This window comes from Callithrix jacchus, chromosome 11 (assembly GCF_049354715.1).
Source record: "Callithrix jacchus isolate 240 chromosome 11, calJac240_pri, whole genome shotgun sequence".
NCBI lineage: Eukaryota > Metazoa > Chordata > Mammalia > Primates > Cebidae > Callithrix > Callithrix jacchus.
The window spans coordinates 13,010,119-13,063,471 of record NC_133512.1 but is presented as its reverse complement, the minus strand read 5'-3'; the positions used below and the strand labels follow the sequence as shown (position 1 = coordinate 13,063,471).

At 50.3% G+C, this 53,353-nt stretch overlaps 1 protein-coding gene, 1 long non-coding RNA gene, 1 other non-coding gene and 1 pseudogene across 9 annotated transcripts; 3 read left to right on the top strand and 1 right to left on the bottom strand.

Annotated features, from left to right (window-relative positions):
- The first annotated feature begins 9,124 nt into the window (after nt 1–9,124).
- Nucleotides 9,125–12,894, top strand: LOC100896775 (uncharacterized). 5 transcript variants are annotated; one of them, XR_144172.6, is made up of 5 exons: nt 9,125–9,240; nt 9,628–9,704; nt 11,536–11,605; nt 11,936–12,158; nt 12,621–12,894. It is a non-coding gene; the product is annotated as an uncharacterized LOC100896775 (long non-coding RNA). The 5 variants fall into 5 exon arrangements; XR_004727838.3 differs by having other exon boundaries at nt 11,505–11,605; XR_622124.5 differs by having other exon boundaries at nt 9,449–9,704.
- LOC118143991 (small nucleolar RNA SNORA9) lies at nt 10,212–10,344 on the top strand. The gene has a single exon (XR_004728464.1). It is a non-coding gene; the product is annotated as a small nucleolar RNA SNORA9 (small nucleolar RNA).
- A 4,283-nt stretch (nt 12,895–17,177) lies between the features above and the next one.
- MYO1G (myosin IG) lies at nt 17,178–35,203 on the top strand. Of its 3 annotated transcripts, none has more exons than XM_035253330.3 (22): nt 17,178–17,337; nt 19,138–19,346; nt 19,555–19,648; nt 20,596–20,761; nt 20,985–21,038; nt 25,389–25,499; nt 25,827–25,943; nt 26,584–26,808; nt 26,906–27,051; nt 27,473–27,587; nt 27,751–27,921; nt 28,132–28,202; nt 29,975–30,049; nt 30,233–30,365; nt 31,103–31,269; nt 31,683–31,890; nt 32,103–32,326; nt 32,865–33,009; nt 33,429–33,533; nt 33,700–33,813; nt 34,734–34,888; nt 34,963–35,203. In XM_035253330.3, exons 1-22 carry the CDS (start codon nt 17,243–17,245, stop codon nt 35,117–35,119), a joined length of 3,057 nt encoding a protein of 1,018 aa, XP_035109221.3. In that variant the 5' UTR covers nt 17,178–17,242; the 3' UTR covers nt 35,120–35,203. The 3 variants fall into 3 exon arrangements, with proteins under 3 accessions (XP_035109221.3, XP_035109220.3, XP_078198487.1); XM_035253329.3 differs by having other exon boundaries at nt 26,888–27,051; XM_078342361.1 differs by lacking the exon at nt 26,584–26,808.
- LOC108592811 (thioredoxin domain-containing protein 17 pseudogene) lies at nt 22,454–22,821 on the bottom strand (annotated as a pseudogene).
- Nucleotides 35,204–53,353: the final 18,150 nt, after the last annotated feature.

The following is a 53,353-nucleotide window of genomic DNA, read 5'->3' as shown; positions in this document are numbered from 1 at the left end:
AGTGTCAAAAGTCAATCACTCCAGCGGAAGTTCTGAGGAACTCCTTTCATTGGCCCGGGGTCTTAGAGAAGGTGGGGGTTCCTCCGAGGTTAAAAGTCCCCTTCTTCTACACCTCTTCAGACTCCATGTTTCGGTCCCCTTCCACGAACACTCCCTTTGTGGCAGCTGTCTTTCTCTTGGCTTTCCCCTCTGGAGTCCCCTTCCACTCTCATGGAAGCCTGTCTTCCCCTCCTAACCTCCAGCTCTCTCTCTCTATTCCCTTCCACTCAGTGTGGAAGCTGCTTTCCTCTCCTGGAATCCATCTGTCTGGACTCTCTCACTCAGTGTGAGAGTTAGCTGTTTCTTTCTCTCCTCCTTTTTCTTCTTTACCTGAATAAATCACTTTCTACAAACACTTTTGAGTCTGGCATTTACTACACACTGTGCCGTGGTCTCCTCTCCCACTCTTCGGGGACTGATAGACCAAGAACCTGGAGAAATGATCTCTCTGGGGAACTGAGGGCTCCCCTGAACCCCTAAACTGCAACATGCCCAGCTAACTTTTGTATTTTTAGTAGAGTGTTTCACAATCTTGGTCAGGGTAGTCTTGAACTCCTGACCTTGTGATCTATCCACCTCAGCCTCTCAAAGTGCTGGGATTACAGGCGTGAGCCACCGTGCCTGGCCTAATTTTTGTATTTTTAGTAGAGACGGGGTTTCACCATGTTGGCCAGGCTGGTCTCGAACTCCTGACTTCGTGATATGCCCACCTCAGCCTCCCAAAGTGCTGGGATTACAGGCGTGAGCTGTCATGCTCCGCCTCTCTAATAATTTCTTTTCTCTTTTTGAGACAGAGTCTCCCTCTGTTGCCCAGGCTGAAGTGCAATGGTGTGATCTCAGCTCACTGCAATCTCTGCCTCACAAGGTTTAAGCGATTCTACTGCCTCAGCTTCCAGAGTAGCTGGGATTACAGGCACCTGCCACCACGCCTGGCTGATTTTTTTATTTTTAGTAGAGACAGGGTTTCAAAAGCCAGGCTGATCTTGAACTCCCAACCTCAGGTGATCCACCCCCCTCAGCTTCCAAAAAGTGCTGGGATTACAGGTGTGAGCCACCATGCCCAGTATCTCTAATAATTCTTTATATTACACTTTTTCTACACTGTGTTTCTGTCTCCTGACTGGGCCTATTTGATACTGATAGAAAAGAAATACTTGGTCTCTAGAACTCCCCAAAGTCATAGGTATTCCAGTCTCTGCCAGATGAAGCAGAGATAGGGGAAACACCCTTTCAATCTGCCTTCTGCAATAATCCAGCTTGCCACATTTACACACGCAACTGAGGTAGTGCATTTGATTGTCATTATTCTCCCACCATTCACAGAATGGAGGCCTGATATTTAAAGGCTTCCACAATCTGCCACAAATGCATATTTCTCACTCCACAATACAGTAAACAACACTACTAAAACTTCCCTTAGCCTGACCCTGAATGTGCTGACTTCCTCAGGCTGTACTTAACTCCATCAGAATACCTTTGCCCTATCTGTGCATCCACAGGTTCACGCTTCAAGTAAAAATCCACCTGCTAATGATCAGATGGTGATAACTGGAAATAAAGACAATACAATGAGAAAAGCGGAGGCTGTTAATCCAGAGCTTCCTGTAACAAGGGAGTCAGCCACCATCATTCGTATTCAGATGACACGCGATGTCGGGCAGGAAGTGCGTACGCTTTATAGTGAATAAAGGGACACCTCCAGGAATGCCCTAATTAGAGGACTGATGATTAGTGATATTGAGCATTTTTTAATATACCTGTTGGTCATTTGTACGTCTTCTTTTGAGAAATGTCTATTAAGATTATTTGCCCACTTTTTAAGGGGATTGTTTGTGTTTTTTGCTGTCAAGTTGTTTGAGCTTCTTGTATATTCTAGATATTAGTTCCTTGTCAAATGAAGTTTGCAAATATTTTCTCCCATTCTACAGGGTGTCTCTTCACTCAGTTGATTGTTTCCATTGCCGTGCAGAAGCTTTTTAGTTTTAGCTTAATATAGTCCCGTTTGTCTAGTTTTGGTTTTGTTGCCTATGCTTTTGAAATTTTAGTCATAAAATCTTTGCCTGGATCAATGTCTTGAAGCATTTCTCCTGTGTTTTATTCTAGTAGTTTTGTAGTTTCAGGTCTCAGATTTCAGTTTTTGATCCATTTTCAGTTGATTTTTGTATCTGGTGAGAGATAGGGTTCCGGTTACTAATTAAGTCCTAACCTTTTGGGGCTGTTACAAAAGTTACTCGTGGATTGTCACTAGAGGTAACACCTGGCTTCCTGCAAGTCTGATTTATAGCAGGCTGGTTTCCTGGGCTGGTTGCTGTACATAACGAATTGGTTTCCTGAGGAGGTTGCTGCAGGTTGTAGGTCAGAGTTCAGTTGTATAAATGGTCCAGCTATTGTCTATTTGTATATTCAGTCTCTTATAACAGACACCAATGAGACAATTATAACATAAGACGATCTTTCTCTCCAGGTCACATCTTGGCTGTAAAGTGTCCTAACACCCACCTACTTTTGAGTGATTATGGCTTTCTTACCAATAACCTCCCAGCCTGTTGTGTGGCTCCCACGCCTTGAACAAGAAACGACCAAGGTACCCAATTACCTAACTGCCCAGGCTTCATGACAGCAACTTTATAGCCATGATACTCACTTCCTCCTCTCCCCTTTTCAGAATCACTCAGGGACAGCCTAAACCTTACAAAATCCCCTTCTGATTCCCTTATAATGAGAAACAGCCCATTTTCCTCTGGGGTGGTCTCCCTGGTCATGGTAGGTTAATAACCCCAAATCTTTTAGACTCTGGGCGAATTTGGATGTTGAGCTTTATGACTCAGCTCAAGAATCACATCTTCTACTAAATCTCTGGATGCAATTTTTCCCTCCTCCAGATTCCAGATAACTGTATTTGTATGTCTGTGATTCTAGTTAACCATGTTTAAGATATTTTTTCTACTAGAATGAGCTCCTTTGGAGGTACGCACTGTGTGAGATTCCTCCTTGCATTTGAAAGAAACTCTAATAAGGGCAATTATGTACCTGGAGCCAGTCTGAGGAGGGGGGGCACTGGCAACATTACCTGAACATAGCTTCTCATAGATGCTTCCCAGCTAGGCCCTGGGGTTTTCAGGAAACACCTAAACACTGAAAATTTACCCTTAATTGGCCTACTCAAAGACAATGTTTCCAGATTTGCATTTTCCCTAGATTTTGGCCAATATATATATTTTTTGAGACAGGGTCTCAGTCTGTCACCCAGGCTAGAGTGCAGTGGCACCATCTCGGCTCACTGCACCCTCAACTTCCAGGCTCCAGCTATCTTCCCAGCTCAGCCTCCCAAGCAGCAGGGACTACAGGTGCATGCCACCACACTGGCTAATTTTTGTATTTTTAGCAGAAATGGGGTTTCACTATGTTGTTCAGGCTGGTCTCAAACTCCTGACCTTGTGATCTGCCCGCTTTGGCCTCCCAAAGTGCTGGGATTACAGGCGCAAGCCACCATGCCCAGCCTCTGCGTTATTTTTTGACATATAACATGTCACACTTCAATTGTTGTGCATTTGATAAATCCATATAGACTTCATTAGTGAAGGAAAGACACTTTAGAGTTCATAAGAGTGAATTATCTGTGAATTTTAATATCCAGTTTCCAGGCCTATAAATCATGAAGGACCAAATCAACTCTGGATCAGAATGACCCCTCAGAAACACAGCCACACTGTGTGGCCCCCACGGAAGCAACCTTGCAAGTTTACTCTGACATCTCCTCAGCTATCACTGTTGATTGTTCTAGAGACAAACTGCTCATTTTCTTTTCAGGCATACATCTGTAGGAGACCAGAATATGCCACCCCAAAATATGCTTCCATGCCATAAGGACTATTTTGAGCTGATAATTTTGAGAAACAGAAGCTATGAAAACAGCATCAGCTACTCCTTTGAAAGGGAAATTTACAGTCTTAAAAGAAATCTCTTTGTAAGGGTGTCTCTCTCTCTCTCTCTCTCTGCACCAGGAGATGACTCTAAATCATCTCCTTATCAATGGAGAAGGCAGCAACTGATTTACTGTGCTTTTCCAGGTCTTTTTCCCAAACTGGCCTTCCCCACTCCCTTCTTTGTTTTTAGCTGAAGATGGTACTTAACCCTGAATTCTAAGCCACTCCTTTGAGATTTACTTATTTTCTTGGGTATCTCACATGTATATGCAAAGTATACATGTTAATATAGTTCCATTTCTTTTTCTCTTGTTAATCTGTCTTTTGGGCTGGACATGGTGGCTCATGCTCGTAATCCCAACACTTTGGGAGGCCAAGGCAAGAGGATTGCTTGAACCCAGGAGCTGGAGATCAGCCTGGGCAACATGATGGGAACCCGTCTCTACAAAATTAAAAATTTTTAAATTAGACAGGTGTGTGTGGTGGCCAGCTCCTGTAGTCCCAGCTACTTGGGAGGCTGAGGTGGGAGGATCACTTGAGCCTCAGGGTGTAGAGGTTGCAGTGAGCCATGATAGCACCACTGTGCTCTAGCCTGGGAAACAGAATAAGATCCTGTCTCAAAAAAGAAAATCTACCTTTTTTTACAAGGACTCCAGCTGTGAACTTAGAAGGGTAGTAAGAAAATTAATCTTTCCTCCCCTACATATGCTACTGATAGAGACAGGAGACAGCCAAATGCCATCCAGGTCATAATGCACAGGGGGCTTGCCTAAACATGCCCATGGTGAAAAATTCCATCTCTTAACACATGTGTGGTAAGGGAAATAAATCAGTGCGGAGCGGCTCAGAATAGGAGCCCACGTGTGCATTGAGGGAACGGGGTGGAGCCACCAGGAATTCACGCCTTATGCAGGGGAGGAGCCAGGCCTCTTCAGCTCCAGTGTGGTGGCCTGGTATTCAAGCTGTGGGATGGGAGCCTGTTGGCAGGACCTCCTCTTTGCTGAGAGCTTTCTTTTCACTTAATAAATTCTCACCCTTTGATGTGTCCACGTGCCTAATTTTTCCTAATCAGGAGACAAGAACCTGGATTTTAGCTGAACTAAGGAGCAAAAAAATCTAGCTTCACTACTTGGCCTGGAAGAACAATGGAATTACTCATTTGAGATGTGGGTTTGAAGAAAGTTCTTTTTAGTATTCTGACAAGCAGTTGAAATACTGCTGTCATGTCCCTCTCTTTGTGCCAGTCTCCATCCTGTTTCTAACTTCCAGTTTCCGAGCATAATCCCAGTTAAACTTTGGTTATGTGATTTTTATGTTTTGGCATCTTTTCTGAATTTTTTTTGTTTCTTAGATGGGGTCTTGGTCTGTCACCCAAGCTGGAGTGCATTGGCACAATCACACTGCACTGCAGCCTCAATCTCTAGGGCTCAAGTGATCTTCGGATCTTAGCCTCCTGAGTAGCTGGGACTATCAGCCACCATACCTGGCTAATTTTTAAAATTTTTTGTAGAGACAAGTTTTGTGATGTTGCTCAAGCTGGTCTTGAACCCCTGGACTAAAGGACTAAAGGAGGATTCCTGTCTGGGCCTCCAGAAGTGCTGGGATTACAGGCCACCATGTCTGGCCCCTAATTACTTTTATAATAAGTAAGCATCACCCTTTCTCTGTGTGTGTGTGTGTCTCTCTCTCTCTCTTTTTTTTTTTTAGACAGAGTATCGCTCTATTGCCCAGGCTGGACTGCAATGGCACAATCTCGGCTCACTGCAACCTCCACCTCCTGGATTCAAGCAGTTCCCAAGTAGCTGGGATTACAGGGGTGTGCCACTACACCCAGCTAATTGTTTGTATTTTTAGTAGAGATGGGAGTTCCCCGTGTTGACCAGCCTGGTCTGGAACTCCTGACCTCAGGCGATCCACCTGCCTAGGCCTCCCAAAGCGCGAGCCACTGTGCCTGAGTCTTTTTTTTTTAATGGAGTCTCATTCCGTCATCCAGGCCAGAGTGCAATAGCAGCATCTTGGCTCACTGCACCTCCGACTCCCAGGTTCAAGCGATTCTCCTGTCTCAGCCCCCTGAGTAGCTGGGACTACAGGCATGGGCTATTATACTCGGCTAATTTTTGTATTTTTATAGAAACAGGGTTTCACTATGTTGTCTAGGCTGGTCTTGAACTCCTGACCTCAGGTGATCCACTCACCTCAGCCTCCCAAGGCACTGGGATTACAGGTGTGAGCCACCACACCCGACCACAACTCCCCTTCTTCAGTGAAGTTTTTCGGGTTATCACTCTGTTAAAAAGCTCTTCTCTTTCAGTCCCTTGGGAGAGCCTTTTTTCAGTAACACACATTCTCTGGCCCTTTGTAACTTTTACTTTCTTAGTTCTCATTCATCATCTCTGAAACCACCATTGCAAAATAATAACTGAGACAGTGACAGAGATCTGACCGAACCAACTCCATCCTGTTTCTAACTTCCAAGCTGTCCTTGTTCATTCCTGGGTGGAGGTTGAACTAATGAACTGACTTTGGTCGGAACTTAGTTTATAGTTTAAAAGAAAGACAATAGGCCAGTATGGTGGCTCACGCCTGTAATCCCAGCACTTTGGGAGGCCGAGGCTGGTGGATCACCTGAGGTCAGGAGTTCGAGACCAGCCTGACCAATGTGATGAAACCCTGTCTCTACCAAAAATACAAAAATTAGCCAGGCGTGGTGGTGGGCACCTGTAATCCCAGCTACTTGGGAGGCTGAAACAAGAGAATCACTTTAACCCAGGAGGCGGAAGTTGCAGTAAGCTGAGATCACGCCATTGCACTCCAGCCTGGGCAACAAGAGCGAAACTTCATCTCAAAAAAAAAAAAAAAAAAAAAAGGACGACAATAATAGCCCTTTCCCAAAACAAACCCCCTTCTTGCCTGTGACCAGACTGCCTTTGTAGGACTAACAAATTAACCAAAAGGTTAGAAATTATGATTTAAGAGTTATGCAGCTGGAGGCTACAAGATTCTGACCCTCCCCAAATTGCTCCTGGGGACAACATCACTAAAGTCTAGGATCTGTGTTTGAGATATTTTGCAGACCCTGCACTGGATCGATCAGCTGGCACCACACAGATCGATAAACTGGCTCATCTGATCTTGCGGCCCTCACCCAGTAACTGACTCAAGCAGAAGACAGCTAGGACTCCCTATGATTTCATCTCTGGCCCGACCAATCAGCACTCCTGACTCACTGGCTGCCTCTCACCCACCAAGTTATCCTTAAAAACTGTGACCTCCAAATGCTTGGGGAAACTGGTTTGAGTAATAAAGTTCCAATTTCCCGCACAGCTGGCTCTACATGAATTACTCTTTATTGCAATTCCCCTGTCTTGATGAATTGGTTCTGCCTAAGCAGCAGGCAAGGTAAACCCGTTGAGCCATTATAATCTCCTATCAGACTGGCAGAATGGACAGAGCAGTCTGATATGAGCATCTTGGCTAGGACAAACTGCACCAGGCCATGGCTGTTCTAGAAGGTTTTTAGCAAACCATTTAACTTGTTTGGGTGAGCTTTAGTTTCCATGCTAGCAATCTGGAAGTAATAGTCCTGCCCTATCTGTCCGTTAGGATTCTGACATTTAGTGAAGTATGGGATTTGCATACCGGTGATTGAGTATATTTACTAGTTGCCATACATATAATACGAGTTTCAAGCCCTGCTCTGCTTTTACTTATATAGAACCATGTTCTTACCTTTCTAGCCTGATCATTCAAGACCCTTGAACACATAGCGACCGCCTCTCCCACTCCTCATTGAGATCCTTCCAGAATAGTACAATCTTTGTAATACTTAGTTGTATCACCAGCAAACCATATCCTTCTCAATTTCAGGACCTTTCAATGTGCTTTCCTCTGCCTGGGGATGGGTGGGGGTGGAGGGTAGTTTCCTCCCAACCCATGAAACCTCTCCACAACAGTAGAAGAGACAGAAAACCATTATCGAATAAGCATTAAACCAGAATGTGATGCTATACATCACATGCAACCTGCTAAAGCCAACACAAAGACAGAAACTCACTCTTTTTATATAGCTAAGTAAGATAATCCATCACATAATGTAGGTTTTGCAATTTGGAGTCAGCTGACAAGTTAAGCCGTTGACCTCCCAAGAAAGTAGATGCTTGGCCCTATTGTCCCTTAACAATTACGTTTCTTTTCATTTTTTTTTTTTTTTTTTTTACTTTTTTTTTCCCCCTGAGATGAAGTCTTGCTCTGTTGCTCAGGCTGGAGTGCAGTGCTGCAATCCCAATTCACTGCAACCTCCGCCTCCCTGGTTGAAGCAATTCTCCTACCTCAGCCTCCGAGTAGCTGGGATTACAGGCGCCCACCACCATGCCAGGCTAATTTTTGTTTTTTTAAGAAGAATCGAGGTTTCACCATGTTGGCCAGGCTGGTCTTGAACTCCTGACCTCGTGATCCGCCCGCCTCGGTCTCCCAAAGTGCTGGGATAACAGGCGTGAGCCACCGAGCCCGGCTTAACAATTGCATCTCAAGTGGATGGCTTCCAACAAACATTCCTGAGTTGAGCCTGGCCATAGAAGAGAAAGACTTGAGTACATTTTAAAAGGAGAGAGGCTAAAATTCTGAAAGAAAAGAGAATGGGATGTGGTTTCTTGTCCCTTATTTTCCGCAGGGAAAATTAAATTCTATGTATAATTTGTATTTGCCCTTCCACCTGCATCACCTTTCCCACTTGCTCCCACAGGCAGGCTCCTGTTCATTCCCAAGGCCCCGTGTCTACTACGTGCTTAGATTCCGCCCGGCCTGCCTGTGCGGCCGCACGGAGAAGGCACTACCCATTCGGGGCTCAGCGCACCCGTTCCAGGCCACGCAGTCTGGCCTCTGTCCTTTTAGCTGCGGGGGCAGATTACGTAACTCCAGGCTTCCGGTCACTAAAGGAGGGTAACAGGGGACAGTTGAGAGACTCCACTTTGCTGACACGCAGACGCCTCCAGCACGGCCCAGCCCCAACACCCTAACCTTTAAGTCCAAGCCCACCACGCAAAGTCCGCGCCCGCGCCCGCGCCCATGATGTCATCTGCCCCAAACGCGTGGCTCCGGCCGCTCACGGTTTCGGGGCGGGGCTACGCGGTGACGTCGAGGTGCGCGGCGCCGTGCACTGCGTCACTCTTGGCTGTCGGCGTCTGTTCTCTGTACTCGTCACGCAGCGTTCTCCCGCAGCTTAGTTATCCACCGCCATCCTGGCTGCCACGTGTTGCCTGACTATTTTTGAGCCCAGGTAGGGGTCGTGGGGGATCGAGGCTCAGTGGCGGACAGCACCGGAGGCTGGGCTGCGGGGGGAAGGGGGGCGCCGGCGGTTCTTGGAGCTCAAGCCTTTGCTACACGTGCTACTTCCTCGCAAGAGGCGATTGAGCGCGTTCGGAACATTTTCCCCGGAAGAGACTGAGGGGTTAGGGATGAATAACGTCGTGCTTCTCTTTCAGCAGAGAAGTGGGGCTTCTGCATGACCTGGCTGGACCCCAGGCGGGATGGGACGTGTGGTCTGGAGGGACCTCACCGGAACGGATGGGATGGCGGGTAGACCAGCCGCAAGAGAAGCTGTAGAGTGGCCCAGGCGACGGTTCAGAGGCACAAGCTGGAGCTGACTGCATTTGTTCCCCTCTAGGGGGGAGCCATGGCTGAGGTGATGGTCTCACAGTGGAAGAGCTTACTGTCACAGCAACTCTTCTGCAAGATGCCCCGGTAAGTCACGTTGCAGAGACCCCAACTCTGCCTTCCTGGAACTAGGCCCGCATTTTCTCTGAACCATTATTTCATGGGGAAAATGAAATCTGATTCATGTGTCCTGGCCTACATAGTCGTTCAGAAGTGATTTCAGAGCCGTAAGATACATGAGAAAAAAATGAAGGAGAAAAGGCTGTATTTATATTAACTACGTGATGATAAGGATGTCTGTTGTCACAGGGAAGAGCCGTACTAGAACTGTAATGTCAAAGAATAATGTGGGATTTTAGTTCGTATTGTCTGATCTATTTAAAGATTTAATAAGGTTCTCTTCCAAGACACCTTCCCTTCTTCCTCACCCAGAAAGATCTTTCCCTGAGAGTCATCAGTAGCTCTGGTCTGTAACCAAGCTCAGGTGTCTAATTGAACCCTCAGGTCTCTTCCTGCAGCTTCCAGCAGGGACTGGTGCTCAGTGAGAGGGGACTGCCGGATTCCTATGGTGTGGGGGATTTGGGTGGATGAGGGTAGCAAGCCTCCAGCGTGCTTGGGTCTGCAGTGATCCTATGCATTCCTTCAGTGCTTGCGAGAACAGTTTTGAAACGGTTTGAGGCCTTGCCCTGTTCCATCCAGAGCAAGGTTATAGAAATTTCAGACAATGACTTGCTCCCTCCTGGATCTGGCGTGCTGGGCTTTGTATAGATCTGCAGCCATCTAATGAATGTGGCAGCCACTTGGCACGCAGGTGGCCACCGGCTACTATATTGGACCGCAAAGATTAGAGGGCATTTCTGTCACTGTGGAAGTTGTTTTGGACAATGCTGTGTGCAAGGTGAAGAGAATCCTGAGTTTCGCTATGCTCCAGGCTCAGTACAAATTTCATTTTATTATACACTTAAAGCAAAAGCCCTTACAAGTTGAGGATGAAGCCAAGAGGGGTGGTAAAAGTAGGAGTTGAAACAGTGTGGAGTGGAATAAACAGGGAAGAGTCTCCCCTGAGAGACTAATGGGACAGGATATTTACAAGGCAAAGCAAAAAGAACCAAAGGCTTTGCTCTGCAGGGGTGCTGAATGCCCCAGGAGCTAGTGGAGGATGAAGTCAGTGTGTGCTCATGTTAGAGAAAAAAACTCGGCCGGGCGCGGTGGCTCACGCCTATAATCCCAGAACTTTGGGAGGCTGAGGTGGGTGGATCAGGAGGTCAAGAGATCGAGACCATCCTGGTCAACGAGGTGAAACCCTGTCTTACTAAAAATACAAAAATTAGCTGGGCATGGTGGTGCGTGCCTGTAATCCCAGCTACTCAGGAGACTGAGGCAGGAGAATTGCTTGAACCCAGAAGGCGGAGGTTGCGGTGAGCCGAGATCATGCCATTGCACTCCAGTCTGGGTAACAACAGCGACACTCTGTCTCGAAAAAAACTCATGGAAGAGGAAGGTGCTGATGTTGTCGAACACCTGTTTTGTGCCAAACCTCCTACTTCTTGTTTTAAATCTTTGAGGCATCACCATGAGGCCATTTTAGGTTCAGTACAGAAGAGGGGCCCAAGGTCAGAATTATGTGTCCAGGGTTGCCCAGCCGCAAACCAGCAGATCAGGGTTTGATGCCAGGCCTCTAACCCTGCAGCCTGAGTGGAATCTAGAAGCCAGTGGGAAGTTTGGGTGGAAGGAGATGGATGGATGCCCTCAAGTTCCTGTCCTGTCGTGAGGGCTGTTAGGTGTATTCAGGAATTGGCTGGATGGGAAGAGTGTTGCTGGCTTTGTCATAGCGCAAGCAGCACAGCTCCTGTGTTCCTCTGGGTGATGGGGTCACCTCTCTTAAAGGTGAGGCTTCCAGCTGATTCTGTCTTTTCAGTCCAGGAACAGTTGCTGAACACCCCAGGCCTGCTGAGCTCCCTCCTTGAGTCTCATGTTCAAGCAGTCTTGTGAGTTAAGCACTTGGCTACCCCTTTTCCCTTAGTACCCTTTTTAAGGTTGTTTGTGCAGCACACAGCATTGGAATGTGAGAGGTAATCCCTCCTTCCAGAGCAGAGAGCAGGCATTCTCGCTGTGCATTGTGAAAGGGTAGAGTCCTGCACTCCTTTCCTGTAGTTGCCCAATGCCTATGCAGGTGCCCCTGACTCCCCTCGCATCACCCTATGGGAACTGGGGCTTGGGAGGGCGGTGGAAAATACTGATGCTCTGTTTGTTGCTATTGCTTTGAATAATCAATGGTCCCTTGTCCCTAATCGAGAGATTTTTGTATTTTCTACCAGTGTCCACAAAACTGGGAGGCTACCTTGTTAGCTGCCAGTTCCTGTCAGCCACCTCTCACCAGCAGCTCCGCTGTGTCCCTGACCCAACACATGGCACAAGAGTGCCTGCTGTCCCTCCGTATTTCTACAGCAGCAATCCCAGGATGCCAGAGCTAGCGGCGACCTGACCTGAGAGACGATTCCTTCAGTGGCTGCCAGGCTGTTGCCTGGAACCTGTGCAGGGGTAAGTGTGCATGAAGGTCTGGCCTGGCAAGTCACTTTACTCCTATTTTATTTAGAGTCACCTGCCTAAGGAAAAGTTCAAAAACCATCACCTTATTTTGACCTTCCTATATTGTGAGTCAGGTGATTGAGTCCCAGAAAGGTTAATTGTCTTCAAGCTCACAAGACTATTTTGGGACAAACCGTTATCTAGTATTTGGATTCACGGACCCTGATTCTTGGGCGTGATTTGGTTTCAACATATATAGCCTTTTCTCCAAAGGTACTTTAGGTCAGTGGCCAGTGTTTCAGCCCCTGGAAAGGCCATGGGCACAGGCCTCTCAGCTCATGGTGGGAATGGGTTCAGAAGTTGATAAGTTGGGTTCTGTTCTGTTGCCGCTGATGGCAATAGGGATTTATAATCCTAGCTGTGTGAATTATGTCACAACAGGTCTCTGAAGTGTTTCTAATCTCATTTTTACAGATGAGGCATGACCGTGTTAATACACCTAGTGAGGAGTGGAGCTGAATTTGAACGCAAGTCTTGGCACCTTAATTGAGCAAGTTTGAAACCTTCCTTGCTGCCCTTCTGGAAGGAGTCAGGAATTTCTGGTTCTGGGCCTGGGCTCTGGGCCTAGGTTTGGGTACCAGGTTCTCTGCTTCCAGAATGAGAAGCCTTGCTGTGCTCCAGCACCTGGGCCCTTCTGGTATCTCCTGAATGAAAAACAAGGGATATTTAATAAATACGGATTTAAGTATGTGATTTTGTCTGGCGTCTTCTTGAAGGAGTTGTCACCAAAGTCTAAGGGAGCCTCAAGTATTTCATCATTCTCAATGCTCATGCCTTGTAAATGGCCGCTTGGAACTGTGGTCACCTCATGCGCATGTGCCACCAGTTTGAACTGACAGTGGCAAGCTGTGGTGAGGGTTACCACAAGCCAAATCCAGCTGGCTGCATTCTGTAGTGGGGTGCTGGGGCACAAAGGCACTGTCATCAGGAGCTTTACCTTGAGATCTTGAGTGGGTTCCAGGAACATTTGACAGTTGGCTCGATTAAACAGTGTCTCTTCAGATAGTCTCAGGTGTTCACCTAAGCATTGAAACAAGTTAGAGAAGGAGTACCCTTAGTATGTGTGCTGTGCCCCAGGTTGGTGGTGACATTGTCAAGGAATGTTGCAGCAGGCCAGGCCAATTAAATAGAGCCATTGAAGTACCAGCAACTTTTTTTTTTTTTTTTTAATGAAGTCTTGCTCTGTCGCCCAGGCTAGGGGGCAGTGTCACGATACTGGCTCTTTGCAACCTCTGCCTCTGGGGTTCAAGCGATTCTCCTGTCTCAGCCTCTCAAGTAGCTGGGATTACAGGCGTATGCCACCACACCTGGCTAATTTTTGTATTTTTAGTAGAGATGGTTTCGCTGGTCTTGAACTCTTCTCAGGTGATCCACCCACTTAGGCCTCCCGAAATGGTGGGATTACAGGCATGAGCCACCACACCTGGCCTCTAGTGACTTAACATTCAATTTCCTACTGACAGTGAATGGAAAAGCTCCCAAAGGGGCCTGCAGCAGTAGACACCGCGTCTTTCCTTGTTGAGCCAGTAATACACTGCGGCTGAGCAGATCGTCTAGTCTGCCGCCATACCATGGTGGGAGCAGGGTATGAACCCGAAGCCTCCTCCCTGCTTAGAAAAGAATCCCAGGAGACAGCAACTCTTGATAGCCTCCTACAGGGACGGGGCAGGGAGTGGAGCTGCCTTACGGCAGTGCCTTCCAGGCCTCCACCCACAGTTCCAAGAGGCTCAGGTGAGCTGTGTGCCCTGTGGCCTATGAGAGTACATGTGGAATTTCTAAGGTGCCTTGGTAGAGCCATTCCCCTAGAACTAGCCCAACGGTATCACCTCAGATGAGGTAAAAATTTTAAATATAAATCCTGAGTTGTGGTACAGTTGTGTAGAGAAGCTGAGAAAGCAACTTTCCTGTGAAAGGGGACATTTTTCTGGGGCTGGGGATTTGCTGCAAAGGTCAGCAGCAGCAGAGCAAGCCTGGGATTTGAAGGTTGCATCAAGGAGGGTGAGGGCAAGGGGCCTGCAGGTGCAGCAGGAGGAGCCCTGGTGGAGGGAGGTATGGTGAGACTGATGAGATAATGAGAGCGAAACTTACCAGGGCTGGGAAGGTTTCCTCAGTCCCCAGCAGGCTTGAGTTAGTGGGGGCCCCCTCCTTGCTGTCCTTCCATTAGGGGCCTCCGTGTTTGTTCATGTACCTGTTTTACCAGTCAGACCCTGTAAGGAGCATGCCCTGGGGAAGCTGCAGATAGAGAGCTAGCACTTGTCCTGCCTTCTAAGAAGCAGGCCGTGACTCTGACTGACTGGCTTTTCCCTGGGGTTTGAGTAGGAGCCACTGAATTCAGGGCTGGAAGGGCCCAGAAGTCTGTTGACCCAGGAGGGAAATTCCTTTGCCATGTTGTCATCTCAGCCTCGGTTTAATAGACGTAAAGTGAAAATAACAGTAACTCTTAAGTGGGTCATGAGGATCAAATGAGGCGATGCATGGCAAATTTGTGCGAACTACCAAGGAAGGACGCCCAGGGTCCCAGCAACCAGCAGCAGCTAAAGTGAGGGTGGGCAGACTCCTCCCCACCCCCACCGCTGGCCAAATCTCTGAGCTAAGAATGGTCTTGACATTTTTGAGTTGGTTAGTGAGGGGGAAAAAAACCCCAAAAGGGTATAATTACGTGACAGACAAAAAGTTTGTGAAGTTCAGATTTTGGTGAGCTTAAGGTTTTACTGGAACACAGCCATGTTGGTTCCATTGGTTGGCTTGACTCCCTGGGAGCTGGGGAAGTGAAACTGAAAAGAGAGATGAGCTGGCAAGAGCCTGGGTAAGAATCCCCGGACTTGAATGCATGTTTGGGAAACCCTTCAAAAGCACCAGCTCAAGAGCCTGGGGGTGGGGAGGGGGCCACACTTGTCAGAGCTTGGAGGGACTGAGTTTGAATTTGCCCAAGAGGAGCTCCAGGTATAGCCCAGGGTGTAGCCAGAGACCACCCAACTGGGAATTTGAGGATTTTTCAGGCCAGTGGCCCCTTATCGCAGATAGTGCATGACTCAGTTTTATTAGGAACTTGAATAAGTACTTTCAGTTTTACCAGGACTGTATTCACTTTAAGGTATTTGAGAGAAAAAAATAACCTAACGGCAGTGGCTAATGCCTGTAATCCCAGCGCTTTGGGAGGTCGAGGTGGGTGGATCACAAGGTCAGGAGATCAAGACCATCCTGGCTAACATGGTGAAACCCCGTCTCTACTAAAAATACAAAAATTAGCCAGCCTTGGTGGCACGCACCTGTGGTCGCAGCTTCCTGGGAGGCTGAGGCAGAAGAATTGCTTGAACCTTGGAGGCAGAGGTTGCAGTCAGCTGAGATCACACCTCTGCACTCCAGCCTGGGGGACACAGTGAGACTCCGTCTCAAAAAAAAAATTAATTAAATAAATAAATAATAACCTTAACTCTCATATGGATTACTTTAAAAAGTGGGATGACTGAAAGACAATAGTTAAACTTGTGCTTATGAGTACAACAAATCTCTCAAGTAGTCTTTTTTTGAGGCGGAGTTTCTCTCTTGTTACCCAGGCTGGAGTGCTATGGCATGATCTCGGCTCACCGCAACCTCCTCCTCCTGGGTTCAGGCAATTCTTCTGCCTCAGCCTCCCAAGTAGCTGGGATTAAAGGCGTGCGCCACCATGCCCAGCTAATTTTTCGCATTTTTAGTAGAGACAGGTTTTCACCATGTTGACCAGGATGATCTCGATCTCTTGACCTAGTGATCCACCTGCCTCGGCCTCCCAAAGTGCTGGGATTATAGGCGTGAGCCACCGTGCCCGGTGAGTACAACAAATCTCAAAGACAGCACATGAATGACTGAAGTTTGGGAATTCTGGAGTCTGCCTTCTGACCTCCCTGTATGAGGGAAGGGGTGAAAGATAAATGCCCCCAGTCTGTTTGTAGGATGAGAGAGAAATGTGTCCATTTGCCCTTTGATGAAAGAGTTGCCCCAGTTTTCCTAGAGAATGGGTGTGACCTGCCCTAGTCGGTCCTGGGATGAGAAAGAACTTTCCCCAGTCTGCCTGGAGGCTAAGAGAACTGGACCCCTCCCTCTTCTTCCAGGAGGCAGGCACCAAGTGTCAGGAATGCAGTGTTTGGAGATTTTGGCCACTGCCCACATGCAGCGGCTCCCCAAATGTGTTGCCTCATCTTCAAAGCACAGGGACTGCACAAAGCCATATGCCTGATCCTCTCTGCTGTTTATGGGGGATTGGCCGGATGCAAGTACAAAGCAGAGGACAGTTACTGGCACAGGGGTCCCACTGAAGGCCATCCCCATGCAGAGGATGCTCTAGGGTCCTCTGTCCCTCCCCTGTGGCTGGGGTGGAGAACTGTAGTGCCAGGACCACTGGCCCCTTGGCAGGTCATATGAGAAGCTTTGCTCATCTACACCCCAGTGTGACCTTCACACTTCAAAGAAGGCTGTTGCCCCCACCCCAAAGGCCTGGGCATTAGGATCCTTTCTCATTTTTGTATTAAGATACAAGGTACATACAGTAAATCGCATCTAGTGTTCAGTGCTGACTTGACAGACACACACAGCTGGGTAACCAAGATCGTGTCAAAATCTTTCTTTAAAGTCCCACGGGTGACTCTAAAGTGCTGCCAGGGCTGGAAACCAACCCACAGAGTCTTGTCTCCTGCTTGTGGGTGGAGGGGAGCTTCCGAAGGAGGCCAGCAAAAAACCCTCCAGAGCTGGGAGGACCCAGCATCCGGCCCCTCGGCTCTGGCGTGCAAGCGGGTCAGACCGTTAGGCAAAGCCTCCCTGTGGGGCACAGGGACAGGAAGCAGGGTTTAGAGCACCTCGAGGGGGAGGGAGTAACAAGTGGGGAGGGCAGCCCCTCCCAGGACCAGAACCCACTTCCTACTTTACACCAGCACTGGAGGAGGCTAGTGGGGCGGGGGTGGGGGGACCTCCCCCAGCCTTCCCTTCCCCTTCTTTTCACTGCCCTGCCGGCAGGCACAGGAAGGTGAGGTAACCTGCTCTGGGTGTTTCCAGCCAGCAGGATGGAGGACGAGGAAGGCTCTGAGTATGGCAAACCTGACTTCGTGCTTTTGGACCAAGTGACCATGGAGGACTTCATGAGGAACTTGCAACTCAGGTAGGTCCAGGGCAGGAGGTGCTGGCTCCCCTCCCGCAGGGTCTCCCACCTCGAGTCCTTGAAGAAATCGGAGGGAGAAAGGAAGGCATGCTGCTGTCCAAGGACGGGGCAGTGGCACATACCCCCCCAGACCACCTGGGACTGAAATGAGCTCCTCAAAGCATGGCCCCAGGGGACAGGAACAGACAAGAAAGCAACTGTCCCTCTCAGGGCTGTCGAGTCAGCACTGGAGCTACCCACCGCCCTACGCTGCCCCATCCCTGCCTCCCACACAGTCCAGGCATCTTCTGCCCCTTCTTTCCTGCCCGACGGGGCCAGGGCATGACGCTTCTCGGAGGGATAGCTATCAGGCACTCTCTGTCCAGAAGGGACCAGGGGCTGTGACCTCCTTCCAGCCACTTCCCAGTCAGTTGTTGATGCTCCCTCAAGTCATCTCATGCATGGGGTCTGGCCTGAGTCCTGGGGACACTGAAATGAAGCAGTCAGGCCCCACCCTAGGGGGTGCTGCTCTTGTGGGGTGCACGGAGTATCACAGGACACAGTTGGTAGAAGTGATATTGGAGCCCAATTACCATCAAGGAGGGCAGGTGGAGGGCAGGGAGAAGCCCGGGAGGTGGGGGCATGGCACAGTAGGCTGGCTGTGCAGACAGCTGGGCTTCATGCCAGGATTCCCAGGGAGGAACAGAAGGCCTCCTGCTGTATGCTCGGGAAGCTCCCTGGGGAGAGCCTGGGGACCAGGAGCCCCACTAAGCGCAGAAGTCAAGAGACCGCAAGCCTGGCCCGAGGAGAGGAGGGCTAGCCAGGAAATGAGCTAAGCCCTTTGTGTGCATTGTTCTACTCATTCTTACGAAATGAGCTTATGAAACACTGTCCTCTCCATTTTGATGATGAGAACACTGAGTCCTGGAGACGTGGGTGACTTGCACCTCACCTCCAGCTTGTAGGAGGGCAAGACTTAGACCCAGGAAAACCCATGTCAGAGGTGGTGGAGAAAGAGGAACTTCAGGACAGGCCCACCCAAGACAGGCTGCTGGGAGACAGGGCCATCCAGGGAAGGGTGGGTACCACACACCAAGGGAAGATGGGTCTGAGGGGCAGGCCTGCCAGTCCTCCTCCTGGGGGCAGAAAGGTCAGAGAAGGGCAGAAATCTGCCCCCAGTCATCACCAAGTTTGTGAAGGGAAGGGTCAAGAAGTCTGAGGCTGTGCCAGGGGAGAGGCAGCAGCCACTGGCCACAGGCTCGGGGGTGGGGGTGCAAAGACAAGTACATTGGGTGCCGGGCACTGTTGCCCCAACCCCCTCCCTGTCATCTGGGTGGGGCTGGGTGGGGTCCCCTTCTGTCTCTGGGTTCCCGCCCAGGCCTTGAGACAGGAAGCAGCCGAGGAGGCCCCTCCTTCCCCTCCCAGCCCAGTCACTCCTTCTCAACCCCATCTCTCCATTTGCCCTGCGGGATTCATCCCAGGAGCCAGCCCTGACTCGCAGCACCCAGTGCAGTCTTGGGCAAGTTGGTTCCCTTTGCAAAATGGGTGGTCATGATTCCAGTGACCTTGGGACCCCTGCGGAGAACACTGTGGACCCCAAACTCTATGCTGCAATGGGGACAGGCTCCAAGTGGCTCAGCTCACCCAGGATGGCACCAGGGAGATGCCAGGTCAACACCTGCCTGCTCCCCTTCTCCATTCTCAGCCCCTCTCGGTGGGAGTGCTGGCCTGTTGAGGCCAAGCCCTGCTGAGGGCTGTGGCGAGAGGCCTGTGGGTACCCATAAGCCTGTGAGTTCTGAGGTCTGTCCCTGCTGTGTCCAGGTTTGAGAAGGGCCGCATCTATACCTACATCGGTGAGGTGCTGGTGTCCGTGAACCCCTACCAGGAGCTGCCCCTGTACGGGCCTGAGGCCATCGCCAGGTACCAGGGTCGAGAGCTCTATGAGCGGCCACCCCATCTCTATGCTGTGGCCAACGCTGCCTACAAGGCAATGAAGCACCGGTCCAGGGACACCTGCATCGTCATCTCAGGTATCTGTCCCTGCAGCTGGGCCCCCCCACCCTTGGCATCTTCATTTGTGAACATTTGGGAGGGCCATTAGAGCATCTCCTGAGCCCTGTGTCCTCGTGGGGGCCCTAGAGCCCCATCTTGCCAGTCTTTGGGGTATGAATGGACACAAGGGAGCCACGCTAAGAGAGCCAACCTGGCTGATGCTGTCAACTCTGGTCTTTCCGGCAGGGGAGAGTGGGGCAGGGAAGACAGAAGCCAGTAAGCACATCATGCAGTACATTGCTGCTGTCACCAACCCAAGCCAGAGAGCTGAGGTGGAGAGGTGAGTGGCAATGGGCAGCCCTGGGCCTCAGCACGGCAGGCCAGAGACCTCAGTATGGCCGGAAGGGCTGGCTCTGGGGAGCAAGGGACAGGAACTGGAGCCTAGCTCAGGCCAAGTTCAGCAGGAACTTGGAAAGTTTCCAGGTAACGCCAACAGACCCAGAGGTGAGACAGGCTGACCCGTGCCGAGGACTTCTCCAGTGGGTGGGTAAGACCTAGCTAAGGGACATGGGCTCCCAGCTGGGAGGAGGCAGCAGCGACAGGTAGGATGAGGAGAAGTGCAGCAGGGGCTAGAGACACCTGAAATGGCTCATGGACTCATGGACAGGGGAGCAGGCTCCTCATGGGGGATTCCATGGAAACCTGGAGAAGCTGGTGGGCCTTAGCCAGGATGGCCAAACATGCCAGGTGGCTGTGTGGGTGATGGCCAGGAGCCTGCAAACCAGGAAACCAGGGATGTCCCTTACAGAAGCAGCTTCCTGTGTCAGCGCCTGTCTCTTCCTGTCAAGAGCCAGTAAGATGGGTGAGATGGGATTCAGGGGGGACAAGCAATGTCAGCTCCGGAGCACGTATGGCCAGCACCACTGCCCACCCCTGCAGCTGGAGGTCTAAGACCCAGTGGTCAGAATGGCCCCTCCTCCCCAGGCTGCAGCTGAGGCCTGGGAGGGGAAGAGGTAGCCATGAGAAACAAGGACCTCAGTGCTATACAGACCGTGCTGAGCACAGCCGGCTTGACAAGTGCATTTTCCAGCCTCTCGGAGGTGAAGTGGCCATCACACAACCTCAGAGGCAGCACTGGGTGAGGCCAGGCCATTGGCTCCATCTCAGCAAGTTCAGAGGAGCCCATCCTGAGATTCTGTGATTTGTGTCGGGAAGACTTGGGGGCAGGGACAGCATTTCCCAGATGGGAAGTCTTCGCCTTGAGCCCCAGCCCCTCTGCCGCCACAGGGTCAAGGATGTGCTGCTCAAGTCCACCTGTGTGCTGGAGGCCTTTGGCAATGCCCGCACCAACCGCAATCACAACTCCAGCCGCTTTGGCAAGTACATGGACATCAACTTCGACTTCAAGGGGGACCCGATCGGGGGACACATCCACAGCTACCTCCTGGAGAAGGTGGGCAGGTGGGCTGAGGAGACCCCCATGGGGAGCCTTGGCTAAGACCCATCCCAGGCCTGGGAACATACCTATCCTGACGGTGCAGCTTAGGAGGGCTGGGCTCTCTCCCTGTGGCCCTTCTCTGGGCCTCAGTGTCCTCATAGTCAGTGCTCTCTGACCCCCAGCCTGCCTTGCACCTGGGAATTCCCAGGCCTGAGTCCATCTGCCCCTCTCTCCTCAGTCTCGGGTCCTCAAGCAGCACGTGGGTGAAAGAAACTTCCATGCCTTCTACCAGGTAAGCTCCTGAGGGCAGGGGGAGGAGGAAAAATGGGATGGGGAAAGGGAGGGCAGCAAGCTGGGCCAGTTTGTGACCCTTCCATCACTACCCCAGTTAACCCTCTGCCCACTCAATCAACCTAGCCCATTGTCCTCAATCCCCACCACATGCACCCCAACCAGCACCCACACCCCAGAAAGAAGAGGGTGTGAGCTCGTGGGGAACAAAAGAAGGGTGTACCCTTTATGTGAGACCCTCGCAGATGAGGGCTCTCTGGGACCCAATAAGCTCCTCACTGAGGTGGACATCCTCTGGGATACAGGCAGTGTCTCTTATGGTGTCAGAGCTCAACACTCAAATGGTGCTCCTGGGGACACAGGCATTGACTCTGAGCACCTCTCTGAGATAAGCTTTCCCAGGGACTGTCTCCACAAGCTTTGACACCCCACTAAGGTGGGAGCTCCCTGGAAACAAACAGCATCTCTGCAGTCTCAGAGGTTGACACTGAAGTGGAGCTCCCTGGCATCCCAGCAGTGTGTTCCCAAACCCTGGGCTGCCCACCGTGTCCCCTGGGACACAGGCAGTGTTTCCACACACTCCGAACTGCCCCACTGAACTGGGAGCACCCTGGGACTTGGGCAGTGTCTCTAGGGACCTGGAGCTCCCCACAGAGTTAGGTACAGTCCCAGAAACTCTCAGCTCCCATTGCAGCCGGAGCTCCCCGGGACGCAGCAGTGTCTCCACAGACTCTGGGCTAGCTTCTGAGGCCTGAGCTCCCTGGTACACAGGTGGTTTTTTCAAGGACTCTGAGCTCCTTACTGAGGTGGGAGCTCCCTGAGACAAGCACCGTGTCTTGTGCTCCCCGTGAGACGGGAGCTCCCTGGGTGGCGGGCAGGGTCTCCAGGGACTAGGAACCGCCCACTGAGGTGGGAGCTTTCTGGGACGCAAGGAGTGTCTTTAAGGACTCTGAGCTTCCATGGTCTGGTGCTCCCTGATGACTCTGACTTCCCACTGAAATCACATTGTCTGGGACACAGGCAGTGTCTGTAAGGACTCTGAGCTCCACTGAGGTGGGAGCCCCCTGGGAACTCTCCAGTGAGTCTGCGCTGAGGTGGGAGCTCACTGGGAAACCAGCAACGTCTTTGTGGACTCTGAGCTTTCCTTGAGGTAAAAGCAACCTGAGACCCTGGCAGTGTCTCCACAGACTGAGCATCCCCCTGGTGGGAGGCCGTGGGAACACAGAGGGTGTCTCCACAATCTCTGAGCACTCACAGAAATGAAGCTCCCTGGGACTCTGGCAGGAACTCCTCTCTCTCTCTCTCTCTCTGTCTCTTTTAACATCATTTATTGCTAACATAAATTCAAAGCAAGTAAACAGTTTTTTGATACTAGAACAAATCAGGAAATCAAGACATGATTGCCATCATACAATCTTAATCTTCAGAGAACAGCGTTTCCACAGGTTGGCCTGAAGACGCTCAGGTTCTAGCAGTCTTTGGCGGGTTCCACACTTGAGTAGTGTAGGCACTGCTGTTACCATCACAGTTTTTCTGAAGCTATTATTTGGAGCTTTCCTATAAGGCTTGTCTCCTACTTGGCAGTAGATGAACACACATCCTTCACGAACATGCTCCAGCCCCTCTCGTACAACTGGTTCAGGCTGCATGCAGTCGGGGCACCAGCTTTTCCCTCTGGTGTCCTTTGAACCCGTAAAGGAGGCGAAAATGGTCTTGCCATTGTGCTGCTCCACGGCCCGGTGGAACCCGAAGCCGGATACCCTCACCTCATCTTAGTGGGCCATTGGCATGACTTGGAGCTGCTGCAGGCGGGGCCCACGTGGGCCTCCAGCAGGGTCTCTACAGACTCTTACTCCCCGCTGAAGTGGGAGATTTTGGGACGTGGGCAGGGCCTCCCTGGACTCACAGTTCACTATTGAAGAGGGAGTTCGCTGGCACATGGCAGTGTCTCTAATGACTCTGAGCCCCCTGGGATGTTGCCAGGGTCTCCGCAGACTCTGAGCTCCCCATGAGATGGGAGCTCCATGGGATTTGGGCAGAGTCTCCGTGAACTATGAACTCTCCACTGAGGCAGGAGCTCCCTGGGACACGGAGTTTTTTTCAGACTCTGAACTCCTATGAAATGGAGCTCTTTGGAGCATGCACAGTGTCTCTAAGGACTCTGAGCTACCAGCCGAGGTAGGAGCTCAGTGGGACACGTGAAGCAGTGTCTCCATAGACTCTGGGCTGCCCATTCAGGTGGGCCTGGTCTTGGACACAGGGCGTGTCTCTGGCAACTCTGGGCCCTGCTCTGAGGTAAGAGCCCCCTGGGACAGGGAAATATCTCCTTGGCCTTTGAACTCCCACCAAAGTGGAGCTGGGACAGTGGCGTGTAGGGCCACAGCCCTACAGGGTCGTGGGGTGTCCCCTATCACTGTGCTGAGGCGCTGGATCCAAAAAGTAAAGAGACAGGACACAGACGGACTGGAAAACACAGCTGGGCTCAGGGGGCCACGCCACTTACAAACAGGTGAGGCCACAAACGCCCAGAAGCGTCTGTATTTATTGGGTACAAGACAGGGGGAATGATAGTGAGTGAGGTCATCTTAAGGACAGTGATAGGGTCAGGACAATTACGTGAGCAATAAGCAAGGGGTCCACCCTCATTAGGTCACCGAGGCAAGGAGGTGGGTCATGCGCAGTGAAGAGGGTGCAGTGTGCAATATCTCTATCTAGGGGCAGGCTACTTACTTCTAAGGAATTCTGCAGGAGGATACTTTGAGCAGCAACAGAGCTGACAAGGTCCACAGCCACCTGCTGGCAGCTTCGAGTGATCTCTTTAGGAGCATGATCTGAATCAGCACAGTAGCTAGAGAGCTGACAAGTGATACAGTCACCAAGCGCGATTATACTGGAGGAGTTTTAAGCCCTTGAAGGCTCACGGGATTGCCGGTCTGAGGGCGGCCTTCCATAAGAACTGGACGCAAGGTACTACAACTCCTTTTTCAGGAGGAGAGGCTCTTGCTCCAAGCCTGCCATACAGCAGGATATCTTTACAATACTGAGCACTGCAGACTGGGTCAAAGATTCTTGTCCTGGTATAACTGTTTCTGCACCTTGTCTGCTCTAGGCATTCCTCCAACTATGAACTAAGTTATAATATATATACATATATATATATGGAAATAACTGAGTCGTAAGATATCCTTCAGGCACTAATTATTCCAACTATAAACTAATACATGATTATATATAAAGAATTATAAAAAGGAAATAATTGAGTAATAACACTATAAACTAAGATACTCTTCGGGCACTAATTGTGCCGGGGATCTGCTTAGCTCTCCTTCCTCGGTGCCCAGATGGGGGGTTGCCCACAGTGGCAGTGTGTCCATGGGTTCTGAGCTTCCACTGAAGTGGAGCTCCCTGGGACTCAGGCAGTGTCCAACTCTGAGCTTCCCTCAACCCCCTGGAATACAAGAGGTGTCCATGCAGACTCTGAGCTTCCATGAAGTGGGGCTGTCTGGGCCACTGGCAGTGTCCATATGGTCTTTGAGCTCCTCACGGAGCTGAGAGCTCCCTGGGACATGGGCAGTGTCTCCAAAGACTCCACTCCCCTCTGAGGTGGAAGCTCTCTGTGACATGACCATTGTCTCTGTGGAATCTGAGCTTCCCGCTGCGGGGAGCCCTTGGGACACAGGGCAGCGTCTCCACAGACTCTGAGCTCCCACTGAAGCGGAGCCGTCTGGATCTCCATGGACTCTTACCGCCTCCAGTGAAGTGGGAACTTTTGGGACATAGACAGTGTCTCCATGGACTCCGAGCTCCCTGCTGAGGTGGGAGTTCATGCAGCACCAGCCGTGTCTCCACAGACGCTGAGCCTCCTAGAATGTGGGCTCTCCCTGGGAAGAGAGCCATGTCTCTACAGAACCATGCTCCCTACTGAGGTGGGAGCTTCCTGGGGTGGAGGCAGGGTCTCCAGTAACTCTGAGCTCCGACAGAAGTGGAGGTCTTCAGGATTCTGTAGTTTCTCCACACACTCTTACCTCTTCACTGAGGTGGGAAGTTGTGGGACCCTGGTAGTGTCTCCACATAATCTGAGCTCCCCAGCAAGATGAGATCTGGCACAAAGACAGTGTCTTCATGGCAGAGTCATAGCCCCCACCGAAGTGGAGCTCCGTCACCCACTGAACAGCTAAATGGAGCTCACTGGCACACAGAAAATGTTCACACTGTCTGACCTTCCTCCGTCTTTGTTGGTTCAATGCTGGAAGCAAGCACAAGTCTGCTTCTTCTCCTGCCTCTATGTGTATATGGGGTGCGGGGGACATCCTGGGAGTGTATTTGTCTAAAAGGTGTCTGTGTCCTCTAGTTGCTGAGAGGCAGTGAGGACAAGCAGCTGCATGAACTGCACTTGGAGAGAAACCCTGCTGTGTATAATTTCACACGCCAGGGAGCAGGACTCAACACGACCGTGCACAGTGTGAGTGTGAGGGCCACCAAGGACTCAACTTGGGCTCAGTGTCAGGGCCTGAGTGCGGTGGCAGGGAATGGGCAGCACTCAGCACAGACCAGGGTAATGTGAACTGTTTGGGTGAGTGGGGAGGGTGCTTGGGATGGAGGAAAAAATGGCTGATGGAGGAGACAGAGTGCAGGGGTGAGCAGGTGCTGAGGCTGGAGGAATCAGGGTTCAGGGAGGGGACAGGGGACAGGGGTGAGCAGGTGCCTGGTATGGAAGAATCAAGGTTCAAGGGGGACAGGTGTCCTGGGCTCAGTGTGGCTTTGGAGTGATGGATCCCTTCTCCCCTAGGTCTTGGACAGTGATGAGCAGAGCCACCAGGCAGTGATCGAGGCCATGAGGGTCATCGGCTTCAGTCCTGAAGAGGTGGAGTCTGTGTATCGCATCTTGGCTGCCATACTGCACCTGGTGAGTCTGGCTCAGAGGTCTGGGAGGGCTCCCTCCCCACAGGGGTTTCCCAGCTACCTCCCCACAGGGGTTTCCCGGCTACCTCCCCACAGGGGTTTCCCGGCTACCTCCCCACAGGGGTTTCCCGGAGGCACCCAGGGAGGAGGAGGAGACTGGCTGGAGATTCCCCAGCAATGTGGCTGGGCTGACTGTCTCTCCTAAAGAAACTGAGCTGCTTGAGTGATGAGCCCATTCTTAGGGCCGGGGCAGCTGGGCACAGTAAAAGCTGAGCATCATGCAGACTGCCTCTTAGTGCAGTCATGTGTGGCTTAGGGTGCCTTACTCAGTGCCTCTGGGCCTCAGTTCTCTCTGAGTGGCATGAGGAGTAAGTACTGCAGGGCTCCTCTGGCTGCTGGGAGGATGCAGTGGGGTCATTCACATATTGTTTGGACTCAAGGCCTTGGCAAGGACTCTGGTGTGCCCCTTCCCCCAGTCTCTGGCTGTGTTTGTGCCCATGGCCACCAGCTGACCACCTGGTCTGAGAAGGAGCTGGGCTCCACTGCATCCATGTCCCCTGCTCTCCTTCCTCCTTCCTGTCCAAAGGTGTCCAGGCTCCTTTGGGACATGGAGCCTGGACTGTTCATGGTTTTCCCATCACCAGGGAAACATTGAGTTTGTAGAGACAGAGGAGGATGGGCCACAGAAGGAGGGCCTGGCAGTGGCCGAGGAGGCACTGGTGGACCATGTGGCTGAGCTGACAGCCACACCCCGGGACCTCGTGCTCCGATCCCTGCTAGCTCGCACAGTTGCCTCGGGAGGCAGGGAACTCATAGAGAAGGGCCACACTGCAGCTGAGGCCAGCTACGCCCGGGATGCCTGTGCCAAGGTACTTTGGGGTCAGGCACAGGGAGGGAAGTCCAGGAGGCCTTCATGGAGGAGGGCAGTCCAGAGGCAACAGGAAGCAGGATGTTCCTATCCCCCAGGCGGTGTACCAGCGGCTGTTTGAGTGGGTGGTGAACAGGATCAACAGTGTCATGGAACCCCGGGACCGGGACCCTCGGCGTGATGGCAAGGACACAGTCATTGGTGTGCTAGACATCTATGGCTTCGAGGTGTTTCCCGTCAACAGGTGGGTGGCCAGCCAACCACGTCTCCACCTCTGATGCCCAGAGGCTTTGCCCACTTAGTCCTGGAAAGCTTGGCTGGGCTGGGCAGCAAGAATGTGTGGGTTTCTCCCAGCTGGTCCCTGGGCCCAAGGCTCATGGCTCCCAAGCCTGCCTCAGCTGCACCCCCTGCCAGTGGTGCCCCGATGGAAGGCAGAATTATGAGGGATGAGTAATTCCTGGTTGTGACTCCCAAGTCCACTCCAGAACGCACATGCAGGAGGTGTGGGTGGAGTAAAGGAGGAGTCCAGAGCAGGGAAGCCACATGGGGTGCTGGCACCAGAACTCTCCATTAGCATTAGCAGAGATGTTCAGGGGAATTGCCAGCCATTACCATGCACTCCACAAGCAGCAACCTCTCCTCTGAAAAGCCCACCCCACCCCCAGCTTCGAGCAGTTCTGCATCAACTACTGCAATGAGAAGCTGCAGCAGCTATTCATCCGGCTCATCCTGAAGCAGGAGCAGGAGGAGTACGAGCGTGAGGGCATCACCTGGCAGACCGTGAGCACTATAGCCTGGAGGGTGGGCAGGTGACAGGGTGTGGCGGGGCCTCAGCCCATGGGGAGGGGCTGGGCTGGCCTGGCAGGTGGCTGAGTGTAGGGCGGAGGAGGGGAGGTGGCCTGAAGGGTCTTAGAAGCCTCTATGCTGGCTGCATCCATCCCAGGTGGAGTATTTCAACAACGCCATCATTGTGGACCTGGTGGAGCGGCCTCACCGTGGCATCCTGGCCGTGCTAGACGAGGCCTGCAGCTCTGCTGGCACCATCACTGACCGAATCTTCCTGCAGACCCTGGACATGCACCACCGCCATCACCTACACTACACCAGCCGCCAGGTGCCCCCAGCGGTCCCAGTGCTGCCACAGTGGGCTGGTGGGACCTGCCCCACAGGCACCACACTGCCCATGCCTCATGGGGCCTGGGTGGGGACCCAGCTTTGGTGCCATTGTCATCACTGTGGTGACCTTCTCTGCCCCGGCGGTGGGGAGGCAGGGCTATCCCCACACACACACCTTTTGTGCCTTGACCTCAGTCTGTCCCCATAGCTCTGCCCCACAGACAAGACCATGGAATTTGGCCGAGACTTCCGGATCAAGCACTATGCAGGCGATGTCACGTAAGGGCCCCCTCCCATCACATCCGTGGCCTTCCCACAGGCACCATGGCATATGTCATGGGGCAGGAGTGCTTCAGGGAGTGGCTGGGAGACAGGTGTTATGGCCCCTTCCGCCACCTCACCCCTTTAAGACACTGAAAACATGCCCGACAGCAGATTCACAAGTGAAGAGCAGGAAACGGGTTGAGGATGGTGGTTAATCATGGCTGCGTTCTTCTGGGGGCCTTCAAAAAAATACCCATGTCTCATGTCTGGGCCCAACCCTATACCAGCATCTGTGGGATGGGGGGTCTGCAGGCTGCTGACATGGGGGTGGGAAGGGAGCAGAGGGTGCAGAGGGGGCCAAGATTCTGCATTTCTAACAAGGTCCCAGGTGAGGCCTCACTACCATACTTGGACCACACTCCCAGTACCAAAGCCTGGGTGTCCTTCAGAGGTTGTCATGATGACTATTCATTTATGTGTTGCTTGCCACATCCCAAATGATTAAGGTGACTCACAGAGAGGTACAAGTATTTCATGAGAACTTCTCAAGGAGAGGAAATAGAGTAGATGATCACGGCAAAGAAGCCCCATATCATCTATATGTGTCTGTTCACAAAATCTATGCCCTGCCTGCATGAGGTGGTTCACGCCTATAACCCCAGCACTTTGGGAGGCTGAGGTGGGCGGATCACCCGAGGCCAGGAGTTCAAGACCAGCCTGGCCAACATGGCGAAATCCCATCTATACTAAAAATACAAAAATTATCTGGGCATGGTGTCATGTGCCTGTAATCCCAGTTACTCGGGAGGCTGAGGCACAATAATTGCTTGAACCCAGGAGGTAGAGGTTGTGGTGAGCTGAGATCGCACCACTGCACTAGAACCTGGGCAACAGTGAGACTATTTCTCAAAGAAAAAAAATATATATATGTATATTATATATCTATATCCATTCCCTGAGCCTGCACAGGTGCTACAGGTGGAGCCAAGATTTGGCACTAATCTTTCTTTCTTTTTTTTTTTTTTTGAAACGAAATCTCCGCCCCAGACTGAAGGGCTCCTGCAACCTCCGCCTCTTTTGTTTAAGCAGTTCTCCTGCTTCAGTCTTTTGAGTAGCTGGGATTACAGGTGCGCGCCACCATGCCCGGCTAATTTTTTTTTTTTTTGTATTTTAGCAGAGACGGGGTTGGCCAGGATGTTGGCCAGGATCGTCTTGATCTCCTGACCTCATGATCTGCCTACCTCGGCCTCCCAAAGTGCTGGGATTACAGGCGTGAGCCACCGCGCTGGTTCTGGCACTGACCTTTCTAGCAGTCCAAGAACTAGAGAGTGATTTTGAGGCTCTCAGCGCCCACAGATCAAAATAGACCTAGGACTCAGGAGTTCCTAGTCATAGTTGTGGAGAGTAGCTGCTGATGTTTATCAAAACTCGGTAGGCACTCTTCTGAGCAATGATGTACACTGAGGCACAGAGAGGTGAATGGCTTAGGCAGGGTCACACAGCATGCATGTGATAGATGCAGGACTCAGTGCTAGCACATTTGGCTTCAGAGCTGGGGGCTTAACCACTCGATTCATCTTCCGGGAGAGAAATGTCTCCTGAAGGAGGGAGTCTTAGGTGATGAAAGAGAAAGCAGGTGTGAGGGGGAAAGAGAGGAGCCAATGCAGAGGGAGGAAGAGAGACTGATAGGAAGAGACTGATGGGAAGAGAGTGGGGCTGCTGGGGTCATCAGCACTCTGGCCGGGTAGCCTCCACCCTGCTCCGTCACCGGCCCTGGCTTCCAGCAGGTACTCCGTGGAGGGCTTCATCGACAAAAACAGAGATTTCCTCTTCCAGGACTTCAAGCGGCTGCTGTACAACAGGTGAGCATGGCTTGCTGGGCACCAAAGGGAGGGCCAGGGCCCAGGCGTTCCAGAGACTCTGGGGTCTGACCCCCACCCCGACCTGATGAGTGGGGTCGGGGTCAGGCATTAACTATCAATAGCACGAAGGCAGGCAGGGCTGCTCTCCCTGAGAGTGGGTAGGAATGTGGCCTGTGTCTGCAGCACGGACCCCACTCTGCGGGCCATGTGGCCGGATGGGCAGCAGGACATCACAGAGGTGACCAAGCGCCCCCTGACGGCTGGCACGCTCTTCAAGAACTCTATGGTGGCCCTGGTGGAGAACCTGGCCTCCAAGGTATGTCCCAAACCTCCCCACCCTGGCTCTTCTGGATCCTTCTCTCTGTCCCCTAGGTGCCAAATAGGGTCCCAACCATCTCTATACACCATAGTGGTAGGGGGAGCGTTCTTGTCCTGTCTATATGAGCCACATCTGCTCTAGCAGGGGACTCCGCCCACTGCACAGGTGAGACATGCGCCCTCAGGGACTAGGCTGAGGCTTGATCAGTTATGGGGATCCCAGCCTTCTCCTTGCCCCATTGTCTCTTGAACAGGGAGGGGCTTGGGGAGACCCTGCTGGGAGGCTGGCTTGGCCCAGCCTAGCTCTTGGCAAAAACCCAGGATTCTTCTGGCAGGTGGGGCCAGAGGGACAGGAAACTAGCACGAGCTTTTGGGGAGCTTTGGATCCAAAGTCAGAGGGGTAACAGGTGAAGGGTAGGGGAGAGGACATGTCAGGGTGAACTTAAAACAGAACATCAGGAGATGTCAGCCCTTCTTGGAAGGAGAGAAGGAAGGCAGATGGGGCGAGGCCTGCTCCTGTCCCCCTTACTCCCGGGCTAGAACCTGGCTCTGAACCTGGCCTCGCTGGCCTCTGCCCAACACTTAAGACTTCCAGGGCCCTTGTTCTGCTGAGTTCCCTTGTTTCCAACTCTCCTCCTGGCTTGAGACCTTGAGGGGTTGGGAAGCCCCTGGTGTGGGGCAGGGTGCACAGTGCTGTTGGCGCAGACCCTTTTCAAGTCCCCTCTGTCCCTGCAGGAGCCCTTCTATGTCCGCTGTATCAAGCCAAATGAGAACAAGGTGGCTGGGAAGCTGGACGAGAACCACTGTCGCCACCAGGTCGCATACCTGGGGTTGTTGGAGAATGTGAGGGTCCGCAGGGCTGGCTTTGCTTCCCGCCAGCCCTACTCTCGATTCCTGCTCAGGTACTGGCACCTGACACCCCTCACTCTGTGGGCCGTAGTCCCTGTGTGGAGTCCAAAGGGTAGGAGCAGAGGGTCCCCAAACAGCACGTCACAAACATCAATGCAAGGAGGAACCAGCATGCTGCTGGCCTCAAGACACCAAAATGTCAGGGAGAATATGTGTGTGAGCACACGCATATGGAGATACACAGGTGGGAACACCGGTGTGAGGACTGTGTGAGGACGTGTGAGGATGTGTGTATAGGAAGACAGGTGTGCACAGGTGTCAACTGTGCTCTAGGAACTCACTGAAAGGATTTCTGCCCCTGGGACACTCTGTACCACTGCTGTCCCCCCAGGTGTGGGGTGGGCAGGATGGGCTCCATGATCTCTCCTTGAAGCCTGGGCCACATCACCCTATCCTGTGGTGACAGGTACAAGATGACCTGTGAGTACACATGGCCCAACCACCTGCTGGACTCTGACAAGGCAGCCGTGAGTGCTCTTCTGGAGCAGCATGGGCTGCAGGGGGATGTGGCTTTTGGCCACAGCAAGCTGTTCATCCGCTCACCCCGGACACTGGTCACACTGGAGCAGAGCCGAGCCCACCTCATCCCCATCATTGTGCTGCTGTTGCAGAAGGTGAGGTGGGTGGGGCAGGCAGGCATCCACTATGGGGATGGGGAAAGCATGTGTCCCAGGGGCCACAAACACTCTTGTAAGTTTCACAGGCATCTCTGCTTGATGGAGACAGGCCATGGAGTGCTCAATAAATGCTTAGGGGCAGGGTTGGGGCTAAGGGTCAGGGCCTGGCTGAATTTGACTGTGTATCCCATCCCGCCTGGCCCACCCAGGCATGGCGGGGCACCTTGGCAAGGTGGCGCTGCCGGAAGCTGAGGGCTGTCTACACCATCATGCGCTGGTTCCGAAGACACAAGGTGCGGGCTCACCTGGCTGAGCTGCAGCGGCGATTCCAGGCTGCAAGGCAGCCACCGCTCTACGGGCGTGACCTTGTGTGGCCACTGCCCCCTGCTGTGCTGCAGCCATTCCAGGACACCTGCCATGCGCTCTTCTGCAGGTACTGCCCTCAGCCCACCACACTTTCCATTCAGCCAGCATCACTGAACACCTGAACCTATCATCCCGGGCCTGCAGTGTCTGGATGGGAGTACACACCAGCCCCCTTGATAGGTGGGAAGGTGGGTGCTGTGCCACATTAGCTGACTGTCCACATCCCACAGATGGTGCAGACCCCTGACCATCTTGGGTACTATGGTGGGCATTCAAGGTCCAGGGCTGCAGCCTGCAGGGGAAGGCCCATCAGAGATAGGAAGTCGGAGGATTCTGCATCTGAGCAGGGTCTTGAGGGCTGAGTAGGAGTTCTCCAGAAGGAGGGGCACATGCTCAGATGGGAGGGTTCTGGGCAGCTGCTATGCTTTGCGCCACCTTCCAGGAACAAGTGTTAGGCACAAGGGGATAAGACCAGAGAGGCCAGCAGAGGGGACACGAAATGCATCCAGTGCCTGGCTGAGGCCTCAGCTTCCTCCGTGGAGAGGCGGCTCAGGGAGCACATTAACACATGGCCAGCATTGGTCTGACTGCATGCCCTCTCCCAGGTGGCGGGCCCGGCAGCTGGTGAAGAACATCCCCCCTTCAGACATGGCTCAGATCAAGGCCAAGGTGGCCGCCATGGCGAACTTGCAAGGGCTTCGTCAGGACTGGGGCTGCCGGCGGGCCTGGGCCCGAGACTACCTGTCCTCCGTAAGTGCCAGGCGAATCCAGGCTGCCAGGGGGAAGTGGCCTGCCAAAGAGGGTTCTTGGCTAACGCTGTGTACAGGTCCTCCCAGATGTCCTCCACCAGGCCTGGGGTTGTCTGTCCTGGTGGCCCTGCACCCCAGCCCCCACCAGAGCTCTGCAAGGTCTCAACCTGGGCTTCAGGAACAGTGGCCTTCAGGGGTAGTGTGGACAACAGGAGGGGCAGACTCAGACGCAGCCTAGAAATCAACACAAGAGGGCTCTGTGCCCTCGGGAAATCCAGGGCTGCTCAGCTCACACACATGTCTGTGACTCAGTTTCCTGAGATGAAGGATAGTTGTGCTGATTCACACAGTGCTGACATCAACTGAGTCTGGTCCTATGACTCAATCCCAAGCAGTCCCCTCCCCTCCATCTGTCCTCAGGCTACTGACAATCCCACAGCATCAGGCCTGTTTGCTCAGCGACTAAAGACACTTCGGGACAAAGATGGCTTCGGGGCTGTGCTCTTTTCTAGCCACGTCCGCAAGGTTAGAAGCTGATGCTGAGTTTTGGTGGGGGCACTTGGGAAAGACTGGAGGCAACCCCAGCACAGACCCAGCTGCTCCTGACACTCCCAAAACTGTCATCACTGGGGCTGGGGCCCTAGTGGGTGACAGGGTAGCACCAGCATGGGCCCAGCCACCTCTCCCACAGGTGAACCGCTTTCACAAGATCCGGAACCGGGCCCTCCTGCTCACAGATCGGCACCTATATAAGCTGGACCCCGACCGGCAGTACCGGGTGATGCGGGCTGTGCCCCTTGAGGCGGTAAGCAACGTGGGTTGCGGGCAGTGCGCAGCATCTGCAAGGGACACTGCTGGGCTGCCTGGGGCACTGTCTCAGTCTTCTCCCCCACTGTCTAGCTGTGATGGCCCAGACCATCCTAAAACTCAGCTGTTGGTGGCACCCAAGTTGAAAACCCTGCAGTGGCTTCCCACGCCCACAGGGTGAAGGGTCTGGTCCTGTGATCCCCACCAGCACAGCCACCTCCCCCTACACTCCCATACTCTAGCTAAGCCTAATGGTCTCCTGTCCCGACTTGTGCCGGACTGGGGGTTCTCCCACCTGGGCATGCTGGGGCCTGAGTCCCCCCCACAGTGTTCAGGACCTCCTTTGGGATATTGTCCCCCAACTCTGGAACCTTCTGCTGGGCTCTGTGGCCTACTTGCTCCCTTCATTAGCAGCTGCTGTTCCCATAAATTGTCCTGCACACAGGACGGGGCAGAGATCAAGGCCAGACTACCTCTGGGTCTCCCAGACTTTCAGGGGTCCCATGACTGTCCCAACAGAGGGGGCGCGGAGTGCCTCGCTGTCCGATGCCGCTGCCGGCGAGGTTGTTTAAATGTAATGAGAGTGACCTAGAACTAAAAACAGCTCCTCCAGGCGGTAGTAGCACATGCAAGAGCTCAGCAGCACAGGCGAGCAGTGGCGGCCCTATTGGACAGCAGGGATCTAGAACCCTTCGTCCTGGAGAAAATCCCATTGTGCAGCGAGCTCGCTCAACTTTCCCCCTTGTCAGCAGGGCCCGGAGAGGGAGGAGGGGGCGGTGGGGGGGCTGGTGGCCCCGGCGAGGGCGGCGCTCCTGGGTGCCGGTGCGGATTCAGGAGAGGCTTCCTGGGATGGGGTGAGTCCGGCCGGGCTGGGGTGCGGGTCGGGGCGGCTGCACCCTGACCCCGCGCTCTGCTCAGGTGATGGGGCTGAGCGTGACGAGCGGAGGGGACCAGCTGGTCGTGCTGCACGCCCGCGGCCAGGACGACCTCGTGGTGTGCCTGCACCGCTCCCGGCCGCCGCTGGACAACCGCGTCGGGGAGCTGGTGGGCGTGCTGGCCGCGCACTGCCAGGGGTGAGTGCGGGCCGGGCGGTGGGGGGCGCGGAGCCCCGGCCGCCGGGCCGCCCTGACCCCTCCTCCTGCCGCAGGGAGGGCCGCGCCTTGGAGGTCCGCGTCTCCGACTGCATCCCGCTGAGCCAGCGCGGGGCACGGCGCCTCGTCTCGGTGGAGCCCAGGCCCGAGCAGCCAGAGCCCGATTTCCGCTGCGCCCGCGGCACCTTCACCCTGCTCTGGCCCAGCCGCTGAGCGCCCGCACCCTCCGTACCCCGAGGCCACCGACTGTACGCCCCCCACCCGCCGCGCGCTGCAAATAAACCCTCTGAGTCCGCCCGCCCGCCTGCTGGCCGCTGCCGTCCCACCCGCAGGGGCTCCGCGACCCGCTTACCCACTGGGGCCCCGACTGCAGGAGGCCCAGCGACCCGGCTGGGGACAGGAGCCGCTCTCCAGAGGAAGCAGTGCCCTTTGTGCCCCAGCCTTCCGGGTCCACGTTGTCGTCCCTTGACCCTCTCCACAGGGCTCCTGGCCTTGTTCCTACTGCGCCACTGGGGAAGGCTTGGGGTTCATCTTCAGGCAGGGCTGGGGAGCACGCCTGAGGACAGAACAGTCCCGAGAGCTGTCACGGGATGTGCCGCCAAGCCGTCGAGGCCCAGGGCTGACGCCGTCCCAGCCGCGAGCTGTCCCTGCTGGATGTGGGTGTCTGAGGCCCTGGGTCGGACCTTTGGAGCCTAGTAACGGAGAAACAGGCCCTGCTGCCAAACTCCCAGCCTCCGGGAAAGACCCAGAGGGAGGCCTTGAGAGACACCCGCGGCCCCAGGGCTGACCACCCCTTCCCCAGGCCTACCCCAGCCTCGACCTCCAGCAGCTCTGCCAGCCCCTCAGCGGCCCTCAGGCACCAGGCCCTCAGCCTCTCAGCCCTCAGCCCCCTCAACCTCTCAGCCTCTCAGCCCTCAGCCCCCTCAACCTCTCAGCCTCTCAGCCCTCAGCCCCCTCAGTCTCCTCAGTCCCCTCAGCCTCCTCATCCCCCTCAACCCTCAGCGCCCTCAGCCCCCTCAGCCCTCAGCCCTTCGGCCCCTCAGCCCCTCAGCCCTCCGGCCCCTCAGCCCCTCAGCCCTCAGCCCTTCAGCCCCTCAGCCCTCAGCCCTTCAGCCCCTCAGCCCCCTCAGCCCTCAGCCCTTTAGCTTCTTCCTCTTTTCCAGTAGTTGGTGTCCCCTGTGCCCCCACAGCTTGCTCTTCTCCTTCTTATGGGGTACCTAAATTCTGGGTAACCCCCATAATTTAGGGGGGTAATTTAGGTTGGTTTGCCACTTTGTTGTTGGGGCATGTTTGCTTCTTTCACCAGGACCTTTGGGTGGCATATGACAGTTTGGGACTGTCCAGTCTCTGTACCTTCCAAGGCCTCCCCTGTTGAATGGCCAGGCACCTGCAGGTGCAGGGGCTCAGGGTCACCTCCGGCCTGCAGGTCTACGTCTGGCTTTTTCTGCCCTGGAAAGGGCAGCTGTCTCCTAGCTCAACCCAAAAGGCCCCTGAAGCCTCCACACAGCCAACTCCCCAGTCTGTCCCTGGCTTAGGTGGCTTCAGGACTGCGCCAGGCACCTCCCTCATAGGGCAATCAGATGTGAAGGGTCCCTTTCAATCACACAATCCTACACAGTCCTAGACGTTAGGTGGGTCCTCTGCCCTTTGCAGATCAGAGAGCCCGGCAGCATCCGCCCACTTCCTGTCCACATTCTCCTCCCTAGTGCACTGGGAGTGGGAGGAGAGCCCAAACCACCTTTGTCCAAGCTCCCCATCTTTCGGAATCCCCAGCCACGCTGAGTGGAGGGCCTTAGTGACCAATGATAACTTTAGGGAAGTCCAGAGTAGTAGACACATCTGGGTTCCAGCTTGCTGGGGGCTACTCCCTGCTTATGCCCACAGCCTCAAGGGGAAAAGGTCATAATTGACAGGTGGTTCCTGGGGTCCTAAGATCCAGCCCAAGGGATGGGATGACTTGCTAGTAGGGGAAGGTGACAGAAGGTTCACATGCATCACACACCACTTTGACAAACCCATACGTAGCATTCACCATAGTGAAAAGGAAAACTCACAAAGCACAGTAGTTATAGCACTTTGCAAATATCCCCCACCCAATACCTTTGAGGTGAGAGTTCCCATTATTGCCTAGTTACTGGTGAGAAAACAGAGGTTCCATGACTTGCCTGAGGCACTGGGGGGATGATGTCAGGACTTGTGGCTGCAGGTGCAGGCACAAGCTCTCCAAGTCACACCAACACACTTTGCAGATGGGGACTGGTGCCTGTGCACTGGGATGATGCCATTGGCTTGCGTTGGACAGCGCCTAGATAGGAGTCCAGCTTCTACCACTTATTCCAGTCTATCCACATTTCCCACCAATAGAGCGAGTTTACTAGAACCATCCCCTCAAATTGGTACGAGGACTACATGGCGTGTGATGTCTTGCACACAGAGGCAATCCTTATTCTGGGATGTGGGAAGAGGAGATCCCATACGTGGGCTTGGGGGGTGGCTTCCCTCACTGCAGTGTCCAGTCCCCCAGCAGCTCTGGGAGTAGGAATGATTATCTCCGTTTTGCAGGTGAGGAAACAGAACCATAAAGGTGAATTTTTTTATTTTTCTTTCTTTCTTTTTTTGAGATGGAGTCTCGCTCTGTCACCCAGGCTAGAGTGCAGTGGCCCGATCTCAGCACACTGCAACCTCCGCCTCCTGGGTTCAAGTGATTCTCCTGCCTCAGCCTCCTGAGTAGCTGGGATTACAGGCGCATGCCACCACGCCCAGATAATTTTTGTGTTATTAGTAGAGATGGGATTTCACTATGTTGGTGAGGCTGGTCTCAAACTTCTGACCTTGTGATCTGCCTGCCTCAGCCTCCCAAAGTACTGGGATTACAGGCATGAGCCACCGTACCAGGTTCTTTTTTTACATTTAAAGCTAAATTGGTCTCCCCTCAAAAAATGAAGCGGCAGGAGTGTACGTGAGGTCAATAAATAAAATAATCAAATAATTAAACTTAATTATATTAATTATCCTCACGTACACTCCTGCTGCTTCTTTATTGAAGTGTGATTTACATGCCGTAAAACTCAGCGTTTGAAAACGTGCAATTTGGTAATCTTTAGTGTATTCATAAGATTGTGCAACCAACATCATTATCTAATTTTAGAACATTTTCATCACCCCAAAACTAAACCCTTACCCATCACCCGTCACTCTTTATTGCCCAGTAGTAATTAGCCTTACCCTCAACCCTTGGAAACCACTGATCTACTTTCTGTTTCTTTGGCTATGCCTATTCTGGATATTTATTATAGATGGGATCACACAATATATGGCCTCATCTGTCTGGCTTCTTTCACTGAGCGTAATGTCTTCAAGGCTCCACCATATTGTAGCATCTGTCGGTACTTCACTCTTCTATGAAAAATAATATTGCACTACGTGGAGACACTACATGTTGCTTATTTATTCATCAGGTGGACATTTGGGTTGGCTGTTATGAACAGTGGTGCTAGGAACGTTTGTGTATAAGTCTTTGTGTGGACACATGTTTCCAATTCTCTTAGTATGTATCTAGGAGTGGAATCTCTGGGTCAAATGGTAATTCTTTTTGTTGTTGTTGTTGTTGTTGTTTTGAGACAGAATTTGCTCTTGTTGCCCAGGTTGGAGTACAATGGTGCCATTTTGGCTCACTGCAATTGAACCTCCCAGGTTCAATCAATTCTCCTGCCTCAGCCTCCAGAGTTGCTGGGATTACAGGCATGCGCCATCACGCCCAGCTAATTTTGTATTTTTAGTAGAGATGGGATTTCTCCATTTTGGTCAGACTGGTTGCAAACTCCCGACCTCAGGTGATCCACCTGCCTCGGCCTCCCAAAGCGCTGGAATTACGGGCATGATCCACCGTGCCCAGCCATCAAATGGTAATTTCATGTTTAACTTTCTGGGAAACGACCAGATGATTTTTCAAAGTGACTGTACTGTTCTGCATTCCCACAACTAATATATGGGGTTCCAACTTCTCCACGTCTGTGCCAATATGTTATTTTCTGAGGTTTTGGTGGGTTTTCTTTCTTCTGGTTTTTTTTTTTTTTTTCCAAGACAGAGTTTTGCTCTGTCGCCCAGGCTGAAGTGCAATGGCACAGTCTCAGCTCACTGCAACCTCTGCCTCCCAGGTTCAAGCAATTCTCCTGCCTCAGCCTCCCAAGTAGCTGGGATTACAAGCTCCTGCCACCATGTCCAGCTAATTTTTGTATTTTTAGTAGAGATGGAGTTTCACCACGTTGGCCAAGCTGGTCTCAAACTCCTGATCTCAAGTGAGCCACCTGCCTCAGCCTCCCAAAGTGGTATTATTTTTTAAATAACCATCCTAAAGGATATGAAGTCTTACCTAATTGCAGTTTTGATGTGCATTTTCCTAATAATGAATGCTGTTGGACAACTTTTTATGTGCTTATTTGCCATTTGTATATCTTCTTTAGAGGAATGTTTATTCAAAATTCTTTGCCCCCATCCCACTTTTTCTTTGCTTTGCTTTGTTTGTTTGTTTGTTTTTTGAGACAGAATCTTACTCTGTCACCCACGATGGAGTGCAATGATGCAACCTCCGCCTTCCAGGTTCAAGCAATTCTCATGCCTCAGCCTCCTGAGTAGCTGGGACTATAGGCATGTACCACCATCCCCAGCTAACTTTTATATTTTTGGCAGAGATGGGGTTTCACCATGTTGGCCAGGCTGGTCTTGAACTCCTGGCCTCAAGCAATCCACTTGCCTCGGCCTCCCAAAGTGCTGGGATTGCAGATGTGAGCCACCATACCCAGCCTCCCCCAGCACCCCATTTTTTTTGCTTGATTCATGGACTATGGGCCATTCTTCAGTGGTCACCAGGGTGCTCCTTCTCCACGCAGGAAGCAGCAGGCTCTGGCTGCTGTTTGCTGTGACCTCCTCCCTGCCTGGCAGTGTGGGAGATAAGGGGCAAGCGCTCCGGCCAGACAGCAGGTCCTATGGCCATGTGGGGCCATGTGGGTGCATATGACACTCCTCATCCTCTCCAAAAACTGCTCCCAAGCCCCAGAAGGGACAGAGCTTTGTCCACCCCAGGAAGCATGCTTAGCCCCTCCCCTAGAGTGCAGCCATGTCTGTCTTCTGGAAGCTCTGTCAAGGCATAAAGGGGTGCTCAGCCCCAGGAGCTCCTGAAGAACAGATGGAGCAGTGACCCCAGGCTTCTTGTCACTCTGCTGCAGGCTCACAAGATATTCGAGCTGGAGGCCACAGAGAGCACTATGACACACTGTCCCTCCCAGGAGCCCAGACCCCACCTTGATGCCTGAGATGAATCTAGGGAAGATGCTGGGAGGGGCTGGAGAGAGATGCTACAGGCCAGGGTAGTCAGAAACAAAACTGTCATAGAATCAGTTCTCTGTCTGTCTGTGTAGGCAGAAAAGAAGAGATGGAATATAACACTGAGAGTGCTTGTGTCCAGCTGGCGGGGTGGAAGGGGCTTTTTATCCTGTTTTGCAGGTGTTTTCCTATTTACCCCAAAATTGCCACAGTGAATGCTGCCAAGTCATGCCAGTTTGTGGGTGGCAGGGCACAGACTGGCTGTAGGCCAGGGGTTGTCTGTGCTCCCATCGTTCCCCCATGTGCTGAGCTCTCAGCCAGAGGGCAGTATTTCACTGGGGGGTGAGGCCAGCTCCGTCTTGGACTAAAATAAGCAGCCTTGGACCAAGGCCACCCAGGACCAAGATAAGCAGCAGGGTGGGGGTAGGCAGCTTTCTGTTGACCACTACCTGCCCCTTAAGTGAGCCAAAACTGTTGCCTGCATCCGTGTCGGTTGGGAGATGCTACTTTTTGAGGCTGGACCTGGAAAATTCAACTTGGCTTTGGTCAACATGCATGAAATGGGTGGGAATAAGCTTTATCTGTGGTATTGCGGGGGTGGGTTAGGAATCTGGAGACGGGTCATCCCTGTGATGCCCCCACCTCCAGCACCTGGTAGAGAAGCCCAAGGGTAGTGGCTCCCATACACCAGGGGCTGGGAGAGGTCCTGAGACTCTTGAGACCTGCACAGATCACTTTAGTAACGTCCATTGCAACCAAGATACACTCTTGCTTTTACTTTTGTTGGAGAAAAAAATCTTTACAGGCTACAAAAGGTCAGAATATTCTAGAAAGCAAATCTGAAGGAACATGACCATCTGTTCAGTTTAAATCTTCACTGAGCTGCGCAAACAGAAGAATAGTTCTGCAGATGGAGAAATGCTGCACATCACAAGGTCCATATCATGGCAGTGTGGGCTTAGCCTCCCCAGGTCCGCTTCCCATATACCATCCATTACGCTGCCCTGTTTATCAGAAAAATGTGCCACCAAGCAGTTGATACATATTCCGAGTGAACAAAACAGATCAGAAATCTCCCAGCTCTTCCTTAACAATAAGCCACGCTGAGTGTTCCTCCCTACACAGGGCTGACCCCACCACACTGTTGAGACCCCAGCCTGAGCAGAGGGAGACAGAGCAGAAAGGAATTGGCCACAGCTGCTGCAAGGACAGGCTGGGTGTGGAGGTGAGAACGCAGAGTAAGCAAGCAGCCTCTGGGTATGAAAACCCATTAGTCCCATGAACGAGGCTGGTAACAAGCCACATGGGTGGATGAGACAGAAGCAAGTGTGGAGTGAGAAGCTGGTGCAGAGGCTTGGGAAGGCCAGGCCAGTCTAGGTGATTGTGACCACCCCGCTGTTCAGGACTTGTCTGGAAAAATTATGTTCTTAGGAAAGTGATGGTGCCATGGTTTGACTGTGTCTTCTCTGAAATTTAGGCGTTGCCAATGTGCCAGCATTAACAGGTGACACCTTCAAGAGGTTGGCCGGGCACGGTGGCTCATGCCTGTAACCCCAGCACTTTGGGAGGCCAAGAAAGGGGGATCACTTGAAGCCAGCCAGGAGTTTGAGACCAGCCTGGCTAACATGGCAAAACCTGGTCTTTACTTAAAATACAAAAGACTAGCTTGGCATGGTGATGGGTGCCTGTAATCCCAGCTACTGGGAGACTGAGGCAGGAGAATCGCTTGAACCCAGGAGGCAGAGGCTATAGTGAGCCGAGATCACGCCACCACACTCAGCCTGGGCAACAAGAGCAAAACTCTGTCTCAAAAAAAAAAAAAAAAAAAAAGAAGTGGGTATGCCATGACAGCTTCTTCCATATTAATAGGATTAAGGCCCTCACAAAAGAGGCTTCATGCAGCATTTGGGTAGTTTGCTCTCTTGCTCTTCTACCTTTTATCATGGAATGACACAGCAAGAAAGTCCTTACCACATGCTGGTACCCTGATCTTGGACTTCCTAGCCTCCAGAACCGTGAGAAATAAACTTCTTTCTTTCTTTCTTTGAGACAGAGTTGCGCTCTTTGTTGCCCAGGCTGGAGTGCAGTGGCACGATCTTGGCTCACTGCAATTTTCAACTCCGAGGTTCAAGCGATTCTCCTGTCTCAGCCACCACACCCAGCTACTTTTTGTATTTTTAGTAGAGACAGGTTTTCACCATGTTGGCCAGGCTGGTCTCGAACTCCTGACCTCAGGTGATCCACCCTCCTGGGGTTACAGGTGTGAGCCACCGTGCCCGGCCTTTTTTCTTTACTAGTTACCCAGCCTGTGGTATTCTGCCACAGCAACACAAATGGACTAAGGCAGAAATTGGACCAAAAGTGGGGTATTACTAAAACAAATACCTAGGAATGTGGAAGTTGCTTTGGAACTGGGTAATGAGTAGAAGCTGGAACCGTTTTGAAGTGAATACTGGAAAAAGCCTGTGTTTCCTTGAATGGAGCATGAAGGACAATTGTGGTGAGGGCTCAGAAGAAGAACTGCAGGGGAAGCCTCATTGTTCTTAGAGATTACCTAAGTGGTTGCAACAGTGAAGACTATTCTGATGAGATCTCAGATGGAAAGAAGGAACAAGGTATTAAAAATTAGAGGAGCTGGGTGCAGTGGCTCATGCCTGTAATCCCAGCATTTTGGGAGGCTGAGGTGGACAGATCACTTGAGGTCAGGAGTTCAAGACCAGTCTGGCCAACTTGGTGAAACCCCCATCTCTAGTAAAAATACAAAAATTTGCCGGGTGTTGTGGCGTGCACCTGTAGTCCCAGTTACTCAGGAGGCTGAGGCAGGTGAATTGCTTGAACCTGGGAGTTGGAGGTTACAGTAAGCTGAGATCACGCCATTGCACTCCAGCCTGGGCAACAGAGTGAGAGGCCATCTAAAAATAAAATAGAATACTTAAAAATAAAGGCCTCATTATACAGTTATTGTATCCTCATTATACAGTTATCATATCCCCATTAAACAGTTATCATATCCCCACTAGACAGTTATCATATCCCATTATACAGTTATTATATCCCCATTAGACGGTTATCATATCCCCATTAGACAGTTATGATATCCCCATTAGACTGGTATCATATCCCCATTAGACAGTTTTTATATCCCCATTATATAGTTATTATAATCTCATTATACAGTTATGATATCCCCATTAGACAGTTATCATATCCCCTTAGACAGTTATCATATCCCCATTATACAGTTATCATATTCTCATACAGTTATGATATCCCCATTAGACAGTTATGATATCCCCATTAGACAGTTATCATATCCCCATTAGACAGTTATCATATCCTCATTAGACAGTTATTATATCCCCATTAGACAGTTATCATATCCCCATTAGACAGTTATCATATCCCCACTAGACAGTTATCATATCCTCATTAGAGAGTTATCATATCATCATTAGAAAGTTATCATATCCCCATTAGAAAGTTATATCTTCATTAGACAGTTATTATATCCTCACTAGACAGTTACCATATCCCCATTAGAAAGTTATTATATCCTCATTAGATAGTTATCATATCCCCATTAGACAGTTATCATATCCCCATTATACAGTTATTATATCCTCATTAGATAGTTATCATATCCTCACTAGACAGTTATCATATCCCCACTAGACAGTTATCATATCCCCACTATACAGTTATCATATCCCCATTAGACAGTTATCATATCCTCATTAGACAGTTATTATATCCCCATTAGACAGTTATCATATCCCCATTAGACAGTTATCATATCCCCACTAGACAGTTATCATATCCTCATTAGAGAGTTATCATATCATCATTAGAAAGTTATCATATCCCCATTAGAAAGTTATATCTTCATTAGACAGTTATTATATCCTCACTAGACAGTTACCATATCCCCATTAGAAAGTTATTATATCCTCATTAGATAGTTATCATATCCCCATTAGACAGTTATCATATCCCCATTATACAGTTATTATATCCTCATTAGATAGTTATCATATCCTCACTAGACAGTTATCATATCCCCACTAGACAGTTATCATATCCCCACTATACAGTTATCATATCCCCACTAGACAGTTATCATATCCCCACTATACAGTTATCATATCCCCATTAGACAGTTATCATATCCTCATTATACAGTTGTCATATTCTCATTAGACAGTTATTATATCTTCATTAGACAGTTACTATATCCTCATTAGACAGTTATTAAATCCTCACTAGGCAGTTATTATATCCTCACTAGACAGTTATCATATCCTCAGTAGACAGTTATTATATCCTCATTAGATAGTTACCATATCCTCAGACAGTTATCATATCCTCACTAGACAGTTATCATATCCTCACTAGGCAGTTATCATATCCTCACTAGACAGTTATCATATCCTCACTAGACAGTTATCATATCCTCACTAGACAGTTATCATATCCTCACTAGGCAGTTATCATATCCTCACTAGACAGTTATCATATCCTCACTAGGCAGTTATCATATCCTCACTAGGCAGTTGTCATATCCTCACTAGACAGTTGTCATATCCTCACTAGACAGTTATAATATCCTCACTAGACAGTTATCATATCCTCACTAGACAGTTATCATATCCTCACTAGGCAGTTATCATATCCTCACTAGGCAGTTATCATATCCTCACTAGACAGTTATCATATCCTCACTAGACAGTTGTTATATCCTCATTAGACAGTTATCATATCCTCACTAGGCAGTTGTCATATCCTCACTAGACAGTTGTCATATCCTCACTAGGCAGTTGTCATATCCTCACTAGGCAGTTATCATATCCTCATTAGACAGTTGTTATATCCTCATTAGACAGTTACTAAGAACTTTTCAGAATTGTGTTTGTGTCCTCGGACTGAAATGTATGGAAAGCAGGACTTAAGAGCTATGAACTAGGGTACGTGGCAGAAGTCTCCAGGTGGCAACATGTTTAGCATGCTGCATGGTTTCTCTTACCTGCTTATGATAAAGCGTGAGATGAGAAAAACAATTTAAGGACAGCATTTATAATTAAAAGGGTAGCAGAATGGAAAGATTTGTAAAATTCCCAGCCTGGTCAGAATAGAAATAGCAAAAAAGAGAGAGAACTAAGGCTCTGGCCAAACAACCATCTAATCAGGAGATTAGCATGGCTAGAAGGAAGCCAGGTGCTATTCATCCAGGCAATGGGAGAATGACTTTGAAGGCATTCATTCCAGTTATCTTCAGGGCTGCCATACCCATCACAGGCTCAGAGCGATAGGGCCTTGAGGGCAGAATAGTTTCAAGGGAGGGATCCAGGATGCCCAGGGGACCTTGGAGCTTGCTGTCCAGGGCCACCTCAGATCTCTGTTCCCCACTCTCATACAGCAGTCCTTGGTCACCCTAGCTGTGGCTCAAGTGGACTCAGGTGTGGCTGAGTTGCCCTACCACAAGTGGGCTGCCGCTCAAGAGGACACAAGCAGTGAGCCTTGGTGGCATCGACATAGTGCTAACTCTGCAGGTGCACAGAGTGTGCAAGCTATAGAAGCATAGCTACCTCCACCTACTTTCCAAACGATGCCTCAAACAGCCTCAGGGTCCAGGCAGTGACTTGCTGCAGGGGGAGAGCCACAAATGAGAGCATCCACTAAGGCAGTCCTTAATGGAACCGTGGGAGTGGGACTGCCCCCAAGACCTCAGACCGGTAAAGCCACCAGCAGGCATGAAAATTCAATGCGTGAGACTGAACGTGTTCTGTGGCCAGCAAAGCCATGGGGTCAGGGCTGCCCAAGGCCTTGGGAGCCCACCCCTACCCTACTGTGTCCAGATGGCAGGACATGGAGTTAAAGAAGATTCTTCTTTTTTAATTTTTTTTTTTTTTTTGAGCTGAGCTGGAATCTCACTTCCAGATTGGAGTACAGTGGCACGATCTCGGCTCACTGCAACTGTTGCCTCCTGGGTTCAAGCAATTCTCCTGGCCAGGGTGGTCTCCATCTCTTGACCTCATGATCCGCCCATCTCAGCCTCCCAAAGTGCTGGGATTACAGGTGTGAGCCTGTATTCTATAGAGGCTAGTGCCAAATTTAAAAGAATAAAATTTATGATAAAGCGTGAGATGAGAAAAACAATTTAAGGACAGCACCTGGCCTTCTCTTTTAATTTTTTAAAAATATTTTTAAAATAGAAATTTATTTTTTACCTAAATATTTATTTATTTTAAACATGTTTTAAATTTTAAAAAAATAATTTAAAAAATAGATCTCAGACTCCTGACCTGAAATGAATGCATTTTGTATGTGAGAAGACATAAGTTTTGCAGAGGGTGTGGAACAGAATGGTGTGGTTTGGATGTATCGTCTCCAAATGTCAGATGTTGGCAATGTGCTGACATTAAGAGATGGGACCTTTAAGAGGTGATTACGCAGGAGGGCTCCTTCCTAATAAGGAATGGATACATAATGGGATAAATAAGTGAATGGGATTAAGGCTCTTATGAAGGAGACTTCATGCAGCCCTTGGCTACCTTGCTCCCTTGCCTTTCTGCCTTCTGCCATGAGGTGATAGAGCCAGAGGGCCCTCACCTGATGGTGGCACCTCGATCTCAGACTTTCCAGTCTTCAGAACTGTGACAAATAAATTTCTTTTCTTTATAAATTATTTAGTCTGTGGTATTCTTTTTTAAATTGATATATCATAGTTGTACATATTTGGAGGGTACATATGATATTTTGATACACGTATATAATTTTTTTTTGAGATGGAGTCTCACTCTGTCACCCAAGATGGAGTGCAGTGGTGCTATCTTGGCTCACGGAAGCTTCCGCCTCCCTGGCACAGGCAATTCTCCTGCCTCAGCCTCCACAGCCACCCGTCACCACGCTTGACTAATTTTTGTATTTTCGGTAGAGATGAGGTTTCACCAAGTTGGCAATGCTGGTCTTGAACTCCTGACCTCAAGTAATCCACCCGCCTGTGCTTGGATTACAGGTGTGAGCCACAGCACCCAACCAAGTATACATATGAATAATCGAATCAGGGTAATTGGGATATCCTTCACCTCAAACATTTATCTTTTCTTTGTGTTTGGAAGTCTGTGATATTCTTTTATAGCAGCACAAATGGACTAAGACAGAAGCTCTTCACAGATCTTAAAAAGAGGAGTTAAAAATAAAAATTTGGCACTAGCCTCTATAGAATACAGTGTGTCAGTTCCTCAAAAAAAATTTTTAAATTATCATATGATCCAGCAATCCCAATTCTTGGTATGTGTACAAAAGAATTGGAAGGGCGCTCTTGAGGAGACACTTGTACATTCATATTTACAGCAGCATTATTCATAATAGTTAAAACGTGGAAGCAACCCAAGTGTCCACTGATGAATGAACGGACCAACAAAATGTGAAATATATATGCAATGGAATATTATTCAGCCTTAAAAAGGATGAAAATTCTGACACATGCTACAATGTGGTTGAACCCTGAGGGCATTATGCTAAGTGAAATAACCCAGTCACTAAAAGAAATCCTGTCTGACTCCACTTATGTGAGAAACCTAGAGTCATCAAATTAATACAGACAAAGTAGAATGGTGGCTGCCAGGGGCTTGGGGAAGGGAAATGGGGAATTAGTGTTTAATGGGGGCAGAGATTCAGTTTGGGAAGATGAAAAAGTTCTGGACATGGTGATTGCACATCAATGTGAACATACTTTACACTACTGAACTCTGCACTTGAAAACTGTTAAGATGGTAAATATTTTTGAGACAGGGCTTGTCCTGTTGCCCAGGCTGGAGTGCAGTGACACAATCATAGCTTACTGTAATCTTGAATTTCTGGGCTCAGGTGATCCTCTTGCCTCAGCCTCCTCAGTAACTGGGAGTACAGATGAGCACCACCACACCTGGCTAATTTTTAAATTTTTTGTAGAGATGGTGTCTCCCTATATTGCTCAGGCTGGTCTTACACTCCTGGTCTCAAGAGATCCTCCCACTTCAGCCTCTCAAAGTGCTAGGATTACAGGTGTGAGCCACCGTGCCAAGTCAGGATCAGAGCTTTTACCTGTGCCTAGGGCCATCACCAGTAGGGAAAATGGCACACCCACAAATAGTGTGGAAATAAAGACCACCCAAATGAAAAAAGCAGAGGCTATTTGTTCAGAGCTTGGTATAGCAAGGGAGCCGGACACCATTCGACTGAGACTCACAGGCAGGTAGAAAAGAGGAAAAGCTTCTCAGGGGAAAAGGTAAGGGTCAGGTGAGTCCGAGGGGAGGCTTCTGGCCTGGGGAAGCGGGGGCAGCTCACTAGAAAGCGGGAGGCCCCTCTGTGATTGCTTATGGGAGCATATTTGGTTTTCTCTGGTTGGTCGTAAGTTGGAAGCAGAGACAAAATTAGGGAAGTGCCAGTTATTAATCAAGTCCTAGCCACTTGGGCTGCTACAGAAGTAATTGTTTAGCTTCCTAGATTGTGTCTAGAAGTAACACCTGGCTTCCTGTAAGTTTGACTTGTAGCAGGCTAGCACCCTGGGCTGGTTACCATAGATAAAATGCGTTGTGCCTAGGCACGGTGGCTCATGCCTGTAATCCCAGCACTTTGGGAGGTGGAGGCAGGTGGATCACTTGAGCCCAGAAGTTTGAGACAAGTCTGGCCAACATGGTGAAACCCTGTCTCTACTAAAAAAACAAAAATTTGCCAGATGTGGTGGTGCACACCTGTAATCCCAGCTACTCAGTAGGCTGCAGCAGGAGGGTCGCTTTAACCCAGGAGGCAGATGTTGTAGTGAGCCAAGATTGTACCACTGCACTCCAGCCTGGGCAACAGAACAAGACTGTCTCAAAAAAAAAAAAGTTTTTTTTTACCTGGGTAGGTGGCTGCAGGTTGTTGTTCAGAGTTCTAGTTGCATAAATGGGCTGGTTGTCCATTTTGTATACAACTCCACAAAAGGTAACCCAGTAAATTAATAAATTGGTGATTTGCATTATACATTTGTCTGATAGGTTTGGGTTAGTATGAGTTACTGCCCCAAAGTCTGACCAACTATGTAAATACTCTGGATAAAGTTCCAGAAATGACAAGGAGCAGCCTAGGATCTGGTAATGAGATCAAGGTGTCGGAGAAGGGGCCTTTCTGGAATAGACACTAATCTCTCTGAAAGCTATCACGTGATTTCTCTTTAGAATTTTAACATTCATAGCAAATTAGGGGAATGTGTCTGTCAGATGACACAGTTCTTTGCATCTGATTAGACAGCAGAATATAAAAATAGTGACAGATTTCAAGTTGGATTATTTATTCAAATTAGAGTTCTGCTTCTTGTTGAGGCTAGTATTGGGTTTCAGGATAAATTTAGTGCTAGAGTTGGCACTGGGCTTAAGGTTATTAAAATGAGCATCAGGGCTAGAGCTGTTTTCAGTTTGGAGTTGGGGTTAGGATTAGGATTAGAGTGAGGGTTTACATAGGAGTTTTGTTAATCCAGGATTTCTTTAATGATAGAGTTAACATGAGGGTAAGGTGGGTGCAGTGGCTCACGGCTGTAATCCCAGCACTTTGTGGGGCTGAGGCGAGCAGATCACCTGAGGTAGGCACGTCATACATCTGTAAACACAGCTACTCGGGAGGCTGAGGGAGGCGTATTGCTTGAACCCAGAAGGTAGAGGTTACAGTGAGCCGATATGGTGCCTCTGCACTGCAGCCTGGGTGTGGGCAATACACTGAGACTTTGTCTCAAAAAAAAAAATGAAGGTAAAGATTAGTGCTGGGGTTTAGTATATTATTAACAGTTAAACCGAGGGTTAATGACAGTGTTGGAGGTAGGGTTAGAGTTGGTAATATGGTGAAGTTCATGACTACAGTAAGGTTAATATGGGGCTAGTTCAAATATGAGAGTTAGAATTAGTATCGGGTTAGAGCTAAATTTGGCGTTAGAGTTAAATTTGAATTCGTTTTGGAAATGATTCTATTTACGATTATGTTTAGGCTTACTATTTGGTTGGCATGAGGATTACAGTTAGAGTTAGGGTTGGAGTTAAGGCTATCGTTGGTGTTTAGGTTAATGGGTAGAGTTGAGGTAAAGTTGATTCTCAGATGTTGGAAGCCCAGTACCACAAAGAAAAATCAGCACTGAGACAAAGGATCTTTTAGCAACACAATTTTTACTTCCTGGACTGTAGGAAGGGTCCTCTCACTAGCCATTTTGCCAGAGAATACAATGAACAAAGGAAAACAGACATATTTATCCCTTATGCATTTGGGGTCCTCCTTACTGCTGTGTCTGATCTCTGTTGGCTGGAGCCAGACCTCACAATCTAAACTAAAACCCGATTGGCTAATAACTGAAAACTTTTCTAACCAGTAAAAAGCAATGGAGAGCTGGGACATGCCTGTGAGCATGTCCAGCACAGATATTTTTGTTAAAGTACAAGGACATAGAATATACTACATGGCTGTAAGTGTGGCATGTCTAACAGCTACATAGAATAGGGCTTAACAAAGAGTTATTAGCACACTTATGATTTATTCTTTAAACTTTAAAGAGGAACTTTTCTACTTCCCACATCAGAGCTGGAGTTAGAGTTAGAGTTACAGTTAGTTTACAGTTAGTTTTAGGTTAGAGGTTCAGGTTAGGATTAGATTACATTTGGGTTAGGCTTAGTCTTAGGGTTTAGAATTAATGCTAATTTGAGGATTGGGTGTGGTTATTGTTAGTGACAGATTATGTTAAATTCAGAATAGAATTAGGGTGAGGACGTAGGTTATTGTTAGAATTAGGGTAACGTTTTTCAGTAGAGTATTTGTTGTTAGAGTCAGGGGTTAGGCTTAGAGAGAGCTCTGAGATTGAGATTTGTATCCTGTTTTGGCAAGGATACGTTTTAGTTAATAGAGGTGGTAAGTTTGGGGTTTGACTAGGGTTAGGTTTAAGGTAAAAGTTAGATTAGGCTTGAAGCAGGATTAATGTTATGGTAAGATTCATGATTAGGGATATAAATAGGGTTAGGATTAAAATCAATGACAGGTTTAGCTTTTGGGTTGATGCTGGTTAGGGGCTTGTTAGGCTAGAATGACAGTGAAAGTTAGGGTTAGGGTTAGGGTTAGGGTGAGGATTAAGATTGTGATTGGAGAGTCAGTGATGAAGTCACTGAGGCAAAAGAATTCACTAACGTAACGGGTTATAAAATTAACACACAGTTCGTTACCATGAAACAGAGTGGAAAACATTAAAAACAGAAGTTAAAAATAAATAAAATTAACACAGGTATCAATAAGATGCAAACCCAACCAGAGTCTACAGTGGTAGCAAACACTCTATACATAACAGCACAAAAAAAAGGTCAAATACTTAGGAATAAACCTAAAATGTGCAAAACCTGTCTGGGTGCAGTGGCTCACACCTGTAATCCCAGCACCCAGCACTTTGGGAGGCCGAGGCCAGCAGATCACTCGAGGTCAGGAGTTTGAGACCAGCCTGGCCAACAGAGTGAAACCCATCTCTCCTAAAAATACAAAAATTGTCCTGGTGTGGTAGTGGGCACCTGTAATCCCAGCTACTCAGGAGGCTGTGGCAGGAGAATCACTTGAACCTGGGAGGTGGAGGTTGCAGTGAGCCAAGATCACGCCACTGCACTCCAGACTGGGTGACAGAGCAAGCCTCTATCTCAACAAATACATACATACATAAATAAATAAATAGCAAAATAAAATGTGCAAAACCTATATAAGCCTGTAAGATACAAGGCTAGGTGTGAATCAATGGAAAACATTTGTCCCTTGTTCTTGGACAGACAAATCAACATCATTATGATGTCAGTTTTCTCTAAGCAAATTTACAAATTTAACACCATTTCAATAAAAACAATTATGAATACAGACAAGTTATACTATAGCTGATATGGAAAAATTAGCAGGAAACCACTGAAAAAGAGAAGCTACAAAGCCAGCTAGCCACATCAAACATTAGAACATGCTGCAAAGGCCTTTATAATGCAAAGCATGGTACTGGAATGGTAACCAGTGGAATAGGAAAAAAAAGTAGAGAGCTGGCCGAGGTGGCTCATGCCTGTAATCCCAGCACTTTAGGAGGCCAAGGTGGGTGGATCACTTGAGGCCCGGAGTTCGAGACCAGCCTGGCCAACATGGTGAAACTCCGTGTCTACTAAAAATACAAAGATTATCCAGGTATGGTGACGTGCACCTCTGTTCCCAGCTACTCGGGAGGCTGAGGCACAAGACTTGCTTGAACTCAGGAGGCAGAGGTTGCAGTGAGCGGACACTGCACCACTGTACTCCAGCCTGGGTGACAAAGTGAGACTCTGTCTTAAAAAAAAAAAAAAAAGAAAGAAAGTACAGAAACAACCAAGTACACATGAAAATGTATTACCTGTTCATGATGGCATCTCAAACTGCCGGATCAAAAATGAACTTTTTCCTCCATCATCTTATTATGAGCATTCTCAAACACACAGAGAAGTTGAAAAGACTTGTTCTTGATATGCTTTTTTTTTTTTTTAAAGACGAGATTTCACCATGTTGGTCAGACTGGTCATGAACTCCCGACCCCAGGTGATCGGCCCGCCTTGACCTCCAAAGCTCGTGGATTACAGGCGTGAGCCACCGCGCCCGGCCTTCTTCTTTATAGTCCACGTGTTTTATCACATATTTATCCTTTCTGCTATCCATCTTGCTGTTCTTTCCTGGGACATTTCAAACCGAGTTGCAGGAAACAGTTCACTTCCCCTATTCGAATACTTTTGTTTGCACATTATTAACTGAGTTTGTTATTTGTTTGTGGCTCTTATTTTTCTTTTGAGGTACAATTTACATATAACGTAATACATAAATTTTAAGCGTACCATTTTATGACTTTTTTTTTTTTTTTTGAGACGGGGTCTTACATTGTCACCTAGGCTGAAGTGTAGTGGCATGATCTCAGCTCACTGCAACCTCCACCTTCCAGGTTCAAGGGATTCTCCTGCCTCAGCCTCCCAAGTAGCTGGGATTACAGGTGCCCACCACCACACCTGGCTCATTTTTTGTATTTCTAGTAGAGATGGGGCTTCACTATGTTGGCCAGGCTGGGTTTTTTTTTTTCCCTCTTTTTATTTGATGACA

Excerpts from the sequence above, each read along its gene's own strand:
- MYO1G (XM_035253329.3), top strand. The coding sequence starts at position 17,243 with ATGGAGGACGAGGAAGGCTCTGAGTATGGCAAACCTGACTTCGTGCTT. Across the intron at positions 25,500-25,826 it reads TCAACACGACCGTGCACAGT|GTCTTGGACAGTGATGAGCA; the intron begins GTGAGTGTGAGG and ends CTTCTCCCCTAG. Across the intron at positions 33,814-34,733 it reads GGGCTGTGCCCCTTGAGGCG|GTGATGGGGCTGAGCGTGAC; the intron begins GTAAGCAACGTG and ends CGCTCTGCTCAG.